This window comes from Diceros bicornis, chromosome 26 (genome assembly GCF_020826845.1).
Source record: "Diceros bicornis minor isolate mBicDic1 chromosome 26, mDicBic1.mat.cur, whole genome shotgun sequence".
NCBI lineage: Eukaryota > Metazoa > Chordata > Mammalia > Perissodactyla > Rhinocerotidae > Diceros > Diceros bicornis.
This window is the reverse complement of record NC_080765.1, coordinates 1,224,487-1,296,575: the sequence shown is the minus strand read 5'-3', so window position 1 is coordinate 1,296,575 and position 72,089 is coordinate 1,224,487. Positions and strand designations below refer to the sequence as shown.

General features: G+C 42.7%; 1 long non-coding RNA gene across 2 annotated transcripts; it reads left to right on the top strand.

The window, feature by feature from the left end:
- The first annotated feature begins 31,003 nt into the window (after positions 1 to 31,003).
- Positions 31,004 to 44,121, top strand: LOC131422060 (uncharacterized). 2 transcript variants are annotated; one of them, XR_009224016.1, is made up of 4 exons: positions 31,004 to 31,413; positions 31,623 to 31,713; positions 39,378 to 39,499; positions 43,995 to 44,121. It is a non-coding gene; the product is annotated as an uncharacterized LOC131422060 (long non-coding RNA). The 2 variants fall into 2 exon arrangements; XR_009224015.1 differs by lacking the exon at positions 43,995 to 44,121 and having other exon boundaries at positions 31,006 to 31,413; positions 39,378 to 40,037.
- Positions 44,122 to 72,089: the final 27,968 nt, after the last annotated feature.

Below are 72,089 nucleotides of genomic sequence, written 5' to 3'. Positions count from 1 at the left end.
AGAAAGGTCCTGGCAGTGCAGGGAAAGGTGGCTCTGCATTGGAGGTGAGTCCTGGAGAGGCGTCTGACTCTGCATGTGACAGCATCCTGGGTGGAGGAGGTTGCGGCCCACTCCTCACTGGGAGGATTACACTGGGGACTCAGGGAAGGGGCTCCTCTCTTCACTTCTTCCTTGGGCTCCCACAGCGGGATGAGGGGTTTGCCTTCCCCTTGGCCTGGCTCCCTTCATGACAGCTTCTGGAATTCAGCCAGTGGAGTGAGTCCTTTCCTGCGGACTCTGCAACGGAGGTCTCAGAACAGTGCACTGAAGATATTCTACTTTGAAAACCTCCTGGCAGATCCTTTTATTTCATGTTGCAGGTTGTTATTGAATTTTTAAAGACCTGAATGCGACTTATTGTCTTTAGTCTTATTCAAAATTAACAGTGGTTTTTTTAAGACGGAAGTTGTTACAATCTATCCAAAGAAGTAGTAATGTGAGCTTGTTTCAGAGGTCAGACAACATGCTTTCTTGACAGTTTCCTTCAGAGTCTGTGTCCCAAAAGATTTGTTATTGTTTTTGAGAATGAGGCAAAGCACTGCAGAGAAGGTTGCTCTTGGCATGTGTCATTGTTTAACGTGGTCTGGGGGCAAAAGAGGTGGGGGTCCTTTGGTAACTTGTCACAAAGCATTGAGAAATGTTAGAAGGTCAGGTTGCTTGGAACTCCCTGAGGACCTAGTATCCACCTGGTCTGGACCACAGCGGCCTCATGGGGGTTAGATGAACTCAGGAGGAGAAGAAAGCGTCAAGAGAGACCCCCTACGTCCCCATGTGCATAGTTTTCTCTAAATAGAGATTTTACCTTAATGAGGAGAAAAGATTATGAAGTGTCTTGGTCAGTACATTTCAGGGGCTGGTTGCTTGGTACAGGGAGCAGCTTTCCTCCTGGTAGTGGAAGGACAAGAGAAACAACGAACCACAGCTCTTGGGGCTGACCTCCTCTTGGCGGCAGTCCCACATCCTCAGCTGCTTGAGTAGAGCTGGGGCCAGGCGCCCTGCTGAGTGCCCGGGAGGCTCTGCTGGCCGACACCTGGCCTGGCTTTGAAATAGGGGGACAAACCCTCCCCGTTTTAGTACCCAAAGTCCTGCATCCCAGGGACAGCAGGAGGGTTGGACAACCATGAGCTTCTAGGAACTATTTCTGAGGCTTCCTGAAGCCTTTCCTGTTGTCTTGGTGTCATCTTGTGCTCTCTGCACGAGCATCTGTGGCCCTACAGGGCACTTACCACAGCCTGGGAGGAGGTCTTCACCTTCCTTCCTTCTCTGCCCTACAGATGGTCAGCTCCTTAAGGTAGACAGTGGGTCTTTTATCTTTCTATTCCAGTAATAACTTGCAAGCAGAGGTGTTCCTTACATCTTTCCTAAAGGTTTAAATGGGCAAAGTTCCTAAGTGTGGGTGTTCCCAAAAACACTTGTTTTGCTTTTATAGTTGATTATTTTAGGGGGAGACATTTAATTCTTTCTTTTTAATTACTTTTTCATGTATCCTTGCAGGCTACACATAAAGGGCTCAAAACTTCTGGTCCAGTGGCTAAAAGCTGTTCACAGGGATGACCGGACCCTACTAAGCATTCTTTCATCTGTAGTGAACATTTCACCAAAAAAAACTCTTGGACAGGCTGGAGGATCAGTACTACATGCTCAAGCCCACGGCCTTGCCCTCCAACTTCCACCTGACTGAGAAGGAGGAGCTGAAGGCCGCGGCCACCCAGGAGAAATGACACCAAGATAGCCGCCGGGGGCCTGAGGAACATGCGAGTGAAGCAGAGGGGAAAGGAGCTTCAGGTTCATCCTCATCCTCGAGGGAAAACCTGAGGGCCCAGCCAGGGTCCCGCAAGTTGAAGCGAGCCTCTCTGCAGGGCGAACCCGCACCCAGTGCCACCCAGGAAGCCACCAGTCAGGCGCGGGCACAGAGTCTCTGGAAGGAACTCCAGGAGACAATGTGGCCTCCACAGTGTGTGGCAGCCTGGGAGATGCAAACACATCTGCTGTAGATGCTGGCGATGGGACCCCCTCTGCTCAGCCAGGGCCGGCTGGGTAAGAGTGGCATTTCCGTGGGTGACTTTATCCCTCAGGATCTGAGGTGTGCAGATTTATTGGCTGGCTTCCTTCTTACAGTTTCTCCTCAACACACACTCAAGAGAGGCCATCTGTCCCTTGAGAGGCTGTTGACTGAAAGAGGCTGAAGAGAGATGTGGAGCCCAGCTACAGCGGGACCAGCCCTGGGCCTGATGAGAGCTTGGCCCAGAGCCCCCACATTCATCATTCACAATGATGCCTCAGAAACCCTCCCAGAGCCCCTTCACCCTCCAACAGATGTCACCCCCGAGCCAGCCGCAGAAGATGTGCAGGGTGAACACAGCGACACGGGCCCCACGTCCCTCAGCGGGGTCATCCTGTCAGCACTGGGGGCCCAAGAACTCCTCGACTCGCTGTCTCCTACTACTTCTGCTCCCGGGGGAACCGGAGCACGGGTGCCGCCTGCGGGAGCAGGTGGAGAAGGACAGCGAGCTGAAGAGGGGCAGCTGCCGACAGCCAGGTGCACACGCTGCAGGAGGAGATGGACGAGCTGAATGAAGGGGGATCCCTAACTGAGGAGCATGCTGCCCCACCCTGAGGTCAGTCCCGGTGCTCGGGGGTCCCCCACTGCCTGCTCCTCATGAGGAGTTTCCTGCTCCGCAGCAGACGGCCCCTGAGCACTTCTGTGTGCAGCATGCCTCCTGCTATCTTGGGAGAAGGCTCTGCTGGTAGCCGCCCCTTGCAGACAGGGAGCCCAGGCTGCAGAGCTCACCCTGCTCGCTCTAGGGCGCTGGAGAGGCAGCATTAGTTGTCAGGGTTTAGCAGGTGGGAAAGGAGGCATTGCAGGTCAGCTGAGAAAGCCACGCCTACCCAATGAATTGTACCTGGATAGTTGGTTTACCACTTGAACAGGAGAAAATCAGCTTCTATTGCATCCTTCACACAAATGTAAATTCCAATGAGTTAGGATCTAAATGTGAAATAAAATCGACATAGTAAACTATTAGAAAAGTTATAGGAGACTCTTAAAGTGATGGGGAGGTTCTTTCCATTTGTGTTTTAATGAATATCCTTGAACTGAAGTCATTTTGAACATTTTAATAATTTCTTTAAAATTTGAAACATCTTTTTGAGTAGAATACATTCTCTTTTGTAAAATTTAAAACACCAGAGAAATATATAAGCTAAGAAGTGGTAAAAACTCCTATTTCTCACCTACCTCCCAACTTTTATTCCTTGTTGGTAGTAAAATTTGGTGTGTAATCTCCTCGACTGTTCCCTGTGCTTTACATGCACATTTCTCCACCTGTACAAATTGGTTGGATATATTTTTGGTGTGTTTCTTGGCTATGTTTCTGATTTTCCTGCTCTCTTACAGTTTAGTAGTTGTAAACATTGGTTTCTCGATATTCCTTACATATTGAGGGTACCACCTTTTGCCTGTTATACATCCATGGAAAACATTTTCCTACCACATTGTTCATTTAATGTGGATCAGTGCTTGTCTTCCAAGATGCCAGTAACACTTCAGGAGGGAAACGGGTCTATGTGACAGGCTATTCAGGATCTCCGGGACCCCCAGGGCAACAACCAGTAGGACAACCCAAAACAAGAAACAAAACCCATCCCTCGTGTTTCCAGATGCATCCTAGGGGAAGGACAGCTCCAGTTGAGGACCACTGATGTCCTGGTCAGAGTTATCCACTATGTTGTCCTATCACGTTAAAGCTGTTTCTGTAGTTTCTCGTACCTGATGGTACAATTTGGTGCCTTTGTCTTTTCCACTTGGTGCCTTTGTCTGTTCTTCTTGGTCAGACTGCCCAAGGTTTCTCACTGTTACAGGTCTTTCCAGACAGCCAGCCCTTGATTCCATTGCTCAGGTCTATGTTTTTGTTCCTGCCTGGTGAATTCTCACTTCATTTTGCTGTCATTGTTTTTTTTTTTGTGGTGTTGTTCTTGCTCTTGGAGGGAAGGGCTCAGCTTCTTCGTGTACAGGTGATATTCCCTGATACCTGCAGTGGAGGCTGCGTCCCTTCCTCTGTCCCCTTGTCCCCACGCCATGGATTTGTCTCATGCTGCTCTCATTGCTGTTCATTTCTAAAGAGTTTCTCCTGTCTGTCTGGATTCCCTCTTTAACCTGAGAGATTTAGAAGGGTGTGGACAGATTTTCAAGTGGATAGGTTGGGGGAGGGGAGCCAATATTTTGTGATTACTTTTTACTTTTATTGCTTTAAGTTCCAGTAATATGGTCACTTATAGATTTCTGCTTTTTGGACTCTTTAGATATTTCATTGTGGCTTAGCACACAGTCCATTGTGGTGACTGTTTCATTGTGGTTTGAGGAGAATGTTCGCTCTCCACTAGATGCTTACGTTGTTGTCCCTGGGGCTGAGGCTAGATCTAGCTTTTTTGTGTTCGTCAGCAGATCTGCTTCCTAACTTACTGTATCACTTGACCTGTGGCTTTTTAAGAGAGGTAAGGTAGGTTTCCCTGTGGAAAGGGAAGGCACCTCCCTTGGGGTGCCTGTGTCTTCTTGTTTGTCCAGTTTTGCTTTATGCTTCAAGACCATATTGTTAGGTGCATAAGTGTTCCTGACAGTTATCAACACAGAGAACCCCTTTTTGTCCCATTTAAAGTCTTATTTCTTTATCTCCTTATTTTCAACCATATTATATCCCTTTATTTTATAACAATATTTTAACTCAACTCGAGAGCCTTCATGTTTTTCTAGAGCAATTTGATCCATTTACAATTGTGATTATTGATAAATTGGAATGTGAGTCTACCATTTAATTTAATTTTTAATTTGTTAGGTTTTCTCATGATTTTTCTCTTCTTTTAGTGGGTGTCTTTCAGTTTTTAGGAACAACCATTTCTGCATCTCTTTCTGTAAATGTTTAGAGTTGATCAGTTCCTGTGTTCTACACTCCCAACTCATCACCTTCCGGTCCCCAGCTTGAGAATATCTGATCTTAGTTCTGTGTTCTTATTTTCCCCATCAAGCAACCATGATTGGATGTAAGTATAAGTTTTATTGGTTACTTTGTACACAACAGTTTATTGTATCCAAATTTTTCCTCCTTTTGGAAAGATTTGATGTTATTTTGGAACTCATATGACAGTGAAATTTTGAGATGAATCGAGTCTGAGATACTCCTTAGGTGCTGATGCTGGGGACCTAGCACCTAAACTCTTAAAGTTGCATCAGTGTGTCAGCAGAGTCGGGATGAGGTCAGAGATGTTTAAAACCGTGGAATTGAATGAGGTTTCCTGGAGACACTGTAGCTGTAGAAGGGACCAGGGCCCAGCCTAGGAGCAGGCAGTGTTTGCAGAGGTGCAGCTGAAGAGGGTCCAGGAAAGGGGACTGAAATGGTGGAGCATGAAGTTGCAGGAATCATGAGGGGAAAGGGTATTGCAGAAAGGAAGGGTGCTCAGCTGGATGGGATACAGCCCTGATCAGAATGGAGAAAAGATGGCTGGACTCAGCCATGTGGCATCACTGGTGACCTCAGTCTCCTTGAGAGGGTGGGAATGAAGCTGGGTCTAGAGTGAGTGAAGGGGGTCCATGGGAGGGCAGTATGTATAAGGCACTTTATTTAAGAGGTTTAGCCATGAAGGGGAGTCGGGAAAGTGGACAGTAGCCAAAAGGGAGCCTGGGTCCAAGGGAGAGATTTGTTTGTAAGGTGGAGATGAGCAAGCAGGTGTCTGTGCTGCAGGTAGGACCAGATGGAGAGGAAGAGTGTGCTGGGCCCTGAGGAGGTGCCGGGCTGGGCTCCTGTTATGAGCGGTTTGGGGATTCAATTGGAGATGTGAAAGAAACTTTCCACTCCAAACAAATGGGTTGAAGGTATATTGTATTATAGAGAGGATGGTAAAGGTGATAGTCCACAAACAGATCTGAATAGGTCAAATAATAAGAGGGAAAAAACACCAGCTCGACTGGAAAGGGAAAACATCCACATCAGCTGAGATAGCGGCACATTTGAATAGGTCATATAATAAGAGGGAAAAACATCAGTTCTATCGGATAGGGAAACACCAGATCGACTGAAAGGAAATGACACAAATCAACCAGAAAGAGAAACGCCAGGTTAACTGAAAAGAGAGCACATCAGATCAATTACTTCACAATAAATCAATTACTCACAACATCCACGCCCCACTGCTGGGAGAGTCCTGTCAATTGACATGGCTGGGCGGGAATCACACGTCCTGGGCAAGGCGTCCCTTCCACAGGTGGAACTCTCACCGGGTCTCAGTCTCCAGCAATTTATATAAGCAGTTACAGAGTTTACAGAGAAAGCATTCAGTGTCCCATGCACAAATGGTTATCAGTGGCGTACATGCACTGAGCCCCACACTCTGGCTATCGTCCCAGCCCAGTAGTTGTGTACGTGCATTGTTTACCCTGCTTATCCTCCCAGCCCAGCTCAGATGGCCAGTCTGCGCCAGGCTGCAGTGCCCGAAGGGCCTTGAATTTTTTACACATTGCAACTATCTCCATGGGAGAAGGGCCAGTTCCCACCATGCAGAAAGCAGCTTTTATATTTCTTTTTGTGCTGGTGGCTGTAGGTCAATGGAGCGGCGAAACATGGCTGTACTCATGTCAAGACAGCTCCGCTGCCTGGCGCCGTGCAGAGAGCAAGAGGACAGATGTGCTTGTGGAAAGGGCGCCCTGTGCCTCTGCTCCTGTATTCCTGGAGCGTGAGGTGGGCAGTGGTTGGGAGTGGAGGGACGATGCAGATGGTGTTAGGTGAACGGCAGGGGGAGGAGGGAGAGGGAGAGAGGACACCCTGGCTTGGTCTTCATGGCTCACACGGAGCTCCCCACTGGGATCTCCGATCACCAGCTCTTGACTCTCTTTGATGTTTTCATCAAAATGTCGGCTCTCTTGATGGTTCCCAAGGCTATTATGAATTTGTTCATCAATGAAGGAAACTTTGGGTCATGTTTAAGGGATTCTATGTCAAAGGGGCTCTACATGTGTTTATTCAGTCCATCATCTTTACCCAAGCTCTTTGTTTTTGGACAGATTCCATACAACAGAGCAGCCGGGCCAGTGGCCTGCAGGTTCCAGGGTTTGGGAGATTTGCCCTCCAGAAAGCCAGTGCTGATTGGCATTCTCACAGGACTTGGTGCTCTGTCCTAGATCCCGCTCTAATTCTGGGTGTCATGACATTGTAAATCCTGGGGCAGTTCTGTCAGGGCCCATCATTGGCATTTCTGTGATAAGTGAGGGCAAACATTTTTCTGTGATCATTATCTGTCACTTCCCTGACTGTGTTGTTGCCTGCCTTGCTCACTGAGTTCTGAACCTTCCTGGTGGAACCAGGACGTTCACTCTTTATCCAGTGTGATTGCACGTTCCCTCAGTGTGCCCCTTGAGTACTTGCTTCAAAAATATCTGTTTTCTTCACATTCTTTGATTCCGTCTACATATAATCTAGATTTAATCTGGAGCTTTAAAAATGTTTTATTGTGGAAAACCTTGAACATACACAAATTAAACAGAGAAGTGCGATAGCCCTCCATGTCTCTATTACCCAGCTTCAACATTTATTAATATTCTGATATTCCTGTTTCGTCCATATTTCTACCCACTCCCTACCTTCCATTGATTATTTTTTAATTAATAGATTTTTTTTAGGAAAGTTTTAGATGAACAGAAAAATTCAGCAGAGAGAGCAGAGCATTTCTCCCTCTTCCCCCACAGTTTCCCCTACGGTTAACATCTTGCGTGACCACCTGTGTTAGTGCGGTTCATTCCTTATAAGTGAGGAGCTGATGCTGCTACAGCGTTCGTAAGCAAGTCCGTAGTTTACATTAAGGTTCATTGTCTTGCTGTCATGTACTTGGATTTTGACAAATGCATAATCTCATGTATCCACCACAACAGTATCCTACGGAAGAGTTGGGTTGCCCTAAAATCCCTGTGCGTTACCTCTTCGTCCCTTGCCCCCCAACTCCTGGCAACACTGATCTTTATATTTAAGTCCAGTATGTCTTTTTGTGACTTGATAGCTCATTTCTTTTTTTTTTCTTTTTGTATATTGAGTCAAAATATACATAACAAAAAATGTTTCATCTTAACCATTTTTAAGTGTACACTTCAATGGCGTTAAATACATTTCCACAGTTGTACAGTCATCACCACCATTCATCCCCATAACTCTTATAAATCTGAAACTCTATACCTATTAAACAATAACCCTCCCTTCTCCCCTCCCCCCAGCCCTTGGCAGCCACCATTCTACTTACTGTCTCTATGATTTGACTACTCTCAGTTCATACAGTATTCGTCTTTTTGTGACTGGCTTATTTCAGTTAGCATAATGTCTCCAAGGTTAATCCATGTATAGCGTATTGGAGAATTTGCTTCATTTTTAAGGCTGAATAATATTCCATTGTATGGATATACTACATTTTGTGTATCCACTCATGTGTCAATGGACACTTGGGTTGCTTCCACGTTTTAGCTGTTGTAAATAATACCGCCATGAACATGGATGTACAAATATCTCTTCAAGGCTCTGTTTTCAGATCTTTTGGGTGTATATGCAGAAGAGGAATTGCTGGATCACATGATAATTCTATGTTCAATTTTTTGGAGGAACATCAATACTGTTTTCCATAGTAGCTGCACCATTTTACATTCCTATCAACAGTGTATAAGTGTTCCCATTTCGCTGCATCTTGGCCAACACTTGCTGTTTTCTGTCTTTTCGATAGCACTCAACTTAGTGGGTGTGAGGTGGTGTCTCATTGTGGTTTTGATGTGCATTTCCCTAATGATTAGTGGTGTTGAGCATCTTTTCATGTGCTTATATGCCATTTCTAAGTCCTCTTTCGCAAAGGAGTCTTCAAGTCCATGCCCATTTTTGAATTGGCTTGTTTTTAGTTGTTTAATTTAGGACTTCTCTGTATATTCTGGATACCAGTCTCTTGTCAGAAATATGATTTGCGAATATTTTGTCCCATTCTGTGAGTGTCTCTTGATGTACCAACTTATAAAATTTTCATGGAGTCCAATTTTTCCATTGTTTTTCTTTTGTTACCTGTGCCTTTGGTGTCATATCCAAGAAATCATTGCCAAGTCTGGTGTCATGAAGATTTAATTTTATGTTTTCTTCTAAGAGTTTTCTTGTTTGAGGTCTTACATTTATGTCCTTGATCCATTTTGAGTTAATTTTTGTATATAGTGTTGGATGGGGTCCAGCTTCAAGCTTTTGCATAGGGATATCCAGTTTTCCCAGCACCATTTGTTGAAAAGAAACCTTTCTCCATTCCATGGTCTTGGCACCCTTGTCAAAAATCACTTGACCATATATGTGAGGGTTTGTTTCTGGGCTCGCTATTCTATGCCATTGGTCTCTATGTCTATCTTTATGACAATACCATACTATTGATTACTGTAGCTTTGTAGTAAGTTTTGAAATCAGGAAGTGTGAGTCCTCCAGTTTTGTTCTTCTTTTGCAAGATTGTTTTGGCTATTCTGAGTCCCTTGAGATTCCATGTGAATTTTAGGACGGGTTTTTCTATTTCTGCAAAAAACATCATTAAGATTTGGCTAGGGAATACATTGAATCTGTAGATTGCTTAGGGTAATACTGACACTTTAACAATGGTAAGCCTTCCAATCCATGAACATGGGATGTGTGTCCATTTATGAATGTCTTCTTTAGTTTCTTTCTGAAATGTTTTGTTGTTTTTATGGTGTAAGCCTTTCACCTCCTTGGTTAAGTTAATTCCTAAGCATGTTATTCTTTCTGATACTATTATAAATGAATTGTTTTTGTAATTTCCTTTCCAGAGAGCTCATGGTTCGTGTCTAGAAATGCTGCCGATTTTTGTGTGTTGACTTTGTATCCTGCTACTTTTCTGAATTCATTTGTTAGATCAAACGGCTTTTTTGTGGAGTCTTTTGGATTTTCTACATACGAGATGATATCATCTTCAAACAGAGACCATTTTACTTATTTCTTTCCAATTTATATGCCTTTTATTTATTTATTTTTATTGCCTCATGGGTCTGGCTTGAACTTTCAATACTGTGTTGAATAGAAGTGGTGAAAGTGAGCATCCTTGCCTTGTTCCTGGTCTTAGAGGAAAAACTTTCAGTCTTCCATCATTGAGTATTATGTTTGCTGTGTGTTTTTCATATATGGCTTTTGTTATGTTGAGGCACTCTCCTTCTATTCCTAGTTTGTTGAGTGTTTTATCATGAAAGGGCGTTGAATTTTGTCAAATGGTTTTCTACATCAATTGAGTTGGTCATTTTTTCCCCTTCATTTTCTTGATGTGGCTTATTACATTGATCAATTTTTGTATATTGAACTCCCCTTGTATACCAGGAATAAATTTCTCTTGGTGGTAGTGTATAATTCTTTTAATATGCTGTTGAATTCAGTTTGCTAGTATTTTGTTGAGGATTTTTGCATCTATGTTCATCAGGGATAATGGTCTGTAATTTTATTTTCTTTTAGTGTCCTTGTCTAGTGTTGGTATCAGGGTAATGCTGGCCTCGTAAAGTGAGCTTGGAAGTGTTCCCTCTTTTTCAATATTTGACAGAGTGTAAGAAGTCTTGTTTTTAATACTTCTTTATATGTTTGGTAGAATTCACCAGTGCAGTCATCTGGTCCTGGGTTTTACTTTGTTGAGAGATTTTTTTTTTAGATTTCTTTAAATATTGGTGACATATAACATAGGTAAGTTTTAGGTGTTCAAGATGATGATTTGTGAAAGGATTACCACAATACAGTGAGTTAACACCTCCATTCCCTCACATAATTAACTTGGTTTTTCTAGTGATCACTTTCAAGATCTACTCTCTTAACAACTTTCAAGTCTATAAGAATATAGTATTGTTAATTATGGTCACCATGCTGTACATTAGATCCCCAAAACTTGTTCATTTTACAGCTAGAAATTTGTGCACTTTGACTCACATCTCCCCATTTCCCCCAACCCCGCGACCCTGGGAAACCCATTTTTGTCTCTATTCCTTTGAGTTGGGCTTTTTTAGATTTCACATATGAGTGAGAATATATAGTATTTGTCTTTCTCCGTCTGACTTATATCACTTAGCGCAATGCCTCAAGGTCCATCCATGTTGTCGCAAAATGCAGGATTTCATTCTCCTGCATGGCTGAATAATATTCCATTATATATTACATGTATACATATTTCTCACATTTTCTTTATCTATTTATCCATTGATGGACACCTGGATTGTGTCCATGTTCTCTGTGAATAATGTTGAAATGAACATGGGGGTGCAGATATCTCTTCAGAATAGTGATTTCAATTCCTTTGGGCATACAGCCAGAAGTGGAATTGCTCATTTATATATATTTCTATTTTTATTTTTTTGAGAAAATTCCATATTTTTTCCATAGTGACTGTAGCAATTTACATTCATACCATCGGTGCACAGGGTTCTCTTTTCTACACAGCCTCGCCAACACTTGTTGTCTGTTGTCTCTTTGAGAATAACCATTCTAGCAGGTGTGAGGTGATATCTCATTGTAGTTTTGATTTCATTTCCCTGATGATGAGTGATTACGAGCATCTTCTCATGTACCTGTTGACCATTTTTATGTCTTCTTTGGAAAAGTACTACTCAGGTCCTTTGACCATTTTCATATTGTTTTGTTGGTTTCTTTGCTGTTGAGTTGTAACAGTTTCTTATATACTGTGGATATTAGCCCCTTTAGTTTGCCAATTGTTTCACTTGCTATGCAGAAGCTTTTTAGATTGAAGTCATCCCACTTCTTAAGTTTTGCATTTGTTGCTTGTACTTTTGATATTATATCCAAAAAAATCGTTGTCAAAACCAGTTTCATGGGGTTTTTTCTCTATATTTTCTTCTAGTTGTTTTATATTTGGTGTCTTACATTTAAGTCTTTAATTCGATGTGGGATCATTTATAGAGTGGTGTAAAATAGGAGTCCAATTTCAGTTTTCTGCATGTGGTTATCCAGTTTTCCCAGCACCATTTGTTGTAGAAACTATCCATTCCCCATGGAGTCTTCTTAGCTGACTTGTCAACTGTTAGCAAACTGTATGTGTGTGGTTTTATTTCTGGATCCTTGATTCTGTTCCATTGGTCTAGGTGTCTCATTTTATACCTGTATCATACTGTTTTTATTACTATAGATTTGTAATAAAGTTTGAAATCAGAAATTGTGATGCCTTCAGCTTTTTCTTTCTCGGGGTTCCTTTAGTTATTGGAGGTCTTTTGTGGATCCACATGAATATTAGGATTATTTGTCCTATTTCTCTGAAAAATGCCATGGGAATTTTAATAGGAATTGCATTGAATCTTGAGATGGCATTGAGTAGCATGAACATTTTCAAAATATTAATTCTTCTGATCCATGATCATAAGATATCTTTTCATTTCTTTGTGTCTTTGAGTTCTTTCATCTGTGTCTTATAGTTGTCAGTTTCTAGATCTTTCACCTTCTTGGTTAAATTTATTCATGAGTATTTTACTGTTTTTGATGGTATTGTAACTAGGATTTTTTTCTTTATATCATTTTTAGATAGTTCATTGTTAGTGTAGAGAAAGGCAACCGATGTCTATATGTTGATTTTGTCTCCTGCAGCTTGAGTGAATTTGTTTATTAGTCCTAACAGTTTGGGGAGGAGTCTTTAAGTATTTCTCTACATAAAATCATATCTGCAAACAGAGACCACTTTGTTCCTTCATTTCCAATTTAGATGTTTTATATTTCTTTCTCTGGCCAAATGTCTCTGGGTGAGACTTACAGCAGTGTGTTAAGAGTGGTGTTGAGACTGGGCACCCTTGTCTTGTTCTTTGTCTTAGCAAGAAAGCTTTCAACCTTTCACTGTTCAATATGATGTTAGCTGTGGGTTTGTCATGTAAACCTTTTATTATGTTCAGGTATGTTCCTTCTGTAACCCTTTCTTGAGAGTTTTTATCATGAGGTGGCGTTGAATTTTGTCAAACTGCTTTTTCTGCATTGAAAGATTATTTTAGGATTTTTATCTTTCATTCTATCAATGCGGTGTATCACATTCATTGATTTGCATCATGTTGAACTTGATCATGTTGTTTGATCCTTTTTTTGAGTTTAGATAGTTTTGTTACAATGTGTCTTGGAGAAGAAAGTTTTAGTTTGAAATTTTAGGGTGACCAATCGGCATCAGGACCTTCGATGTCTACATCTCTCCCCAGATTTGGGAAGGTGTCAGCTGCTACTTTTTTAAGTCAACTTTCTTTTCCTTTCTCCCTGTCTTCTCCTCTGGTACTTTAATAATGCTTATCTATTTCTTTTCAAGGTATCCCATAATTCACACTACCTTTCCCCAATCCTATCCGTTCCTTTTTTTCTTTTTGCTCCTTTGACTGGATGATTTCAAATGACACATCTTCTAGTGCACTAATTATTTCTTGTACATGGTTGAATCTGATTTAGAAGGTCTCTACTGAATTCTTCAGTTCAGTCATTGTGTTCTTCAACTCTAGGATTTCTGTTTGTTTTTCCTTAATGCTTTCTGTTTCTATGTTGAACTTCTCACTTGTTCATGCACTATTTCCTTATTTCATTTAGTAGTCTATCTGTGTTTCCTTAGAGTTTTATGAATTTCTCAAAGAGCATTGTTCTGAAGTCTTTGTCACATAGTTCCTATATCTCCATTTCTTGGTCAGTCATTGGAGTTTTATTCTTTTTCTTTGGTGGTGTCATGGATCTTTGATTATTCATGATCCTTGTGGCCTTCCGTTGGTGTCTGCAAATTTGAGGAAGTAGACACTTCTTCCACTCGTTACAGACTGGCTTTAGTAAACCAAAGCCTTCACATTCAGCCCATCTAGGGGTCCTGGGTGGGCCATCTGGTGGTGTCCAGGGGCAGGCTTGCTGCTGGAGCCCTTGAGCAACCTGGTACTGGGGTGAGTGGAAAGCTTGCGTCCACAGTATTGTGTCTGGCCCTGGGCAAAACTGGGACCCTGAGATCATGAGTAGCCCCACTGGAGCCTGTTTTGGCAGGTCCTCATTGAGATCCTGTGACCACAGTAGTCATCCAGGGCCATGAGAGTTGGCCAGTGCTGGGATGATCTGAGAGTCTCAGCTCACGGGAGCCTGCCAGGAGCCTGTGCCATGAGAGACAGTTTGTGCTGTGGTAGGCCAGAAGTCTGGATTCCTGGGAACCTGGGGCCACAGGAGCTGCCTGAGATTGCAGGAGCCAGCAGGCGCTGGGTCAAGATGGAAGCCTGGGTTCATGGGAGCCTGCCGGTGCCTGGTGCCATGGGAGCTGCCTGGGGCCGCCTGAGTCAGCAAGCACCTGGGTGGGCTGGGGGCTTGGTTCTGCAGAAGCCTGTCGGAAGCCTGGTTCCGTGAGAGCTGTCTACGGCTGCTGGAACTGGCAGGTGGTGTGGTGAGCCATGGGCCTGTGTTCCTAGTAGCCCCCGGGGAGCCTGGAGCCATGGAATCTACCTGGGGTTGTTGGAGCCAGTAAATGCTAGAGTGACCTGGGGTCCTGGGTTTGTGAGAGCCCAATGGGTGCCCTGTTATGGAAGCAGCCTGTGGCTGTGGGTGCTGCCTGTGGCTGCCTGGAGTAGGCAGAAACTTGGGGGAGCCAGGGTCTGGATTCACCAGAGCCCACCAGGAGCCTGGTGTCAATGACACCACTTGTGGTCACAGGAGCTGCCTTGGGCTGCTGAAGATCGCAGCCCCTAGGCTGATATGGGGCCCTGGGTTTCCAGGAGCCTGGTGGGAACCTGGCGTCAAGGATGCTGCTTGGGGCCGCCAGAGCTGGCATGCTCCAGGGTGAGCCAGGGGCCTGGATTTGCAGAAGCCTGCAGGGAGCCAGCTAGTTCTACAAGAGTCAGCCTGGGGCTGGGGCAGGCTGGCTCAGGGATCTGTGGTAAATTCGAGCATTCACTTTACTCTCCTTTCGTTGGGAGGTGTTTGATTACTGATTCAGTCTGCTTGCTTGTTACTGGTCTGTTCAAGGTTTCTGTTTCTTCATGATTCAGCCTTCATAGGTTGTTTCTAGGAATTTATCTATTTTGTCTAGGTTACCCAATTTGTGAGTGTACAGTAGTTCAGAATAGTCTCTTTTGGTCTTTTTCTTTCTGAAGCATCAGTTGTAATGCCTCCTCTTTCATTTCTGATTTACTTTATTTGAGTCATCTCTCTTTTTTTCCCTAGATATTGTATCTAAGGGTTTGTCAATTTTATTTTTTCAAAAAATCAACTCTTACTTTTATTGATATTTCATACTGTCTTTCATTTTTTCCCACTCTCCTCTTGGTGACTTCCATCCTTCTGCTAACTTTGGGTTTCATTTTTTCTTTTTCTGATGCTGTGTGTTGTAAGTCAGGTTGTTTCTTTGACATCCTTCTTCTCTTATAATGTACAAGTTTGTCACTACAAACTTTCTTCTTAGTACTACTTTTGCTGCATCCTATAAGATTTGGTGTTTTTATTTTTTCTTTTTGTATGTCTTGAGCTATTTTCTAATTTCCCTTTTGATTTCTTCTTTGATCTAATGGCTGTTTAAGAGTTTGTTGTTGAACTTCCATGTATTATGAATATCCCAGTTTTCCACCTGTTGTTGACTTTTGGTTTCATGCCATTGTCTTTGGAAAAGATACTTGGTATGATTTCAGTCTTCTTAATTTAGTTAAGACTTGTTTTGTGACCTAACACGTGATCTGTTCTGGAAAATAATGTGTGCCCTTGAGAAAAGACTGCATTTTGTTGCTGTTCAGTAAAATGTTCTGTGTATGTCTGATAAGTCCATTAATGTTTTCATGTCTGCTGTTTCCTAATTTTCTATCTGGATATTCTATCCATTGTTAAAAGTGAGGTACAGAAGACCCCTACTATTTGCAAGTTATATAACTGAGAATGCTTTAATATTGAGACTATATAAAGATCTCTTAGAACTCAATTATAAAAAACAAAGAAGTTTGAAATGAAACCATTTTCATTGGGTAACCAATGAAAATGTGTAACTAGCTGCAATGGACATGTCTCCAGGAGAAACATAGATGGCCAATAAGCACTAGATAGATGTTCAGTATCATAAATTATTAGGAAAATGCAAATTCAAAGCATAGTGTGATACTATTTCACACTCAAAATGAAGGCTATACTCAACATAATGGAAAGTAACAAGTGTTAGTAAAGATATGGAGAATGGGAAACCCACATACATTACTGGTGGGAAAGTAAAATGATGTTTTCCATGGATATTCAAAGCAACATTATTCACAATGGTCCAAAAGTGGAACAAACCCAAATTTCTATCCAGTTATGACTGCATAAACCAAATGTGCCCTATTCATAATATAGGACATTATGGAGCGATAAAAAGGAATAAGCTACTGCTATATGCTCGGCCATGGATGAACCTTGAAACATGTGTGCTCACTGAAGTCATCCACAAAGGCCACAAATAGCATGATGCCATTTGAATGAACTGTCCAGAATAGGCAAACCAATAGGGAGAGAAAACAGATGAGTTGTTTTCATGGGCTTGGGTTAGGAGAAAATAGTGTGAATGAGTATGGGTTTGTTTGGGGGTGTTGAAAATGTTCTGGAATTAGATAGTGGTGATAACCACACGACATAATCATTGTACTAAATGGCACTGAACTGTATACTTTAAATGCTTACAACAGTGTATTCTGTGTTAAGCAGATTCTCCATAAAATTTTTGAATTTTTTAAATTAATCAGGGTGTTGATTAATTTTAATTTAGTTAATTTAAAGTTGGTTGGGATAGTTAATAAGGGTAATTAATAGAGTTATTAGGGGTAGGGTACATTGTAGCCAAGACAGTAAATATCCGATGATGGCTATAGTAACAGATCCTATAATTGTACAAGCAACAGTCTAAAATCCAGTCTGTTTCCACTGTCCCCAACTTGGAGAGACCAGCCATGAAAATATGTCAGTGATCTCGGGGGCCTTGGGTATCTTTTAAAAGATTTAGGTAACATTACGCAATATTTTAACCTCTCGGGCCATCTGGTGGAGGTAGGTTTGAACTTGTGAGTTGATGTACATTCAGCAAGTGGTTCTAAGAAAGGCAAAAACCCCTCCTTCCTTGGTTGGTATAGACAGTCTAGGGCCAGGCCATTCTCTAAAACCATTTAGGCAAGAGACTCATGAGACTGTTGCACAAGGGCTAGGATAGGGTCTTATGGAGTTGTTGTCGATGTTGGGTTAAGGTTTTCGATACTTCTTGGTTGCCTCAGTTACCTGATTTTGTGTGGGTAGGGCCATCGCACCTGTGCCCAGTCCAGTCAGTCAGTCCTAGTAGAAATCAACACCCAGTCCTACAGGACTGACAGTGTCTCCATGGCTACCACAGCCAGTCAGGACAGGAACCTCGGGGGACCTGCAACCTGAGGGAAGCAGGCTGAAATAGACACAATGATGCATTGCAGAATATAACCTGGAGAAATCTGCTCAGAGGGCTGGGGAAGAGAGAACCTCACTGGGTGAGAGCCTTGTGATATCAGCCTACAGTAAAACCCAAAACTGGATGCTCCTGGTGTGAAATATTCATTACGGCCCTTGGAAGTAAAACCAGTAATTTGCACCCATTAACTAGTTACCTATGCTATGATTTCAGGGGGTATGTTTAAAGTGTTTCTTGGCCAAGAGCTGTTTGGGCCTGAGCACAAAATCACCAAGGTGGCCTCGAAGGCTACCCCAAAATGACCCCTCAAGGAGCAGTTGGGGCAGAAAGTGGGTGGAGCATTTTGAAGGAAGCCTGGGGCAAAGATGTTGTTGTGCGATTGAGTTGGGTATAACTGAGTGTCTCCGCAGGGTAAGCCCTTCAGCTGGGGTACAATAGGTGATTGGAGGCCAAGTGACAGACCCTGTGACTCCTGATTCCCAGTGCACGGACAGGCCTCTCAGCCCATTGGACATAAATGGTGGTGGTGTTTGTGAAGCATCTTGATGGCAGTGTGGATAGTATAGGGGACGTGTGGTGGGAGACGTCATGATAGTGTCGGGAGGAGCTGTGTGTGAGATTACGGTGTTGAAGGGAAAGGACTGGAAGCAGGTGCAGTGGGTGTGTAACCAACAATGGTCAGTGAAGGGACAGCTGGGGTGTAACTGGGGAAAGCAGGGACCAGCAGAAGTCATGTGTTTAAAACAAGACACCAGGCCCAAATGGAGCCGCTTAGGCTATGCCTCACATAAACAAGTCGAGACTTAATTAGACTTTTGGCCCTCCTAGGAATAGAATCTTAAACCAGTCAATCACCTGATGCCCAGCAGGTAGCTCATCTTCCTGATAGAGCCCTGCCATCCTCTAAAGGAAGGTAACCTTGCAGTAACCAACCCGCTTTTTTATCTAGTGTAACTTCCTTGTTCTTGCTCCCTTCTGCCTATAAAATCCTTCATTTTGTAGAACTCCTTGAGCTCCTTTCTCTCTGTTAGACTGGATGCTGCCTGATTCATGAACTGTTGAATAAAGCCAATTAGATGTTTAAAATTTACTCAATTTTATTTTGTTTTGTACCAGTTTGGTGGCAGCAGTGGGATCCAAAGGAGACGCCTGATGGCTTCGAGGATGAGAAACACAGTCATTGGTACCCTCAAAACCTTTGAGTTCTCCATCTTTTTCGCTGTTTCTGAGAGCTGTGGGTAAGTTCCTCTTGGATATGAGATCCACTCTGTTTGCTTTGAGCTCCTGATCTAACTGGCTTTCCAGTTCAGGGTCAGTGGGTCAGTCTAGACTGACAGGATGCTCTAAGAGAGCATCAGTCTTAGCACTTGGTTAGTCAGCAGTGCCAGGCAAAGGCTTAGCGGTTCAGCTTGAGCTGCCAGATGGTTCTGCCAGGAACCCGAGTCCCTGGCCCTTAGTTAGTCCACAGTCCCCGTTTGTTGAGGTCTGCTGGTTGAATCTGCAGTCTCCATGTGTTAGGGTCTATTGCTTCAGTCCGTGGTTCTTGCTAATGGAGAGGAGTGGAAGAAATGTGTGCTCCATGCACATCCAGTCTTTGAAAACTTCCCATGTGCATTTTACATGCGTTTTGCCCTCTGTTGACTGTAGATGGGTTCTAAGGAAATGGTGAAGGCACAGTGAGGAGGAACTGTGTGTTTCTGCACCACTACCTCGAGGAGTGCCACCCCCTCAACCTGAACAGACACCTGGCACTAGTAGAAATGAAAGACATCCCATCACCGTGGATAGGAAGACTCCTTATTGTGCCGGTGTCAACATTATCCAAAGAGATCAACAAATGCAGTGCAGTCCTTATCAAAATCCCAAGGGCGTTTTGTGCTGAAATAGAAAAAAACCCATCCTAATATTCTTATGGAGTCTCTAATAAGCCCAGATACCAAAAATAATCTTGAAAGGAGATACTAAGTTGGAGGACTGATTCTTCCTGATTGAAAACTTACTATAAACCTACAGTATCAAAACAGCATTGTCATGGCATAAAGACAGACATATTGACCATTGGAAACAGAATTGAGAGCCCAGAAATTAACCCTCACCCATGTGATCAAATGATGTTTGACAAGGGTGCCAAGATTATTCAATTAGGAAAAGTCTTTTCAACAAGTTGTGCCGGAAAAGTGGATATCTACATGCAAAAGAATCAACTTGGACATTTACCTAACACTGTATACAAAACTTGATTCCCAGTGAATCAAATACCTAAGTGTAAGAGCTAATGCTATAATACCCTTAGAAGAAAACATAAGGCAAAACTTGACAAGATAGGATTTGGTAATGATTTCATGGTTCTGACACCCAAGGAGCAGCCAATAAAATAGGAAAATACATATGCTGGACTTCATGGATATTAAAAAGTTTTGTGACGCAAAAGTCATTATCAACAGGGTAAAAGCACAGCCCACAGGATGGGCGACCATATTTGCAAACCATGTATCTGACAAAGGCTTAATATCCAGAATAGACAGAGAACTCCTAAATTCAACAACAAAAAACAAACAAATCAAAATTGAACAAAGTATATGAGTAGACATTTGCTCAAAGAAGATCTGCAAATAACCAATAAGCATATGAAAAGATGCTCATCATCAGTAATCATTAGGGAAATGCAAATCAGAAACACAGTGAAAGACCACCTCACATTCATTAGGATGGCATCTATCAAAAAAAAAAAAACAAAAAGAAGAAGAAAAAGAATAGAACAACTGTTGGCCAAGATGTGGAAAAGTTGGAACCCTTGTGTACTGTGGTGGGAATATATAGTTGCTGTAGAAATCAGTATAACAATTCCTAAAAAAATTTAAAAATATAATTATATAGGACCCAGCAATTCCTCTTCTGGGTGTATACCCCACCAAGGAGTTGAAAGCATGTTCTCAAAGACATATTTCAACACCCATGTTCATGGCATCATTATTCATAATAGCTAAAACATGGAAGCCACCCAAGTATTGTAATCAAGGAAGGGCTCACAGCCCAATGCACCCCTTAGCCAAAAGGTATACGCGCTCTTGTAGAAGGGAAAAAAGCTTTATTATGAGTTTGGCCAGCAAGGAGACATAGGTTAATTCTTTCTCCCCAATGGGTTGTAGAAAGGGGCTTTTCAAGGGCAAAGGAGCGGGTGCAGTAAGTTTGGGAACAGTCCTAGGCATTTTGTGCAAGCACAGATTTTCATGTTCGGTCACACATCCCACGTTCAAAAGGCGGTGTCCTTAACATGATTGGCAGGGGAGTTCTTGGTCTCCCAGGTCATCCTCCAGTCACTTATGCAGTTGCAGTTTGAGTTTTGCAAGCCGTCTTGTTGTCTCATTGGCTCAAAGTAGTTGAAACTTGCTTAAGGAAGAGAAATGGAGTTTCTGAAAAGCAACTCTCGGCCCAAGATTAGATCCTTAGTAAATATCATATGTGATATGGCTTAAGAAAGTAGTCTCCAGGGTACTGTTGAGAAAAATCTGGCTGGGGCCCCATTTTATTTTGGGCTTGGTTGTGGGCCTTGCTATGGTATCTGTCCAGGGATGTATGGATGAGCAAAATGTGCTATATACATACAATGGCATATTATTCATCCTTGAAAAATGAAGGAAAGTCTAAGATATGGCACACCATGGATGAACCTTCAAGATATTACTCTAAATGAAATAAGCTAGTCACAAAAATACAACCTTGTGTGATTTCCCTCCTATGAGGTTCCTGAAATCACCAGATTCAGAGACAGAAAGTAGAATGGTTTTTGCCAGTGGCTGGGAGGAGTGGGAATGGGGAGTAATTCATGAATGGGTATAGAGTTTCAGTTTTGCAAGATGAGAAGTGTTCTGAAGATGGATCGTGGTGATGATTGCCAGCAATATTAATGTCTTCAATACCCTTAAAGCATACTTAATGTATCTATGGGGCCTGATGACTTGTCCTGGACGAGCACATGCTTGTGTTGTTGCACATCTTACCCCTCACTGTACAGTTGGGAAACTGGCCTAGAAAGAAGCAGATACTGTCCCAGACCACAGGAGGTGGTCAGAGTCCTGAAGACTAGAGAGAGCTCCAGCTTACTTGGCCAAGGCTCCACCCCTTCCCTCAGGTTTCCTTTGGCAATGAGAGGCATTAAGATCCTAGAAGATTGCTGCCCACCCCTTTCCATATGGGGTCATTTTCCTCTCCTCATCATCACATGTGCACAGGCACACTCACTCACACTTGAATTCTCATATGGAGAACTCGGAGGTGCAGTCAAGAAAGAGCCGACACCGGGGAAGTGACAAGAGGCATGAGGGAGAGAGGTTGGAGGCAGCTCTCCCACGGGGCAGTAGCATCCATTCTCCTAGATTCGTGTGCAGGGGCCCAGAGATGGGAAGAGGAATCCCTAAGGTTCCTAGGTGTCTACCTGTTCCAGATCCATCCCTGGCCCAGCCTGGGGAGCACAGGACTGGGGTCCTGCAGTCCACCTCTGTGGGCACCCAGAACTGTGATGAGCCCATCCTCCCCTTGTGTAGGCATTGGGAACAGGAGAGAATACCTCAGTGAGGGTCCTCCTGTATAAAATGGAGTGCATCCAGCAGGTGACTCCAAGTGTTCCATGCACTCACAACATGTCTGTTGGACTAGGTTCTCTGTTGATGACCTACTCTGCTCTGAAACCCTGAGAAAATGATTTCCAGCCCCTGGAGATCCTTTAGAACTGAGGAGGCTAGGGGGCTTGGGTGGATGAGAACTGAGGATAAGGAAGAAGATGCCAGAGCACTGGACACCAAGTCCAGAGTCCAGGGAGAAGACTAATCCTTGTTGGACCCTTGAGGTCCTCATCTGGAGGTAGGGGGAACCATTGTCATGGCAGCAGTTAGGATGCGTTAGGAGTGAAGAGGACACCTGGTGGGGAACAGCAAGAGGGGGGCACGGTAGGCTCCTGAGACACCTCCCACTCCCTCGAAGCTGACAGGTCCTGCTGCTTTACCCCTGGGACCCTGGAGAGCCTCTGCCTTGAGGACACCTGAAGAAAGGTTGCTTTCTGTTTGTAGTTCCTGCGTGGGCAGCAGTGCTAGTGCTGGCCACGAGGGGGCGGGCAGCCTCTTGTGTCAGTGGTGGCCAGTGAGGTTTTTTTTTTTTTTTTTCAGTTGTATTGAGATATACTTGATATACAACACTAAGTTAACATTGCTGTGTGGTATATTTGAAACTTGCTAAGAGAGTAGATCCTAAAACTTCTCATCATCAGGAAACAATCTTTTATTTCTGCTTGGTGATTGATGTTAATTAAAATTATTTTGGTAACCATTACATAATATATATATATCAAGTCATTCTGCTGTAAACCTGGAATTTACTCGATGTCCACTGAACTTTTCTTGAGCTCCTGGAGCAGCGAAGAGTCAACCAGAGGTCTTTCTGGCTGTCCCCCTGCCTCAGAAACAACTTGTACCTCCTATTACTAGTGTTCATCTCCAAAATGAAAGTTGGTCAAAAGTAGGGGGCGAGGTGCAAGATCTACTCATGTACTCATTCAGCAGCTGTGCCCTGAGCGCTCATCCTGTGCCAGGTGCCCTGGTGGGCTGAAGTGAAGGATGAAAATAACTAAGTGGTCCCTGCCTGCCAGGAGCTCACAGTCTAGAGGGGAAATGGACAAAAGCAAAGACATGAGAAAGAAAAGAGCAAGTGCTGTAGAGAAACACATCAGGGGGCTGTGAGGGAGGGCTGGGCATCACTGGGTAGGAGGGTCTGAAAGATCTCACTAGGGTGACAATTTCTGGGACCAGAATGACAAGAGGGAGCCTGCCCTGCACAAGTCTGGGAGCAGTGTGTCAGGGAAATGGCACCACTGGTCCTGAGCCTCACAGGCAGAAGTGAGTTTGGCCAGAGGAGGTTAGAAAGGTGGCCAGTGCAGCTGGAGGGAGGCTGGGAGGAGAGAACAGGAGCTGGGGTGGAAGGTAGGACCAGGGCCTGGTAGGCTGTGTTCGTTACTTTTCCCTCTCTGACTTCATTGCCCCTAACCTTGCATTTCAAAACATCAAATGTTGACAATATCACAATTTTTGTGTATCAGCAATCAGGCGTGTTTTAGCTGGGTGCCTCTGCCTCAGTGAGATTAATAGATTGGGGCTGTGGCCTCAACTGAGGCTCGACTAGGGGAGGACTGGCCCACAAGGTCACTCTCAGCCTTCAGGATTCATTTTGGATTGAGAGCCTGAGTTCCTTTCTGTCTGTTGGCCTAGGCACTCCCTTGCTTCTCTCCTCAATGTGCCTCCACATCGGGCAGCCCCAATACACCGATATTTGATTCCTCACTTCCAGGGATTTGACAGAGTTAGAGAGAGAGAGATGGCACATGAGAGAGGGAGCAAGAGGAGGTGAGAGACATTTTTAGTTAAAATTTAGACAAGACATCCCATCACTTTGGCTCTTATTATGTTCAGAAGCCAGTTACTAACCACTTTGTGGTTCCACGGGGATGTGTATAACATGGGTGGGGCTTACTGGGTACCACTGTGGAGGCTGCCCACCTCATAGGCCAAGATAAGACACTTGGGTCTCATTCTCCATAAAACAGGAAACAATTGAATGGTTTTATGCCACAGGATGGCAATATTTGAATTTCCATTAGTTGCAACCCCCTCATGGTGCTGACCTTAAAATGAGGCCAAGTTGGAAGTGACTGTCCAAATATCACATTCTTGGAGCCCAGGCCTGTTTTGAGTGGTGTTCTGTACTACATCCCACCCCTCCTTGTTATTCTTCCATCTCTAAGATTGTGCCTCAGGTACATGTGACACCAGCCCACAAGGGTAATAGATATTATCTCATATACACTGGGTGATGTCCCTAGGAAGTAGATTCTAGCCTGATCCCCATGGTGCCGGTTTAGAGACTGGGGAGGACCTGAGAGGCACAGGGACTATCCCAGGATGAAGAAATAGTAAGGAAAAGGAGGTCTGCATTCATCTCTGTCTCCTCAAAGCTAGGTCCCTAGTTAGGATTCCAGTGAGCTGTGGGTAGGGCTGTGTAGGCTCATTGTGTACAGTTCAGGAGATGACATGGGGTCATAGACCTCAACAGATCTTAGAACTCAGGTAACCAGGCACCCACAGCCCCCCATCCAGCTCACTTGATTGGAGACAGTCAACAGGCAAAGATGTTTTGTTGTTGTTTCCCAACTTTTGGAGGATCTGAGCTCAAAAAATCCCAGAAAGAGAATCTTTTTGGTAGTTGGCGATGTTGGCTCAGCCCTCATTCTTGACGCCTCTGGGCGTCTGGCAGGAGGCAGTGAAAGGTAACACGGGACAGCCCAGGAAATGCTAGTGCAGGCCAGGGCACAGCTGTGATCCCACCTGATCAGCCCCACACCCCTTGCCCCTCTTTGTGTGTGTGTGTGTGTGCATGTGTCTGTGAGGAGGGGAGAAGGCAGGACATAAGGGGCGGGTCATTCCTGAGCAGGAGCTGGTTGTTAGGTGTCGGAAACCTGGTGAGTCTGTCATGTTCATACCCCAGGCCATGCCTGGCAGCATGAGAAGGTGAGCTCCTCTAATCATATGTTACCAAGTACAAGAGGATTCATCTCCTTCCTTCCCTGACCACAGTTCTTTGCAGGGATGCCCCTCTGTGTGTGAACTGAGGAGCAGACTTTCTCTTGGGCATTGGCCCCAGTGGCAGTGTGCATGCAGTCCCTGATTCCTTCTGGCCCAGCTCCCAGGCAGTCTTTGCAGAACTCCACTCAGGAGGTTGTCGAGTAGCTGCCCAATGGTTTCAACTCCACCAACTCACTAGACAAGGGGCAGGTACATGAGGCCACCCACACTTTTCAGTACTGCTCTGAGATGAGAGCAGGAGCAGAGAGTCTCCACACTCAGAAGCTTGAGATGACGGGGTTGGACTAGAACTAGGGTGGAACCAGACTGGGGCTGTCCCTTTTGAAGCTAAAGGGGATGTACATGAATGTCACTTTGCCTGGTTAGGAGATGAGGTGCCGTGACCCTCTTACCCTTGTCCGGTGTGAGCTTCTGGAGGCCACTGTGGCAAAGCCAGAGGGTAAGGGGGACTGCAGGCTGGGTATTCCTGGAAGGGAGGGGGATCTTTCCTGTGTTTAGAAGGACACATGGAGAGTCAGCTATGTGGGTGAACCTTTCTCTTTATCCCGCTCCAGTGCCAGCTACGGAGCTCCAGCCAGCGGCAGAAGCAGAGCAGTGGGCAGTGGTGAAGGTAGAGCTGCCTCCAGCTCCGTTGACACCACCCCCTCTAGCACTGGAGCCAGTGTCCCCTCCACCAGCAGTGTTGGAGCTGAAGCAAGGGCCAACATGGGCTCCAGCAGGAGTGGGAGCTGCTGAGCTGGAGTCACCTGGACCATCATTTCTAGTGAGAAGTCCATCTCCACCTGTGGCTCTTAAGGAGCGTGAGAAGCTTAATCTCACGGCCTTCCCTCCTAAGCTGGTGGTGGAGCAGTTGACCGCGATGGATGCGGTGAGCAGCTGGGCTTTCAGGGAGGGGTGGGGCAGGCCTTCCCTCTGCCATCGTTGCCCCAGACCTGATCCAGGCTCCTATGATCTGGGCCCAAATCCAGGCTCCACCCTTTACCAACCATAAGACCTGGGCAACTTTCTGAACACCCAAGACTTTGCTGTCTACCTGCAGACCGTGGAGGTGGACATTAAGAGGACCTGCTGCACAGAGTGACTGTGCCAACTCCATGAGGTAGAAGAGACGGAAAGCTGGGTGGGCCCTGGCCCATCTGTGCAGGGAGGGGCTCACTGTGTACAGCCCGGTCCCTGGTGGCCCAACCGGCTGCTCAGGAGGCTCAACAGCCTCAGGACTTATTAGACATCTGATGTGTATTTCACTACAAGGGAGACAGACAAGGCCTGTGGGTGTAGCTGCCACGCGGGGATGTGCATCAGAATGTGGAGTGGGACCAGAGGGGGGATCAGGGTATTGGAAGATGCCCTCTTGGGATGAGACGAGTTGAGCCACCGTCTGGAGCTTGGAGTTAGCCAGTCCGGGCTGGGTCAAAAGCCCCTCTCCCTTCCCTGCCAGTATTGGGTCCTGGGTCATCCTGTGCTGGGTGTCCTCGAGGGACAGAGAAGAAAAGCCAGGGACTCTCACAAGGCTCAGGCCACATCCTGAGCTTTCTGAGCTCCAGCTCTAAACTGTGACTCCTGTGTGGGACTTTGGGGCTGTGGACACAGACCTGGGGTGTGGCAGGGCTGGGTGACACTCCCCCTGTTCTCCAGGACCTCTTCCGGAAGGTGATGCCCTCTCCGTGCCTGGGCTCCACCTGGGGCAAGAGGAGCAAGCCCGTCAATGAGCACCAGACACCCACCGTCCAGGCCACCATCAACCACATCAGAAGGGTGGCCAGCTTCGTCATCACCCCCTGCCTCGGGGACCCGAACATGACAGCCCAGGACAGGGTGAGGGTGGTGGAGCGCTGGATCCAGGTGGCCCAGGTGTGCTGCGGGAAGCCCAGTGGAGTCCCTCTCTGAAGCCTTGGGAACTGCCTCTCCACCTTTATCAGCTCCCAGGATTGCAGTGTGTGGTCTAAGCCCCTGCACAGTCCCTAGGCCCTTCCTGCCAGGGGCCCGCTGACTTTGACTCCAGGTCCCAGTGAGAGGATGCTCACTTCCTACCTGGCTCCTTCCCTGGGTTGAGCTAAAATCCTGCTCCTTGTGAGTGTTACTCTTTGGGTCCTAAATGTGCCCTTCTGGGGTTCCCTGAGCATCTGTCTCATCCAGGAGGGGAGATTTAAATAGAAGGGGACTGAAGCTAGAGCAAGCAGGGCTCCAGCGCCCCACCTCACAGCTCATTCTCTTCCCTTCCCCAGGAGTTCGAGATCCTGAAGAACTTCTCCTCGTCCTGCACTGTCATCTCTGCTCTGCAGGAAACCTCCACAAGCCACCTGAAGAAAACACGGGGGAAGTTTCCCGGTGGGTAGGCCTCTCTCCATAGGAGGGCCAGGGTGGATGGGGGATCTCCCGTATGTCTGCCATTGGCCCCTCAGTCAGCTGGGAACTCCTGGGAGGCAGCAAATGCTGGGGACCGGGCCTGGGCCTCGGCAGGGGGTCTCTAAGCCTCCCGGGTCCTTAGTCACCAGCTCTGCTTCAGAACTTGGCTTCCCTGAGTGTCCGGTACTCAGTTGAGCCACATTGGAGATTTTCAAGTGTTTATGGCAACAGAACTCTATGCCCAGTTGAAACTCAAAGCAGTCAAAACAGAGCTGCTCTGTAGAGCTGGGGAGTGGAGACCCCAGTGACCAACAGGAGAGCCCCCTCCCAGTACCATGAGACCTTAGCGCTCAGAGGAGCCCGGTGAGAACACTTCTCCAAGCCGTTTGAATCTCTCGGGTTTGCAAAGAAAAGGGATTTGCATTCAGACCCCTCACATTATTCCTAAATTTATCCCTCGTTCTTTCCCCTCCCCTGAGAGAGAACCCTGAAAATCTTAAGGAACTCAATAGTCAAGACAAGTCCTTGAACAGAGAACTGATGATCAAGGTAGAGTGGAGGCTGGGGGTCTGGAAAGAGAGGAGGGGTGCGGAGGAGGGGCACTGGGCAGGCTGTGGTTTTGATAGTTTCTCCCTTGAACTTTCTCTGAAACATTCCCGTCTATCTCATCCAGATTAATAAGCAGAGAGATCTGTTCTGCCCATGGGAAGGTGGGGTGCCGTTTGTGGGCAGGAGGCCCTGGTCATGGGACACAATGGTGTTGGCTGGGCTGTTCCAGGAGGAGTTGCCGAGCTGGCGCCATCAACAGGTCTCTGGCTTCCATGTATGTTCATCCTGCAAAATGTAGCTTCTTCCATGCTGTTGGGTGGTTGGTGTGGGTTTAGCTCTCAGCCTAAAACTATCCTCAGGAAGCCAGGACCCCTCTGCTCCTTCTATCTTCACCACATCTCCAAGGGGCTGCAGCCTGCCTGCCCCAGGGATGTGCATGGTAGAGGATTCCCATGGCCCAGGTGGACAAACAGGCTGCTCATCCTTAGGTGGCAGATGTGTGTGCATTCTGGGACTCCCCACTGGACCCCTAGTGCAGTCACTTGAGTGAACCACAGGAGTCTAACCTGAGTGCCTGGTTGGCAATGACATAGGCCCCCGGTGGCTTATGAGAAGTGTCTAGGCAACTGATGGATTCTTAGTGGACCCTGCTGAAAGGAAGTTAGGAGCCTCATGTAAACAGGGAATCAAAATGTCCTGTCACCCCCTTCCCTCTTGATCAGAGGTGGCACCTTGGGGGTCCAGTTCCTGAGTGGATAAAGAAAGAGGTCAGGGGCCTGCCCGGTGACGCAAGCGGTTAAGTGCGCGCACTCCGCTGCAGCGGCTGAGGGTTCACCGGTTCGGGTCTCAGGCGCGCACCGACGCACCGCTTGTCGACCTATGATGTGGCAGCGTCCCATATAAAGTGGAGGAAGATGGGCATGGATGTTAGCCCAGGGCCAGTCTTCCTCAGCAAAAAAAGAGGAGGATTGGCAGATGTTAGCACAAGGCTGATCTCCTCACAAAAAAAAAAAAAAAAAAGGATTCAGTGCAGGGGAATGTCCTGAGGCGTTCCTTAGGGAGCAGAAGGCTTTGGCTTGGCCTCTGGCCCAGCCTGGGGGCCAGACACTCCACATGACTGGGGCAGGCAGGAGCCACTCAACCAGACTCCCAAGACACCCCATCCTCTCCATCCATGACTCGGCCCAGGACCAAGCTTTGAGAGCTCAGGGGACAGGACTGTTTTCAGTGGTGGGGCTGGGGGTTAGGCGAGGATGTTGGAACAGGGCTTCTGGCTGAGAGGGGCAAGCGGCCTCTCCTCTGTGGGCCCCTGAGAACCTCTCTGCCCATGTTTGGGCCTCTGTCTCCTCATCAGGGAAATGGAGGGATGGTGATTGTGTGGTGCAGGCCTCACAGGGTGGTGTTGAGGTAAGAGGGAGGAAAGGAATGTGGGAGATTTCTGCCTGCTCCACCTGGAGGGGTGAGGGCCAGAACAAGGATGACAGTCTTGTGACACTGAGTCCTCATGAGAACCTGTGTGGTAGCTGGAGTTCTCACACTTTCCAGATGAGGAAACAGGCTCAAGGAGGCCAGGCCACGAGCCCAAGCTCACACCCAGAGTGAGAGTTGGAGCTGGGCTTGTTCTGGAATCACAAGACCTTGGAGGATGGAATGACATTGGTACCAGTTGACTCAAGTCAGATGTCCAGTGTCGGAGGCCAGTGGTGCTGGAGAGAAATGGGGTGAGGGGAGTATCGCCTCGCTGACACTGTCCTCGACCCTGACAGGAGGGGCCCTTCACGTTTGCCCCCCCAGAGTGCAACCCCCAGAGAGTGCAGGAGAAGCAGCAGCAGCAGTAGGTGAGTGTGCCTGTGGGCCAGGGGCTCTGCGCTCCCAGCTGTAGGCCTCAGATCAAGAGAGGAGGGCCCTTTCTCTTGGTGCCACAGTGCCCAAATCCCCCAGTAGAAGTGACCAAGAGGAGGGCCTGGAAGAGATGGTGCAGGATGGGTTGTTTTGGGGAGGTCCAGGGAAGGCACACAATGTGATTTGCCAGAAGCCGGCCCTGGGAGGTGAGGAGGAGGAGTGTGGTGTTCTTGGGGTGTGAAGGGAGGAAGAATTGAGGGGAGGCTGCTGAGGATCCTAGGCTGCTCCTCGTGGGAAACCTGTGGTGTGCCAGGAGGCTGAGGGTGGGGACTTTTCAGGAGAGGGTCTACATGGGGTCTACTTGAGAGCAAGGGCTCATCCCACCCCACCCCGATGTCACAGGGTGTCTTCCCCTATCTTGGCAATCTGCTCAGTGACCTGCTGATGCTGCACCTGGCGATGGGTGACTATCTCGAGGTGGGTGAACCTGAGGACTAGGCAGGAAGGACTAGGATTCTGAGCCTTGGGATGCGGGAGCCCCCAAACTGAGCTCTGAGTTCTCAGCACTTGGCACATCTCCTCTCATGAGAGCCTCGCAGCTGCCCCAGGAGCTGCGGCATCAGGCCCATCTTAGGGATGAGTGAAAAGAGGCTCTGCCAGAGACACCCATTCCAGTTCCCCAGGCTGGGGAAGCTCAGAGCTGCCTGATGGCACAGCTGCGTGAGGTTTTATCTGAGCTGGACTCAGCCTCTAACTCCTATGCTGCCCATGAAGGGAGAGAGAAGTCGGGCCCCCCCAAGTCAGGCAGCACATAAGTTGCTGAGCAGTCCCCTCTGCCTAAGGCCTCAGCCTCCAAGTCTGTCATCAGAGAGAGTTGTGCTGCCAGGTCCCTCAGTCTCACCCCCATGTCCTCCTACTCTGGAGCCCAGAGCCCAGCCTAGGTGCAAGTCCTCTTTTCTCTGCATGCCCGGCCCCCTCTGGGGACCTGGCAGTAGTGCAACATGAGAAGGGGTGGGCATAGGGAGCTAGTCAGGCTAGGGGGCTTTGTCTGATGGACTCTGGCTGTCTACCTTTCAGGGGAATGAGATCAACCTTGAGAAGAGGACTGAGGAGCAGCTGTGGCACTCCCTGCAGGGGAGGGGAAAGAGGTGGAAATCAGAGACCTTCTGGGCAGAATAGTCCCTGGCTTCACCTCCTGTATCTTACATTGAGTGGAAGAGTTTGATAACAGAGGAGTGGGAGACCCATCCAATTGGCGGGTGGGTTGAGGGGAGGATGGCATCAAGGATATCTTCCTGGAGGAGGAGCTGATTATTCCCATTCTGAGAACTGGTAGAGCCTGGATGGAACTGGAGGGAAGGATGGTTTCCAGGACTGGTCCCCTGCCCCACTCCTCACCTCCAACAAGGCCCCTGCAGCATCCTCCACCCAGGCCCTGTCTGCCTCCTCTCCTTCCCTCTGGTCCCAGGAATACCGAGTCATGAGGAAGATCCTGCTGCTCCAGGAGGCTGCCAAGAATTACAACCTAGAACACGAGAGAGCGATTTGTGGCCTGGTTCCAAGACATGGAGTTGCTCAACGAGAATGAGAGGTGATGCCGGGAAGGAGTTGGGTGAGGGCAGGGTTGGACCCTCCCTGTTGGCCAGTCCAGAGAGCCTGTCTCCATGATCCCCCACTCATCCCCCCACTTTATTACATGGCGACCTCTGGGACACCCAGACTCCAGCTGCTGGGCAGGCAGTAGGGGGACACCTGAGGTGTGGTTCCTGGTAGGCTCACAGGTGCCTCTCTGTCCTGTAGCTACAACCTGTCCTGCCAGCCAGAGCCCTAGACCTAGTTGGCCTGCAAAATACGCAAGGCCAAGAAGAACCGGCCATCATCAAGGTCTGGAGTGAGTGAGTGTCTGGGCCGGGGTGACTGACTCCTGGGGGTTCAGTAAGGCTTCGGGCTAAGCGTGGCCTTTGGGAGTCGGATAGCTGGCACTGGGATCCCAGCTCCACTATTGACCAGTCCTGTGACTGGGGTGACTCTCTTCAGCTTCCTGAGACTCCGTTTCCCTCTCTGTGAAATAGGTGATACTAAATGATCGCTCACGTGGCAGGGACGAATGGGGTACTGGTGGTTGACAGCACTGAGCACAGGGTCTGAAGCACCCAGTGCAGTGGGGACAGGGTGGGGGGCCATGATTCAGAGGGAGGCTGCAGAAGATAACCCGACTCTTCTACTCAGCCCCCAGGCCCCAACGCCGAACCCCGTACCAGTGGCCGATCACAGCCCCATCCTCAGCTGCGGGGACACAGTTGGGATGCTTGCGATGCACCGGGCCAGCTCCTCCCACTTGATGGGAAGGGGAGCATTTTAAGCTGATTCCTGGGGTCCCCTGAAGCCCAAGAGAGAAGGGACGACCCCATCCCAGCTCCCTGACATCTCTACCTCAGCACCTACTCACCCATTGGGGAGGGTCAGTGGTTATTTGTTGTAAATAATAAATGACATATTTGAATATTATATTAAAGTCCTGTTCCCTTTACAGCTTGGGAGTTGTGGTGTGGTTCTGTTGCTTTCTGTAGGCATGTGAGTGAGACACAGAATCTCACATTTCTCCTTGAATCAAGAACTCTTCTGAGTCATCAACTTATTGTATGTTGGAGAAGGGAGAAAGGCCAGCCACTTTTTTGGCTAGTGACGTCACTCCCAATTCCCCCTAACTCCGAGGACAAGTTCATTTCTGTATCATTCAGCTGCTCCAGGGGCGGACACTGCCCCCCGCCCGTTCTCTTGGGATTTAAAGGTTGATGGTACTTTCCCAGGCAAAGCAACAACCACTGAAATGTGGGTGTCTTTAAAACAGCACTACCCAGGACCAGGTCGTGCCATAGGCAGGGGGTGCCTTTCTACATTCTGGAGGAAGAGGGAATGTTTTCTGCTTCTCTTGTTGAGGTTTCTTTTGACCAAATTTTAGGAACTTGTAGTTTTCTAGTTCAATCTCTGGAATTGCATCAGCTCTAAGTGGGAAAAACAATGTAAAAAGATCAAAACATGCACATGGAGAGGACAAGGCCCGAAAAGGTGATTTGCAAATGGACTAAAGGCAGACAGGACTTTCCCTCCTGAGACCCCTCTAGTGCCTCCATGTTCACTACTGACCTAGAATTGAATCTTGCTGTGATCCTTGTCCAGGACTCTGAATTCTGTTTCCTGCTTGTTTTGTATCCAATGGGAAAGATTTGTGATGCAGCTTTAAGGCTACCACTGGACCTCATTCCATAAATATGACCACTCTCTGTGAACCAGGATTTCCAGCACACCTGCCTTCCTTATGCCATTCACTTTAGGGCAGAAATTCCCTAGAAGGCTCCTCCCTGGCTTGGCCTGATGGATCCCGGGTGAGCTCTACTTTCCCAGGAAAAGGGACCATAATCCTGACCAGTGAGTGACCCCACACTGTCCCTTGCTGTCCAAGGTGACTTCTGAGGCCGTGTCCTTCTGAGGTCCACGGTCTTGGACAGTTCTCCAGTTTACACATTCAGTGTTGATGTTGCCAACTTGTCCAAATGGGGCAATGGGGCCCGAGCCATTAAAGTGTGTCACCCCCGGGTGGTTGTGTTTTTTTCCCCAGTCTTGTGCTGTGGTTACATTACAACCACCTGATGGGGTGTGAACCCTGTTTGGAGCTTTGAAAGATGAGGCATGACAGGGGTGTGGGGTGGTCCAGCAGGAAAAGCCACGGAACTGATGATCCATGGTCGTGTATGAACACAACATTACCAATTAAAATACTGAAATTCTTCCCATCTAGTGGTGAATAGACACTGCTCTGAGCTCACACCGAGAACCCACCCCACGACAAGGGCTTTCAAAGGGTTACCAAGTGGCATTTTGAACCTCATCCCTTGGAAACACCCTGTAAGACAAGGGCCAGATGAATCACTTGGCACTTGTGAGTTATCGCCTCCTGACTGATGGCTGCAAGTGTCACCCAGACACACAGGCTGGACTCTGCCAGGGAAGCCTTCTTAGGACAGCTAGAAGCTGAGGATGACTCCTGGTTCCCGGCATCCCAGGCCCTTCCTGACATGGCACAGCCACCCAGGAAAGTGGTTTGGTAATGAAAAGACTGGGAAGGCAATACTTCGCCTCTAAAGAGAAAGAGAAGTACCAATAGCAAAAGCTTGATCCCTCAAATAGTCAATTAAATCTCAACAAGCAGTGAGTTCTTGTCAGATTACTGATGCCGAAATGGTCTCTTTTGATAAGAACATGATCCCCCAGCTGCCATGTCCATCTAAATGAATCAAATTTCCAACACATATGGATCTAAAAAACTGAGGGAAATCTGGCATTTCCTTAGATGCAACTCTGAAGTAGCATGCAAGAAGGAACACAAAAATGGAGACCAAAAGTAAATATCTAATTTGAGAACATAGACATCGAAGTGCTTTTGAAATAATATTTTGGAATCTATTGGAATATTACACAAAAAGAATAATCCACTTTAAGTAGGTTTTACTGTGACTGTATGGGGCAAAACTGAATCATCCCGTGACGTTGATAACTCGCTGATGACTTGAAAGTACAAATCAATAACATACATAGTAAAGGAAAATGAAAGAACAGCATGAAAAAGGAAGATCTTTCTCTCCTCACTTGAAACTCAACCTCTCACCTCAGAAAGAAACCACTGTCTATATTTTCTGTCACGCAGCAGAGTTTAATAAAAGAAACATATTGGTATATTTCAAAGTTTCAAGAGCTCAAAGCAAGGAAACATTAGGGACGCTGCCAAAAGACCTCACTGAGGTGCCTGCTCCATTTCGTCTGCTGTCAAGACGGCCTTCCTGGCCCCTCACTTTCTCTGCCTCGCTAGCAAGTCTGTTCGCCATCAGTGCTATCACCAGTCTCTCTCCTGTGCTCTTCATTGCCCTTTCCTCCTTCCTGATACCTTCCTCAGTCGCCAGAAATTGTTGGCAGTGGAACTGTGGAATGCCCAGATCAGCTCTTGGAATCATCTCTGCCAAATCTGAAGACCGGCAGGAGTGGGCATGGGACCTGGAGTGCAGACCACCTGCGAGCACACCTGGAAGGGATTCACCTGTGTGACTAAGTGCAAGTTTTTCCAACGCTTTGGCAAGATTGAAAGGACTTACTAGTTGTCCTGCACTTCTGCAGGCCTTGAGTCCTTGTGGTCTCTCGGGCCAGCAGACCTGGTGGGGCTCGTCCAAGGTGTCCTCCCAGAGACCCTTCATTGCCAGGATGGGATGGAATTCTAGTAACCGGCCTCTTGAATATGTCACTAGACATCCTCAAAGGGATGGAGATGTTTAAACCAGTCTTTGGTTTGGACTGGTTCCCACAGTTACGCTGCTTCCTCTCTGAAGACTTGGCTATCATCCTTCTTTTCCTCTTACCCTACAAAAATAAATCATGAAATTGGGCCAAATGATAAAGGAAGCCTGCCTTTTTACAATTATCCTGGCTGTTTTGTACTTCCACCCTCCCTCTATCCTCTGGGGCTAGATCTGACCTGTGTCCTGGGATGTCATCAGGCAGATTTGCATCAAGAACAGAAAGCTCAAGGTCAAAACTCAAGGCTACTCCAGATCATTTCTCCCACTCCATCCTGTTAACACCCCCTCCTTGTTTGAGTGTGTTTCTATTCTCTTCTTGTCCTTGTCACTCTCAAACTCATAAGTCCTGGCACTCCCTCTCAGGACAGTCGGTCCCCAGTCCTTTACTAGTTCCCAAATCCTACCATTTCTGTGTTTTCTGACTACTCATTTGCTTAATCCATTGACCACTTGGTGTTCATAGCTCCTTTAGAAGTTAAATCAATAGTGACATTATCAACCACCCCCTGTTAACGACTTACTCCCATATCCCAGATGTTCACATAATCCAAATGGTTATGTTCAAAAGTAAATAATTCAGAAAACATATTCACCCACCACAAATTCCTGATCTCTAATATTTTTATTCAAACACTCATACAGTAGATACCTGTGCCTCATGATCAGAAGTAATGCTAGATCACCGATCCTCACCTTAATTTCCTCCTACACCTATCAATCTTGGATTCCATGGACTATGATCTCAATAATTTCCTTGGAATAATAAAAAATTCATTACCACTCATTTATGTTGTAAACCTCCAAACCCAGAAGATCCCGATTATCTGCCATGCCACAGCTACTGCTGGTCTTATAACAAGCTGAATAAAAAGCATGAAACATGATCTTTTGGTACCACTGTAAATGCAAAACCATCTGCATCAACTGGGAAACATCCATAATGCCTGGAAATTTTGTTCTCTTTTTTTGTGTTGGCTCAATAAGAGAAAGACAAATCAATTTAAAAAATGAGCAAGGGACCAGAGTAGACTTTTTCTAATGAAGACATACAAGTGGCCAACAGGTGTATGAAAGGTGTTCAGCATCACTAATCATCAGTGAATGCAAATCAAAACCACAATGAGCTATCACTTCACACCTGTTAAGATGGCCATTATCAAAAAAACTAAAGATGGCAAATGTTGGTGAGGATGTGGAGAAAAGGAACCCTTGTGGGAATGTAAACTAGTACAACCATTATGGAAAACAGTATGGAGCTTACTCCAAAAATGAAAACTAGCATATGATCCAGCAATCCCACTTCTGGTATATGCCCACAGGATTGAACTCAGGGTCTCAAAGAAATACCTGCACTCTAATGTTCATTGTAGCTAATTCACGATAGCCAAGATATGGAAGTAACCTAAATGTCACTGATGGATGAATGGATAAAGAAATGGAATATTAGTCAACCTTGAAAAAAGAAGGAGATCCTGCCTTTTTTGACAACATGGATGGACCTAGAAGACATTATGCTAAGCGAAATAAGGCAGACAGAGAAAGGCAAATACTCACTTATATGTGGAATCTTAAATAGTCAAACTCATACAAGCAGAAGTTAGAATGGTGGTTGCCAGGGCTTGACGGGATGGAGAAACGGGGAGCTGATGGTCAAAGGATACAGAGTTTCAGTAATCAAGATAAATAAGTTCTGGAGATCTAGGATATGGCATAGTGCTTACAGCTAACAAGACTGTATTGCACACATCACATTTGCTAATAGTGTAGATATTAAGAGTTCTTACCACACAATAATAGTAATAAAGGAGGTGAGAGAAAACTTTGGGAGGTGATGGATATGTTTGTGGCCTTGATGGTGGTGACAGTCTCAAGGGTGTATACTTATGTCCAAATTCATCAAGCTGTATATGGAAAAGTATGACACCATCGTTGATTCTTCTGCACCTTGAAATATGCCGTGTCCTCATCACAAGAGAAAAAAATTTGTAACTATGTATGGGGACGGATGTTAACGGGACTTATTGTGGTGATCATTTCAACATTTATACAAACATTGAATCATTATGTTGTACCGCTGAAACTAATTTAATGTTGTATGTTAACTTTACCTCAATAAAAAAAATACACACAACAGAAAAAACCATTTTAATATTGTAAATGAGTTCAGTGAATCCCTGAAACTGCCCCATTCCCATATGAGAGTTACAGGAAGCAGAGAGGATGAGGTAAGATGGAAGAAAGTTGTACAAAACAGTACTCAAATTAAAATCATTTAAGTTGATATCAACTCCTTGTGGCAAAGTTCTGTGAGCACCGATCTTCTTTCACATTTTTCCTGGAAAAGCATACCTTCAGATCCAACCCATAATAGTTTCCTCATTTGCTCTAATAAGAAAATTTTAACTTAATAAATAAAACCAAAAGCATCCCTTATGTATGAATAAAGTTAGTGAACTTTACAGAGAAAAGAGCATATTTGCACAGTCTCAATAAAGGTAACAGAAGAACGGAATGATGATGAAGTCTCATTCAAGCTTATCTTTGAAAGCCAGTAAAACCAGGTTATCTTTTCAAGAACGTGTGTAGAGCTGTCAACCTTGGAAGATAGAAATAGTGGCCTCCTCTGCAGCAAAGGTCATGCTTGCTTACTGCCCAGTATAATAAAAATAACACCCCTCCCCAGGCCAAAGGTCAGCAGACTTCCTGCCTGTTATCAAAGATATGAGTTCCTTAAGCTCTGAGATTTTGCAACCCTCTGCATGTCTCCTGGCCCACTGTGTATCACCCTTTGGGAAGTGGGATTTAGTGAACCAGTGCAAATGTTGATACTCTGGCCACTGTCATTGCTGTGTCATTAAGTCCTGTGTCTCTGACCCATGGGTCTCGTGTCTTTTGCCAGCATCTGTAAGACCATGGTAGGCTAACTTATTGGTTTGCAGGTAAGGTAAAATATCAGACCATTGACAGTTCCTGACAAGCCGTTAAAGTAACTAGTAGTCTTAGGAACAGAGAGCTATCCAGAACAATATGCATGGATGGTCTTCATAGAAGACTTCATGCAACCAAAACTTTAATAAGTCTCTCTGACCTCTTTTATTTCTACCTCAATTAGAAGGAGAGGCACCAAGCTTTATAGACCTAGGGTTTATGCAAGCCACGTGGAGACCCAGTGACCAGAAACTTCCCATGGGAGCAAAGACAGATGGGCATATTTCCAAAATGGACCCATATGCCTCCCGATCATCCAAAAGACAATACCTTATCTTAATTTATGATGATTTGATTCATTAAAATCTTGTGATGGGCCAAAGATACACTTCTAAGAGGAATGAGGCACATGGCAGTTGTAAGCAGATTAACACATTTGGTGAATATCAAACTCTGAACTAACTTTAGTGTTCTAATCAATCAAAAGGTACAACAAATTTAATTAGGTAGATTAAATGATATTTAATGGTATGCCTGATTATTACTCTGCAATAATGAACAAGCAGCTCATGTAAATAACTATAATTGGTCTTTAAATTATGATAGTCAGGACTGTTTGAGATAAGCTGGAGAGAAGGAAGGGGAGAAATAGATAAAAGTTATCTGCTCTGACGCCACTCTCAAGGCCCCCGGATCTACATGTAACCCAGGAGATTGAGGCAGATGGCTGTGTGCCTAGATTCTCCTGCACTGTGGTTCTCAGGGATGTCACAGGGCTGAAGCAGCTTCCTGAATCGTGTTTACACGTCCATGTGTACAATACCCTTGACCAAGGGGATGAACCACCATTCAATCATCCCTTACACCCCTCTAATTAACAATTAGATTTCAGAATCATTGTACCATTACATGATAATTTATTCCTCAAACCTGTAGGATGGCGAGCTAAAAGAAAATCAAATTTCAATGGCTTCTTTTCTTTGAAGGACCAAGATGTTCTTTCACACTTAGAATCCGGATTAGAGGATAAATCCCTCAAGTCAATGGAAACAACTTAAGAAATGGACAGAGGGATATTTCATTCATATATACACAGTTTGCACTGTGGCAAAAATAAAGTTATATTTTAAAAAATTAGAATTTTTTGAAATTTTATACATATTACTGACTTTGTTCTGCTTATAATCCCTTTGGTTTACCAAATGAAACTCACTCTTTAATGGGCATCTAGCATTGAGTGCTAATAACAGCAGCTTTTTTAAATTCTTATTTTTCCCAGGTCAAAGGCCAAGGGAAGAGGTCGTCAAGAGGTCAAGTGTAATCTACCTATGGGTGTGGCAGCCTTAACTATGGATGTTCAAACCAGACATTGCCAGCAGAACCACATCTCTTCACCCATAGGTGAGTTTTTACTAGTAATCACAGAGACTTGAGGATATCAAAGGAAATTCTTTATTAAGAACCAAAGTTATAGATCCCTATCTTGGGTTCATTACTTTGAATTTTTGACCCAAATCATATGCATCTATTGGACCATGTTCAATTCTATGATCTTTAGAAGATGCAGCCTACAGCTGAAGAGAAACAGATACAACACCAATATCTTACCCTCTCTGAAGCACAACTGAGAGCCCCTGGAGTGAGAAGTTTTCAAGACAAGAAAAAGTCATTCTTCTTCTGAACAGAGAGAGTAGAGGCTATTCAAACATTCAACTTTAAATTGTTAACATGACTTGTTAGAATGTGATGGAGCAAGCCTCATACCTTCTAAGTTTCATGATTTTTCTCCAGAATACTGAGAGGGATGACCTTAAAGTCCAGTTTCCCCATAAATGTCTTTATTCAGTGATAAAATTAAATTCCCTATAAAATAATTCCCATAGGGCTGGCCCCGTCGCTTAGTGGTTAAGTGCTCTGCTACTGGTGGCTCGGGTTCAGATCCGGCATGTACTAACACGCCGCTTCTCCGGCCATACTGAGGCCACATCCCACATACAGCAACTAGAAGGATGTGCAACTATGACGTACAACTATTTACTGGGGCTTTGGGGGAAAAAAAGGAGAAGGATTGGCAACAGATGTTAACTCAGAGCCGGTCTGCCTAGGCAAAAAGAGGAGGATTGGCATGGATGTTACCTCAGGGCTGATCTTCCTCACACACACACAAAAATAATAATAATAACAATAATAATAATAATACCCATAAAATTGTTAAAAATATATCATAGTCTCTGACCAAGAGGAAACAAGGAAAATTGAGCAGTTGAATAGCAGTGTAATAAACTCCATACAAGGATCTTACTGCAGCATTATGTATAATAGTGAAACTGGACATAATCTTATCTCTATCAAAGAAGAAATAAACAGATCATGGTATTCCTGTTCTTTGGAGTACCTCTAAAACTTCTAAAAAGCTAAGTTAGGGTGGCGAGCACTGATAAGGAAAGACATCTATGATATATGGTTTGGGAAACAGCAAATTGCAAAATGATGTAGTTATGTCATTTATGTTAAAAAAAACTTTATGTGTATTTATATGTTCATAGGAAATGTCCAGAACAATAAGCTGCAACCTCTTAACTATAGTTCCTTCTGAGTAGGGGAGTGAGTTTGCAGGGAAAGGGATGGATGGGGGAGGTTTCACTTTGCTCTAAATAGATCTGGGTAACTTGGCTTTTTTTATAGTATGTAATTCTTTCATAATTAGAAAAATGAGTGATGTGACCTTTTGGTGCAGGGCAATACTATTATGTTCTCCAGTGTCTGTACTGTATGTTATTGCACAGCACGGACTGTAAGAGAAAGCCCAGAGGAGTAATGAAGACAAAGAAGACATAACACCTGCAAAAAGTCAGTGGAGTATTTCTCCATAACAAACCTTCCAGGTGAGTGACGGTCAGTATCTTCCACTGCTCCAGCTCTCACAATAAACCTAGAACCTGCCCTGGGTAAGCTGGAGGACCATGCCTGACTAGTCCACTCCCTGCATGGGGCCGGTTTGTGCAGGGTGACTGTCATCAAGCAGACAATGGACTCAGGATGGGGCGTGTGCCTTTGGAGAGGATGGCAGAGAGGCACAAATTGGAACGCCAGCTAAGTGCACACACCTGAGAGGCGGAGTTCCAAGTGGAGACTCAAAATGTACCAAGAAACTGTGTGAAGTGAATGAAGCACTCGACCACTCTGAGCCTCAGTGTTCCTCCCTGTAAAATGGGGATCACAGGCCTACTTCACAGAGCTGTTGGGGAAGATACATAAAAGTGCCTGTGACAGTCAGTGTCACATTATTAACAAAGTCGTCTCCGACTTCAGAAAATCAATGAAAAGAATAATGTGAGGAGACCAAAGATGCCCAGCTTTGTAAGCAGCCCCAGCAGCATGAGAATGAGAGGAGCTCCGAGTAAGCAGGGTTCTTCACAGCTCCACTGGAGAGGATGAACATGGGCTACACCAGGATAAGGGGCTGTTGTACAGTGACACGTGTAGTAAGGGTGGGTCCCTAAAGACACTGTGAAATAGTGTTACACACAGTGGCTCCTAGGAAACAACTACAAAGCAATGAATGCAGCAGATAGGAGTGGGAATGGGGCAAGCAGAGGAGGGTCAGAGCTACAAAATCTGACGGAAGACACTGAACCACGACGAGTGCCCAGCTCTGTCAACAGCTGCTGTGGTTGCGCCAGGAGAGCAAACGTTTGAGACAGCCATTGTGGGGACTGCTGGGAGCACAGTTGTCACTGCGGCCACACCTCAACAGCAGTGCATCGGAGCACACACACCCCGAGACTTTCCTCTCCATTAATCCTTGTTTTAAGATGACGAATATCCTCATGTTACATTGTTTCCTTCCAACACTTGTGGACGAGTGTCATCAGAACCCCCGAAGAGGGCACAGGCCAGAGTAGGATGGAACACTGGGGGCTGGGGGAGGGGCGCTGCACCTGACTACACGGATTATCACCTGGGCCTATTGAACACGAGAGAAGCACCCAAGGATGTGGTCTAATGAGACTTCCCTGTCTTGCCACATTCAGAGACACTACACACTTTCTCATCCTTTCTTTACAAAAATGTTAAAGAATTCATGTGTCATTAATTCATACAGAGGCAAATTCTTGACAAAGTGACAGGGTCCAGTTTCCATGACCAGGTTTTTCAGTTGCTTTGATAATATCCCACATTCAGAAATCGGAAATGTAACCTATTGGGATGTGTAATATAAACAGGGACTTTTTTTCCTGTAGATCAACGCCCAGATTTTTAGGGACGACATAAATCATGAAAGCTGCTAACCATTCCTCCACAGGTTTCAATAAGACTTTTAAGTTAATTTATCAATCTCAGGAAAAGACAATTTGGCAATTCAAATTTTTTGTTTCTGCATTCAAATGTACAGTACAGCCAAGAGAATGAGCAGAAAAAAATTAACAGGAAGGTCTTGCTTGTATTTTATCTTTTGCAAATAAGCAGGATATTTTATGCTCTATTCCTTTCACCACTCTAATCAATTTTTAAAGAATATGGTACCTCTGACTATCCCTAGGCATGTTTATCTGGAAACCTTGTCAGAATTCAAAGCAGAGATGTTAAAGCTGACGGGTTTCAAATGCTGCCCAAGTGCTGTCTACCTTGAACGTCCCTCTCCCAAAGCTGGACGACTGGTCACTTCCTGAGTGATCAGAGTCGCCATCCGTGTCCCTGAGAGACTGGCCACTCAGGCCTGAGCTGAGATTAGGTGATCAATCTAAAGGGCAAAATGCTTAAGCTATTCTCATCTTAAGGTTGCTGTTTTGGAGGCCACTGCACTGGAATGCGTTGGTGAAAACGGCCTACTAGATACTTGCCTGGGAATTGGGTTGTTCTCCTCTGCTCTTAGTGGATCCTGGGGAAACCAATGATTAAGCTCACAGATGCCTCAACTTCGATATCTGCAAAAAAGGCAAGCAACAGCCAATGTTAACACCCAGCAAAGCTCTTAAGTTGTACTTGCAAGAGCGGCCACAAGAGCGAATGTCTCTCAAAAGCTGATGAAAGGATGGCACTTTGGCTGGAGAAGGCAGAGGGCAGCAGGCAAAGTGGAAAGTTTCTGGGATGTCAAACCAGTTCCCATAGGCAGTTTAGAGAAGCACCTGGCCCTGGACTAGGTAGGAGGCTGTGGAAAGACCCACAGGCACGCAGGTGGGAGGAGGAATCAAGCAATGGAGGGAGGCGGTGTGGAAGAGGCAAGAGTCCGACTTCAATTTTGGCCAAAACCAGTTGCACGCTGCAGGCCCTCGGCTGCCCATGCAGCCGCCACATCCTCCTAACTCCCTGGTCCCGCTCATCCCGTGGCATCCATCCGGGACTCAGCCCACGTGCAGCGGGTGCAGGACCAGAGTCCTGAGTCAAGGGCGGTTTGGCCCTCGGCCAAGCGCACACCGCCCTGCTCCTCCCCCCAGGGTTAGGCACCGCCCCATGCTCACAGTCTCCTGGGATTTGTAGTCCTGCAGTCCTGCAAGCTCCCAGCTGGGAGCGGTTAAGTGACAAAAGCTCCCCGCATACACAGCTAGGGGCCCCAACTCCCACCTTGTGCCCCCGCCCCTGGTCCCCATCCCTCTGCTTCTCCACCCCACCCTCTACCCCACCTCTTCTCTATACCTTGCCCACTCTCTATGCCCTGCCCACCCCCCAGAGTATGCGCAGTGTGGTTGGACTGTATCCCTTGAGGCTGGTACTCAGGTAGGGGTGGGGCTCAGCAGCCTGGCTGTTGCTGAGGATGCTTGCAGCCCTCGTGGAAACTTCCTGGCCAGTATTTGAAGGGTAAATTCAATATCTAAAATGGAAATACTGGGTGCCTGGGATTCTGGAATTTGCCTTTTCAAGGCCACCTGTCCTACCATCCCCTCCATCCCTCCAGGTTGCCATGATCCTCCCTCTGGCTCCCGTGGTCAAGGTCGCTGCAGAGATCCTTCCCTTGGACCTCGCCCACCTGAAGGGCCCATACCCATCATAAAAACTCAAAGCCATGACACTTGCCAAATTGAGCCAAAAACGGAAAGACCCAGAGGGCCATGCAAGGGTGAGGGCATTAATAGATACTTGAGAGTATTAAAATCCATCTGATGATGCCATGAGTGAACATGTTCCACTTTAAAACAAAACACTCCTGTTATTCTGAGATATTGAGTTAGGATCTTTGTGCAAATATGAAGGATTTAAAATGTTTATTGATGTATAACATGAGTACAGAAATATATGCAGAAGTCATCCATGTAAACCTCAAAGAATTATTACAAAGTGAACACACTTGTGTGACCAAGAACTAGCACCAGCTTCACTCAGGCTCTGACAATCCCTTTCTCCCTTCTTCCTCCCAAAGGTAACCGATATCTTACCAGCAAACACTGTATATCGAGTTTGTCTTCTTATACGAGTGTTTTATTACAGAACAATTTAAACAATATACAAAATAAACAAAATAGCATAGTAGGCCCGTCACGCAGCTTCAACAACTACTAATTGTCTGCCAATTTTGTTTCATCCACATTCCATCCCATTCCTACCTCACTTTATTAATCTTTTAGTCCTTTGTGTGTGTGGGGGGGGTAAGATGTACACACACTGAAAGGCAAAACTCTCAACTGTACAGTTTTGGCAAATAAACATGCCCATATAACCTTCACCCCTTTAAGAATAGAATAGTTCCATCACCCCCAGAAAACTCTTTCCTGTTCCTTCCCAGGCAATTTTTTCTTTCCCTCGAGGCAACCACTGTTCTGGTTTATTCATCATAGGTTCATCTTGGCTGAAATCATCCCACGTGTTTTGTTTTCTGTCCAGCTTGCCTCCCTCGGCATGAGGTTGATGAGACTCACCCAGCATGTGTGTGTCAGCGTTTGCTCCTCGGCACGGCTGAGGGTGTTCTGTTCTGTGGTTGCCCTACAGTGCGCTCGTCTTTCTCCTGGGGACGTGCAGGTCATCTCCTGTGAACATTCTTGTACAAATCCTTTATTTTGCTGCTTAATTCCTTTATTAGCGTTTAAGTGACACACCTTTGCATTTTATAATGGTTGGTCCAGATTACAATATGCATCTTTAACATATCACAGCCTACCTAGACTTAATAGTGCACCAGTTTAATCAATGTAAAATATGGAAGACTTGCTACAGAACAGTTCCATTTACCTATGTCTGTCCCTTATGCTATTGTTGTCATAAGTTTTACATCTACCCATGTTATAAATCCGACAATACAGTGTTATAATTTTTGCTTTAAATAGTCATAGGTCTTTTAAAGAAATTAAGAGAAAAAAGTTAAGTATTTGGAGGGAGATGCTTTGAGGCTCTGCAAACGTACTGTTTCTTCTTTAAGTTTCACCCACAGTTTTTGCATTCATCAATCAGTCTTGCTCACAGTAATTTTTGTGTGTGTGTATGAGGGAGATCAGCCCTGAGCTGACATCCATGCTAATCCTCCTCTTTCTGCTGAGGAAGACCGGCTCTGAGCTAACATCTATTGCCAATCCTCCTCCTTTATTTTTTGCCCCAAAGCCCCAGTAGATAGTTGTATGTCATAGTTGCACATCCTTCTAGTTGCTGTGTGTGGGACAAGGCTTCAGCATGGCAAGAGAAGCGGTGCGTCGGTGGGTGCCCGGGATCCAAACCCGGGCCACCAGTAGCGGAGCGCGCGCACTTAACCGCTAAGCCACCAGGCCGGCCCTTGCTCACAGTAATTATTACTGTCGTGTTTTAGTGGCGATTTTCTATTTCATGCTATCCAGCCACGTTTATTATTTGGAATTCTGTGAGGAAGATTCCGCCCCTACTTCTCCCTTCCTTCTTCCTCTCTTTTTCTCTTTCCCTCATTCTTTTTTTTTTTCTCTTTCTTTCTTCCTTTCTTATTTAATCTATTTTATATCTGTATAGACTCATGGATATTTATTTTGTTCTCTGGGTAATAATCCAATGCCACCATTATTTATTTTGTTGCTCACAATTTTCCAGCTTGAGCCATGATTCCTTTTGACACATCTCATCATTTTCTGTGTTTTGTTAAAACACTTTCCGACTTTCTGGCACTACAGGATGTTCCAGGTTCATCTTGTATTTTCCATCTCCAGTCCTAGAATTAGCCACTTCTCCAAGAAAACCTGCTTCTTTTAATTGGAGAATGATATAAACCCAGATCTGGGAACTAGGTGTGCTCATTGATACTAGAGTGTCACTGCTTCTAGACCCACTCAGCAGAGCTTCGAAATGTATGTATGAATAGAAACTCAGGTATACACATCTATCTATTGATCTATCACTCTATCTATCAATCTAACTATCTATCTGGATAGATATATTAAAAGAGACATGGATTCATACTGATACTTCCAACTCCAATCCAGCACCACAGAGTTTATTCTAGCATTCTCCTTTTGTTTATACGTAACTTCTCTTACCAACAGTGAGAAACTTAACTCCAGTTATCTACAATATATTTACTAATGTGTCAACTAGTTTCAGAATTGCTAATCCATACCCTTATGAAAAACACATTTATCACCTAGTATACAGTGTTTGTGTACAGTACTTTAGTTTTACAGTATCTCATCAAACCACTATCTTCCAAAGTTACTTAGGTCAGGACCTTTCATCCCCACCCCTTCTGTGTGGTTATGTCACATGCTTGTAATACAGTGAGATTCATTTGTCACTGCACTCCATCTGAGTTCCCCAGCATCCTGATTGATTTTTAAAATTTGCAGAGTAAAATTCACTCTTTGCAGTGTACAGTTCTATGGGTTTTGACAACTTTATGGTCATGTATCCACCTCCACAGTACCATACAGAGCTGTTTTTTCACCCCTAAAATTCTCTCATACTGTCTCTTTGTAGTCAACCGCTTCCCCCACTCCATCCCTTGGCAACCACTGATCACTTTGCATCCTTGTAATTCTGCCTTTTCTAGAAAGTCATATAAATGGAATTATATACCATATAGCCTTTTGAATCTGGCTTCCTTCACTTAGAGAAATGCATCCAAGATTCATCCATCTTGTTGTGTGAATCAAGAGTTTATCCTTTTTATTGCCAAGTACTATTCTAATGTCCCGATGCACCACAGTTTCTTTCTCCATTCACCTGATGAAGGACATTTAGTTTATTTCCAGCTTTTGGCAATTATGAATAAAATGGCTATAAAGATTCACACAAAGGTTTTTGTTTAAACATGAGTTTTCAGTTTGCGTCAGTAAATCTCTAGGAGTGGGATATCTGAGTCATATAATAAGTGTATGTTTAACTTTATAAGAACCTGCTCAACTGTTTTCCGAATGCAACTATCATGCTGCATTCCCAGTTCTAGTTGCTCCTAGTCCTCACCAGCACTTGGTATTTACAATTTAATTTTTTATTTTAGCCACTAATAGGTGTGTGGTATATTATTGTGGCTTCTGCTTCCTTTATGAAAGTGAGTTCTGCTAAATATAGAATCCTGTGTTGACTTTTGAGTTTTCTTTCTGCACTTGAAAGATGTCATTTTGTTATTGATTTGTTTCTTTTGTTTTTGATAATGTATCATCCATCATTCACATTATTTCTCCCTGTATGTAATGTCTTCCCCTGTATATATCTATTTCCTTGACTGCTCTCAAGATTTCCCTTTTATCTTTGGATATTAGCAGCTTGACTATCACGTGCCTAGGTATGGTTTTAATTTGTATTTTATTTTGTGTGTTTCCTGACTTTCTTGGATCTAAAATTTAAGACTTTCCACCAAGTTTTGGAAATTATGCTATTACTTATTGATTTGCCTTTCTGCCTCATTTAATTTTTCTGTCTCTCCCCTCTCTGCTGGGGACTCAATCATCTCACAGGTTGTAAGGCTCTCTTCCTTTTTCTTCAAAATTTTTACATTCTTTTCTTCAGACTGGATAATTTCTATTGCCCTATCTTCATGTTTCTTCTACTGTTTCTAATCTAATGGTAAACTCAAAGGTATTTTTTTATTTCATCTTCCTATTTGGTTCTCTTTTGTAATTTCCATTTCTCTGCTGAGTTTCCACATCTGTTCATTCATTATGAGAATATTTTTGTTTACCACCATGATCATCTTTATAATAGCTACTTTCTTATGCTTGTTTGCTAATTGCAACACCTTGTGGATAACTTCTACTGCCTGCTTTTGCTCATATATGGATCACACTTTGCTATTTCTTCAAATCTCATGATTTTTTAAATTTTTTCCTGGAAACCATGAATGATAGTTAAAGAGCCTCTGGATTCTATTGTATCCCTTTGAAGAGTGTTGTTGTTTTTCTAGCAGGGAGTTAACTTGGCTGGACTGAAACTCCAATCCTATCTCTTTTACAGTGAGCATAGCTGAAATCCTCATTCAGTTCTTTCATCTTCCAACTGTTTTTACACTAGGCCCTCTGGGGCCTACCCTGCATGTGTGTTGTACAAAGGTCTGCCAATTTGGTGTGTGTAGGGGGGAGACATTCATACTTATTTTGAGATTTTCCTCTTTGTGGGTCCCTCTCTTCCTGAATTACTCCCCTAACTTTCCAGCTACTCTGCCAGCCCCAAAATACATCCTCTAACATTACAAGTAAGACTGTAGTTTCTCCCCTCTCTGGGCCGTGTAGAGATTTTGGAATGCTTTGAGGTAAAAGACTCAAGCTTGCAAATATCTCCTGGTGCAATTCCCATCATTTAAGGGAAGACTCCCTCTCAGTTCTGCTTGCTTTGGAAGAGATTTATACATACACACATATACACATTTATTATATGTGTATTACATATAGATACATGATTCTCTATAAATATATAAAATATTTTATGCAGATTTTATCATTGTTATCTGTGAGAGTGTTAGTTCAACATGCTACTCCACCGTTACTGGAAGCCAGACCTCGGTTTTGTTTCTTTTTTGGATTTTATATAAATGGAATTATAAAATATATAGCCTTTTGAATATAATTTCTTTTATGCCACATTATGGTTTTGATATTTATCCATGCTATTGCATGTAGCTAGTGTTTGTTTATTTGTTGAAAATAATTAATTTTTTTAAATGGTCATAAAATATGCATAATGCTAAGGAGTTCTGTGCCAGGAACTGGAGGAAGAGACCAATAAATATATTTTCTGTTATTTAGAACCCATAAGTGGAATTGCTAGATGATATGGTAATTCTATTTTTAATTTTTGAAGGAACTGCCATACTGTTTTCCACAGTTTTATATTCTCACCATCAGAGTACAAGGGTTCCAATTTCTCAACATTCTTGCCAACATGTTATTTTCTGATTTTGTGATAGTAACTATCCTAATGAGTGTGAAGATGTATCTCATTGTGGTTTTATTTTGCATTTTCCTGATACTTAGTGACGTTGAGCATCTTTTCATGTGTGTACTGGCCATTTTTTATCTTCTTTGGAGAAATATCTATTCAAGTCCTTTGTGCATTTTTAAATTGGGTTTTTTTTTATTGTTGAGTTGTGGGAGTTCTTTATATATTCTAGATATTAATCCCTTATCAGATATGTGATTTGCAAATATTCTCAACCATTCTGTGGGTGGCCTTTTTACTCTGTTGATAGTATCTTGTGATACAGAAAACTTTTGCATTTTGATGAAGTCCAATTTGTTATTTTTTTTGTTGCTTATGTCTTTGGTGTCATATTAAAGAAATCACTGTTGGCAATGGCATTTGGACACAATGACACACAGATTTTACCCTGTGTTTTCTTCTAAGGATTTTATAGCTTCAACTCTAACATTCAAATCTTTGATCTATTTTGACTTAATTTTTGTATATGGTGTAAGGTAAGCACCCAACCTCATTCTTTTCCATGTGGGTATCCAGTTTTCCCAGCACCATTTGTTGAAAAACTTATCCTTTCTCCAATGAATGGTCTTTGCACCCTTTTCAAAAATCATTTGACCATATACGCAAAGGTTTATTTCTGGGCTCTCTATACTATTTCATTAGTATATTGTGTGTATTTATGCCAGTACCACACTGTTTTGATTACTTTGTAGTAAGTTTTGAAATCAGGAAGTATGAGTTCTCTAACTTTCTTCTTCTTTTTCTGGATTGTTTTGACTATTCAGAGTGCCTTGAGAGTCCATAAGCATCTTAGGACAGATTTTTCTATTTTTGCAAAATCATCATTGAAACTTTTATCTTTTTGAATAAGTTGATTCTTAAGTATTTTACTCTTTTTGATGATATTGTAAATAAAAATGTAAAGTTTGTAGATTTCTTTTTCAGATTACTTATTATTAATGTATAGAAGAACAACCAATTTTTTTTTTTTTTTTTGTGAGGAGATCAGCCCTGAGCCAACATCCGCCAATCCTCCTCTTTTTTTTTTTTGCTGAGGAAGACGGCCCTGGGCCAACATCGGTGCCCATCTTCCTCCACCCCACATGGGACGCCGCCACAGCATGGCTCACCAAGCAGTGCGTCGGCGCGCGCCCGGGATCCGAACCAGCGAACCCCGGGCCGCCGCAGCGGAGCGCGCGCACCTAACCGCTTGAGCCACCGGGCCGGCCCCAAGAACAACCAATTTTTGCATGTTGATTTTGTATCCCACTACTCTGCAGAATTTATTAGTTCTAACAATTTTTTTGTGGAATTTTTAGGGGTTTCAACATATAGGATAATATTTGTAAACAAATATAATATTACTTCTTCCTTTCCAATTTGGATGCTATTTCTTTCTTTTTCTTGCCTAATTGCTTTGTCTGGAACTTCTAATACCATGTTGAATAGAAGTGGTGAATGTGGACCTTCTTGCCATGTTCCTGATCTTAGAGGAAAAGCTTTCAGTCTTTCACCCTGGAATGTGATGTTCTGTGTGAATTTCTATATATGGCTTTTATTATGTTGAAGTAGCTTCCTTTAACCCTGAAGGATTTTTAGTGTCTTAACATGAAAGCATGTTTAGTTTTGTCAAACGCTTTTTCTGCATCCATCGAGATGATCTTTTTATTTTTTCATTCATTTTGTTAATGTGGTTTATTACATTGATTCATTTTCAAATATTGAAACATCCTTGCATTCCAGGAATAAATCTCACCTAAAAATGATGTATAATCTTTTTAATATGCTCCTGAATTTGGTTTGTTACTATTTTATTGAGGATTTTTGTATCAATATTCATCAAAGATATTGTAGTTTTCTACAATAGAAATTGTACTTTTCTCTTCTATTGTATTCTATTGTAGTTTTCCATTTCTGTAGTTTCAAAGACCTGTCATTTTATTTTCTCTTAGTGTCTTTGGCTCTGATATCAGGATAGTGCTAACCCCACAGGATGAATTTAGAAGTAGTTTTTCCTCTTCAACTTTTTGAAAGAGTTTTAAAAGATTTGGTGTTATTTAATTTAAAAAAATGGTTTGTGCCCAGGAATAAATTCAGCATAAAATAAATACAAATAAATATTTTTTAAAAATGTGAAAAAGTTGTTTTCCTAAAATAAGTTAAAAATTAAGCAAGTACATCACTTACCACTTTATTTCTTAAAATTTTTAACCTAATAATAGGCAGGAACAAATTGTTAGAATTAAAATGACTCAAGTGTTAATTTTCTTCATTGCAAATTTTTTGAGAGAAGTATATGATGCCATCATGTATGACATCTTTTATGAAAAAAATGGTCATTTTTTGTAGTATTTGAGAACATTATGAATTTTCCCAGTGGACTCTGATATGCAAAGTTATCTTTTCAACATATATGTCTTATCATCATCCTTACCAAATTAACAAACTCTGTCAGGTGCTAATTAATCAACTACTTTTCATATGATTCAGGTTCTCCACCATTAATTTCCCTAACCATCAGGAAATTCTACAACTTCTCAAGATTAAGAATTTTACCTTATACTCTATTTGTCTCATATAGTTTAAAACATCCAAAAATCATTGATAAACTGACCCTGCCCAAACTAAAGCATGGTGAATTATAAAAGATCATCTCCGTTAAGTGGGGAGGGATTTCAGGTTGAACTTAATTTTATAAGTGGTCAATTTATTACAGTGTATTGTTCTCTTATGTATTTCAATTCTTTTTTTAAAAAAGTGATAGTTGAGGGCACTTAGATAATAAAATGTTGAGAAAATAAGGAACTGATATACTTTGTAAGCTTCAAATGTTTTCAAGCATAAGATACAATAAGAACTAAAACTAAGAAATGGCAGAGGAAATAGAGATAAGAGGATGAAATTGCAAAACTGAATCTATAATAATATCTCAATGGATAGCATTGTGGTGCCAAGAAGGTGGTGAAGTCAAAGAATTCGTAAAGATGATAATAAACAGACTGCAAAGAAAAAAGATCGAAATTTTTATAGAGAGAATTTTTACAGCGATATTACAAATAGAGAACAGGGAAGAGGAGTTGGAGTGAGAGACTATCTGCTTGTTAAATTACTCCCACTGTAGAGAACAAAAAACCAATTTGCTGAAATCTTTGTTTCCCTCTATGACCCTATCTTTATCTGTAAAATCTCAGCTCTGAATCAAAGTCACAATCCAGCTTTTCCATCACTGGGGAACAGAGCATTTACGCTCATCTGAAACCTCATCTGCCCAGCCTGTGAAATAAGGCTGGCCATCCATTCTCACAGAGGAGCCAACTGGAGGTAAGATTTTTGGTTCTGAATTCAGCTAAACATCTTCTAAGAATTGTATCTGGCCTTCCTCATCCAAGGCTATCAGTGAAGGGTTGGCTGGCTTTCAGAGAAAACCAATTCACAGTCAGCTGAGACATTTTCTGTTGAGCTTTCTAGAGAAGGCTGTGGGGCTTGTCAGTAAGAGTTGAATCTGTACGGGTTATATTTTTAAAATTTTATTCAGAGATTCATAAAGAAATTTATATGGTATTACTTATTATCAAGAAAAAATGTTGTCTATTCTCTGGTCATTTAAGCAAAATCCTCCTCTCAGGGCCCACCCATGGACAAAGCCCAGATTTAATCTCCAAGCGTCTGCCAGGCACACTGTGGTCAGAGGGAAGGCCTCAAGTTGGCAGCCTGTTCTCTTGTGTCCTGTGCTGGTACTTAATCTTCCATCTCTTCAGTGTACAACTAGACAGAGGCTCAAAGGACTTGACATTGGAGAAATGTACTTTTCATTGTCTTTAGACTTCCACACTTTTCAAAAAGACTCTCAGCATTTCCAGTAATTGTGCAGCAGTGTACCCAACACTAAGGTTCTCACTTTAAAAATTAAAATAAATAAACTTTGAAAAGGAAAAAAGTGATCTCTGCAATTTTGTACAGAATCTATATAATGGGTGTATTTTTATAAATGGAGGAAAGATAACAAATTTAACTGTTTTGGTTAGTTAACACAGTATTATATTTTATATATTACCAATTTTGAGATTATTTGTATTTAAAAATACTGTTTCAAACCTCTAAATCATTGTAAGTGGTACAGTCTGCCATCTGCTTTGGCTGAACAATTATATACAATAAGTCAGACAAAACTCTTCCATTCCTGTATAATCTTATATGTGGGTGGTAATGGTTGGTTCTTATAGATTGTTTGAACACGTGCATATCACAAAATACAAGTGGCCATTAAAAATTAAAATGTTCACCAAATACAAGATTATCTGATTCCTAGAAAAAGAAAACAATACTGTAACATTAAGGCTAAAACTGTCAAAAAGGAAGCCAAGATACACTCAAGTCAAGCTTTTGCTAAAAAGTTAATTGGCTCATCTTTGAAACTTTGTCATGTTTATTGTGTAAGCAAGATACTTTCAGAGCCGAGAATATAGAAAGTGCTTATTGGTAAGTTAACATTGTGATCGTTTATTTTGTAAATGTTAATATGAGAGATGTAATTCATTTTCTACTATATTCAGATTTTCAAGTTCTGCTAAATCTAAGGCCACATTACTGGCAAGTTGGGATACCTCTAGACATCTGAAAAATATGAGTCCTACACAGAAGCTTATACATTCTCTATTCATCAGGTTCTAAATTCTAAAGCATTCTAAGGTTTTGGAACAAACCAATGGCATTCCACATTTACAGTAAGGCTGCATGTGCAATACATGATCTTATAGGAAGAGAAATCCAGATTTTAAATGAAAGAGATTGTGAACAAAAAATGAAGTATATTTTCACGTCTGAAAGGGGATTTCAAGAAAGAAGGGACTCTCAGAACATGTGGTAAGTGGTAAATAAGTTACCAAAGGGTCTCTAAAAGAGAACATATTGTGGAAAAAAGAGCCTAAAGACAGAGAGCTAAAATGGCATCTCTGGAATCCTTATGATGAAACAGACGCTGAACTACTTTTTCCTAAAATTTAAAATGCATCTTATCCTCTAAACAAATACCACCACGCTGCCAGGGAGCTTACCTGGGCATGGTGAAGTGTTGGAATCATTTTTCTAATTCATTGGTTCTTAAACTTGATGGACACCAGAAGCACCTGGAGACCTTGTTGAAACCCAGATTGTCGGGTCCCACCGCAGAGTTTCCAGTTCAGCAGGTCTGTGGCGGCACCTGAGAATTTGCATTTCTACCCAGTTCCCAGGTGATGCTGATGTTGCAGGTCCAGGGACCCCACTTTGAGAACCACAGCCTAACTTACACCCTATATATGGTTACCAAATCCATTATTTCATCCTTTGGCTGCTACTTTTCCTTTATCACATCAGCACTTTAGATCCGAATCTCCTCACCTAACAATGGGAATACTTGGAGAATTTAACAGCTGGTCCTCCTTTCCAGCTCAGTTCTCCCTCTTCCTCTCAATACTACATTCTCTTGCCAGGTAATTGTTCCTTAAACATCAGTTCATCATAGATCTTCCTTGCTCAAAATCTCATGGCTCTTATGCTGAGCACAAGACATTTTAAGTTCTCTACTTGGCTCATAAGGTTTGTAATAGCCTGTAGAATGTGGACACCCTGTTCCCTACCCTGCCTACTATAAAGAAGTACGTGAGGATTACATAAGATACAGTCAGTTCTCGTTATGCACAGTGTGACATTCTATAAAGTCGCTGTGAACACTGAATTGGTGAATATGACCCACTGCTCCTATGGGAAATGCAGGGTTAGGTTGCTGCAAGCCTTAGTCACAATTTCTTCAACTGATCAATACATAACCTTGTTCTCTGTGTGTTTCTCTTTAAAGTCACCTTATTTAATATATATTGTTGATATATTAACATTGAACTCACACCAACAGCACTGTACCTCGTCTGAAAGAAGCTTGTTGAACACACATACTTTCTCTGTAAAGGTACGTCACAGCCTCCTGCCCTGAGGAACACCAGGCAGCATTGCAGCACTACACATGGGGGACATATTAAACAGCAAAATCATCAACACAAGGCACAAAAAGATAAGAAATGAGGCACTAAATAGACTGCAAGAAGGATACTTGTTTACAGTGTGGGCTGAAACGAGGGCAGAGCGTCAGCTGGTTCCCCCTCAGCTGGGAACGTGCACGTCCAGTGAATCAAATTTTTCACCACTTTGTGTATATCTGCAAATGGACATGAAAGCCCTGTGGGTGTTTATTCGGAGGCTGCCAGTACATTTTAGCTAGTGGGCAAGTGTGCAAACACGGAATCCACAAGTAATGAGGATCAACTATATTATGAAAACATCTTTTCAAAACCAGAGTATTGCTCAGATATAAGAGCAATAATGATAACTTAAGGTAGCTAACATTTTAGTGCCTACTATGTCCCAGGAGCTCTTCTAAGTACTTTACATAAGTTAATGCATTTAAATCTCACTAAAACCCTATGAGACAAGAGTTATCAGTAGCCGCATTTTATAGATGAGAAAACTAAGGCTCAGAGAGTAAATACTTTGCACCTGTTCCCCAGTTAAAAGTGGAATAACTGGGATTTGTGCCCAGACAAACTGGTGCAAAGCCCACAGACTCAACCACTATGGTAGGAATGTGAGCGGATTTTCTACCACTCCCTGAAAAGCCCCTCCTGCTCCAGTCAGTGTGGTCTCCCACATACTTATTCACTCATAAAACATTTTCTGAGTGCCCCAAAGGTGTCAGGTACTGTGTTTAGATACTGGAAGGACTAATAGAATGTCGACGCAAATAATCCAACCAATATATAAATCAAAATTGGGTTGAGTTTATGATGAGCCAACCTTTGAGGGCCATAAAGCCCAGAAGAGTCCTTTCACAAAGAAATGGAGGCCCAAAGAAGTGAGGTGTACAGAGTGGTTATAGACCATCAAAGACCATGTATCACATGTGATTGCAATGTCCCTTTTACAGTAGTCATAATGTTGACCTGTCAGCACGTCGATTGATGGACACAGTGGGTATCAGGTCTGCTGTCTCCATGTGCGTAGCTGTTGTCTCGAGTTGGGTGGTCACAGGATGAGCACAGCAATCAAATCCTAGCCTAGGGAGAAATGCTTATCCTTAAGGAAATGCCAATGTGGGGGAAGTTGCATTTACAAATTAAGGACATTGCTTTTGTCTTTGAGACATGTTAATTGCTTAAAGCAGATATACAATGGATGAACAGAGGCTACAGGCCCCTTTTGGGGAAAAAAAAAAAAAAACAAGTTCAGGCCCAATTAGTTTTACACCAAATGGCTTCCTCATGTGCTCCAATATATCCTATTGCTTGCCATTTATTCATCAAGAAGAAGGATAGTCTCAGCTTTAAGGGGATCACTGTCTATGAGACATGAATAAAACTACAGTTATGGAAAAGTAGATAAGTACAGGGTCCCAGAGTGGGGACATCCAAAGGGGTCTCTAGATGGATACCTCTCAGGAAAAGTGTCCAAGAGGAAGGAACATTTGACACGAGTTTAGATTAAGAAATAGGAATTAATAGATCAAAAAAGGGAGTAGGAGGACAGAAGAAACACATATAAAAAGACAGATATAAAGGATGCTAAAGCTTTCAGAAAATGGGGGTATTTTTAAGGCTGGAACAAAGCGAACATGTAAGACACAGTGGGTGATGAGGCTAAAGATGAGGACGGCAAGGCAAAGCCTGCGTGTCCAGCTCAGGAGTCTGAATGATCTCACGGATGCTCTGAGCAGTCATTGAAAGAGTCTAAGCAGATGTCAGATTTAAGCAAATTTGGATTCTAGAAGGTAAATTTGGAGGCATTGTGGAGGAAAGATTAGAAAAAATTAAGACTGGAAGTGAAGGGACCTGTTGGGAGACTAGGCAGCGATCCAGATAAGATAGGCCTTGGCTTAGGCGGGGGGTCTGCAGGTGGAGGAGGCCAGGAGGTGGGAAGCAGTGCTGGGCACCTGGAAGAGGAAACTGAGCTGCCTCTCAGTCACGGGAAGACTGCCTGTCGTGGCCTCCACACCCCCATGCCCAAATGCCATGTTCCTTTCTACGTCTGTACCTTTCCCCTCTTCCCCCATCTGAAATCCTCACTCTTTCTTCCCTCCACCTGCCCAAAAGTGGTCCCTTTGAGGACTTGATCTAGTCCACCTCTCCTAAGAGGCTGTCCTTAATTACAATTTCTCAATAACATTCTCATTTTTTTAAGTTCTGTAATACAACATACACTAAATACCTTGGCAGAATCTAAATACATCTTGCAAACCATTTCATGTATGTGGACGAGCTTGGAACCTTATAATTCTTTGTATTTCCTTCAATACCTACCACAAATACCTTGCACATATAGGTCAATGGATGTCCAGTAAAGTTCAATAAAGAAGAATCACCTTTTATTAGCTAAGAACTTTTATGAGTTCAGTTATTCCTTTAGATCAGCTGCTTGAACCGTTTGTATTTCTCCACAGGTCAACAGTGTTGCCCAGCACAAATGAATTTTACATCTTCTCAAACTCAATAGAGCAAAGATGGAACATCATTCCCCCTGCAAGCCTTGCTGCCCTACAGAAAAGCAAAAACAATGTGTGACATCTAATTCTTTCTCCACATTCTCATCCTAAATTGCATCTGTTTTCCAGATGCTAACTGGTTTTCATTCTTAAAACTGACAGAAAAGTTTCTCATTATTTCCTTTTCTTTCTTTTTTTGTGAGGAAGATCAGCCCTGAGCTAACTTCCGATGTCAATCTTCCTCTTTTTGCTGAGGAAGATTGGCCCTGGATTAACATCTGTGCCTATCTTCCCCTACTTTATATGGGATGCTACCACAGCATGGTTTGACAAGCGGTGCATCGGTGCGCGCCAGGATCCGAACCTGTGAACCCGGGACCGCCGCAGCGGAGCATGTGTATTTAACCGCTGTGCCACAGGGCTGGCCCCTCTCTTTATTTCTAAAGCTGAAATGTCTAAATTGTTCTCTGGGCTAGTTGGAGTTTCCACAAAGTGAAAACGCACGTTCCAGAAAAATCCTTATCTTTCCAGGATAATCTTTAATATATTATGGTAAACACCTTGGCAAAATGTCACTGATTTTCAATGTCAGTGCCTCCACAAGGGTATCCTCGCATTGTCTCCTCTCCCAACCACCTCTCACTTTGCCCCTCCCCAGGCTCATGGGCTCAAAGTGTTTACTGAGCACTAAGAATGATCAGAGTCTGAGGGAGACTTCAAGGATGACTAAGCCATGTTTTCTGACCCCAACCATCTCTCTCCATCTCTCCTTTAACCTCTATTTTTTTTTTACTCTGGTTTCTACTTTAGTTGTTTACTTGTCTTGTGAATTGTTGTTTTGTGGTTTATAATTACCATGTAAATCCATATTACTTTTTGCCTTCGAGTTTTGAAAGAGCTCACATTAAACGAGGTTTTTTTCCCAGCCCTTTGATGGGTCTAATATCTTCCAATGTAATTCAAGTGGCTTCTTGCTTTTACGTCTCCATCATTATTCCTTCAGAATTATGTTCACCCCACACTTGTGATCTGACCAATGCTGCTTCACTCTTTAAACTTTTCTATGCCAAGATTCACGTGAGGAATCCCTCAAGCACCATCAGCTAGGCGACCCCACATTCCTGACATCTGTTTCCTTGATTTGTTCCTAAATAAAGATGTTACTTTTTTTGTTTTGTTTTGTGAGGAAGATCGGCCCTGAGCTAACATCTGTGCTAATCCTCCTCTTTTTGCTGAGGAAGACTGGCTCTGAGCTAACATCTATTGCCAATCCTCCTCCATTTTTTTTCCCCAAAGCACCATTAGATAGTTGTGTCACAGTTGTACATCCTTCTAGTTGCTGTATGTGGGACACGGCCACAGAATGGCCAGAGAAGCGGTGCATCAGTGCGCACCCGGGATCCAAACCTAGGCTGCCAGTAGCGGAGTGCGCGCACTTAACCGCTAAGCCACGAGGCCGGCCCAAGGTGTTTCTGAAACTAATAATAAATTGTACCAAGTGGTCATTGTATAAAAAGCACTATCACAGATACCTTCAAGGGAACAATTGGAAAAGAATATTCAATTCCTCAGATAGGTTTGCAACCAAATGAGGCATTGAGGGGACCAGGGGGCACTGATCAGAGCAGGATCCTAAGAGAAGAGTTTTAAGTCAATTTCAAATGAGGTTAATACTGGAATGAGATAGTATTTTACCAGTTAGCTGAAATCATAAGCATTTTTCTGACCTTTGAGAGTTTATTTGCATATAAACTCTACATGTGGGGTAAGAGAAAGCTGATATTGTTTAATTTCTTGTTATTATTCAGCACTTTGTAACAGATGTGGCTATTCACAATTAATAAATATCATAATGTGGAGAGACCCAACTTTCAACTGCTTGATATTATCAATTCTTACACAAAGCTAGAGTTTTAAAGATCAAATTTCACTCTAGTTACCTTTCAACTAGTCCATTTATCAGAAAGATGCTGAGTTTTAGGAAAATACTTCAAAACACAAATTTTATATGTAATTTCAAAAGCAAAAAATGAGTTAAAAACTGGGGGGTAACCAGTTTTCCTACAATATATTAATCTTTAACATGGGAGCAAACATTTTTAGAGAATATAATTGAAATTTGCCTATTTGTATATTGTAGAATGTTAAAGGATTTACAGTTCTAATAGTATTTCAAATACCAGAGAATAAAAAACAGAATTGTTTCAGTTTTGTGAAATAGTTTTTTAGACATAGCAGATTTTCACAGCATATTACTTGAAAATAAAATAATCAGTTAGTGATGTTTAATCAATGTGGTTTTATTTTAAACTTGCTCATTCCATAGGAGCATCAATAAAAGCCCTCCAGGAGTGGCTGACGCTCTTTCCCTCCACATGAGCACCAGCTGTGTTTGCTTTAAGCATCAGACTCTCGGGCAGCACCATAGCCCTCAACTCCGTTTAGTTGAGAAAAGGCTTTATGAGTCGTGTGTTTTTTCTAGGGGTATGGAGCTCCCAGACTTATTAACTACAGGGAGAGAGTAAGAGTCAGAACACATTCAATAAACTCCAGTGTGCTCAGGTGAGAGGATAGGTGCCTGAACTCACATCTAAAGAAGAACTTAGAGGATGCTTTCTGACTCTGCTTCGTGCCTTTGACTAAGTAATCCTGGACATCGCCGTTACGGCCACAGAATAACACAAGCAGCCTTGATGGACCAGAAATCCTCCTTTGTCCATCATTTGTACAGAGCAAACTGGCTTAAGACCTCTCGTTTCCTGCTGCAGTGGTAATTTACAGAGATACAGAACTGCCATCTAGTGACTAAGAAGAAAACAGCAAGGTGCTTTACATGGAAAATGAAATTTTAAGTTTTTTAAAAAAGAACAGTGCAACACTAAAGTTGGTAAAGTTGACACAATGTGACACATGAAAGTTATAGTAAAACTGGAAAATGTGTAGGTGAAATAATCAGTTGTTCTCTCTGCCTCTAAAACATGTCTTGACATCTGACTCATAAATAGTTAGTTTAAATATAATAGAATAACTTTGGAAATAAACTTCTCATCTCATCTCATCCAATGATGCTGGCAGGAACTGGTATTAAACAGCCAGATGGGGAGTACCCATGTTGAAGCACCATTTTTATCACAGTAGAGAGAATAGAGGCATAAACCCAACAGACTGATGTTCAGATCTTCCCTCTTACCCTTGATCAATTTTGTAAACATGGTCTTATTTTGTTTGTGAGGAAGATCAGCCCTGTGCTAACATCTGCCAATTCTCATCTTTTTTTGCTGAGGAAGACTGGCCCTGGGCTAACATCCATGCCCATCTTCCTCCACTTTATACAGGACGCCACCACAGCATGCCTTGCCAAGCAGTGCATCGGCATGCGCCCAGGATCCGAACCAGTGAACCCCGGGCCGGCGCAGCGGACCGCGCACACTTAACCGCTTGCACCACCGAGCAGGCCCCTAAACATGGTTTTCTTTATCAATTAAATATGAATTATAATAGTTACTTTAAAGGATTACTGTAAGAATTGCATGAGGTAATACAGTAAAGGAACCGGTGTAGAGTGATAGTTAATTCTCCTGCCCTGTCTCTCTTCTATGAAACATACACAAATCATCTAAGAAGAGAACTCGTCTATACAATAAACATATGACAAAGAGTCAATGGCTCCAGAAGTAAGGGCCATCATTGATGAGGGCTTAACCTCAACTGTTTCCAAATACTGTTAACTCTTAATTAATTTTATGTCTTCCAGACACTTCACTGGCTAGAAGGAAAGAAGGTGTGAAATTTAAATTGATGTATTTCACCCTTGAATGGCCAAGCTGTAACATCAGGTGTTTTAAATCACCTAATTCATCAGGTTTTCTGCTTATTATTATATATTTTACCATGGTTCACAGCCAGAGAAAAATAGAAAATCATTATAATTTTGCACACATGAATATATATCTTGACTATTACAGCTGGAATCTTAATGTATAGAGCAATGTTGTACATGTTTTGTCCTTGTTGATAGTACAGAATACTTTTGTCCAGGTTTTCTTTGGCATTATCATATATACTGAAGAACTCAGCAACATATGCCCTGGAGATAAGGATTTAGAAAAATCTAACATACTATCCTAGTCATGGCTCAAAAAAAAAAAAAAAAAAAAGCTATAAAAATAATGAGAGAATATTTTGAAGGCGTTATTTTTCTTAATTATTTCCAACTTTATGTCCATTTACCTGTTTTTAATCATTCTGCATCCTATTCGTTATTGGCTAATCATCTCAAGGTAATTAAATAACCCTCAGCTTAGTCCACCATGCCTCTTCAAGTGCCCCAGCCTGATGTTGGTTTCAGCTCTGACAAAAAGTAGCTGGGAAAACCTGTTTTGTGGCACTATTCTTAAGGATATCTTTACTCTCACAATAATAGCTATATTTTTGAAAGGCACCAGTGGATTATAAAATCAAGTACTCTACCAATGTCGTATCCTCATTTTCCCTCCAGGAGGAGCACAACTTTCATGTGTAATGCAGGGCTGCGGCTTTATTTTTTCCTTTCGAGATATTTTATTACTTGTAAAACATGTCGATGTAAATAATCCATAATCAATCTATAAATCAAAATTGGGGCGAGTTTATTATGAACTAACTTTTGAGGACCATGGCCCTGGGCCTTCCTTCCCTAAGGAAGGAATGGTACCGAAGAAGTGGAGTGTACAGAGTGGTTATATACTGTGAAAGAGCATGTATCACATGAGATTGCAATGTCCTTTTTACAATAACCACAAGATCGCCCTGCCAGGTTGCCCTGCCAGAATAGCTATTGATGGACACAGTGAGGAGCAGGTCCACTGTCTCGATGGGCATGGCTGGTGTCAAGTCTGTTGTCTAGAGCTGGGCTGTCACAGGATGACTGCAGCAGTCAAATCCCAGCCTAGGGAGAAATGCTTATTCTTAAGGAAATGCCAAGGAGGGGGAAATTGCATCCTCATCTTAAGGCCATTTACTCTTCTCTTTGGGACATGGCAAAGCATATACACAATGCAGGCGACAGGCCCTTCTGGAAAAACAAACCCAGGCCGAATTAGTTTTACCCCAAACGGCTTCCTCATATGCTCCAATATATCCTATTGCTTGCCATTTATTTATCATTTTCCCCTTTTTGATCTATAATATTTTGATAGAAAGCATTGATGATCAAAATATTGTCCGTCAGCCCCAGGGTGGTTGCTGCCTGTCCTGGGTCCCTCATGTCCCTCGGTGCCAGGCTTTTATCTCATTTATTTGCCCACTTGTCCCCGTTGGGGGGATTTAATTGAATATAGTGGACAAGCAAAGAGGTATACATATATTAATAGAGGAAGCATTTCATGGGTTTTGGATTTATTTTAAGTTGTTGCACAAACATTGTGTATGTGCTTTTTATCACTACTTGTATTTACGCTACGCACAATTATAGAACAAGTACAGTAACAATGATAATAATTTAACATCTTTGAAAAGATTATTTTAAAATGAGTTCTTAGGCATAGTCCTTATCAAAAAGGGAAGTTTGTCCAAGGTTATAGGATCAATCGACCACCTCAGCTTTCATTACTCCAGCTTACATGACAGTCTCACAGCACTGAGTAAAGAAAACAGCAATTAGTTTAAGTATTATGGCCAGTACAAGAATTCCAGGAAGTAATAGAAATAGGAATTGCAGTCCAGATGGAAAAAGGGAACCAATACCAGAAGGGAGACAACCAAACAATTCAAGACTGAACGCAGGATCGCTTAAGGCATTCACCTGTTTTTTCATGGGCTTTAGCAGAGATGACACATTGGAAGACTCGTCAGGTATGAAAACACAGCATTCAGTTTGAATGATTGTACATGTACCACCTTGGGATGTAGTTAAAATATCTAAGGCCATTCTATTTTGAAGGACAGTGTTTTTATTAAAGACATTTTAGTATTTAATAAGGCAATTCCTGCTTGACTGTCACTAAGGGCTTCTGTATGTGATGTGACATCCTTTAGTCCTAAAAAAGGAACAAATATAGCTAGCTGCTCGGTGGTCATACCAGGGGAACACTGAATGAGTCCGTCTGGCCTTAAGCAGAGGAAGGTTGGCAGCATTTGTCACTGTGAATCCTTCCCTGCATTTAAGGGAAGATCGGGTGTAGTGTTTTAGCCATCAGGCCAGTAGTCAAGGCCTGAGATTTGTTCTATACAACCATTAAGTTATATTAGGAGCCACCCAATAAATGCCTGGACATTAAGACCAGTCTGTTCCAAATCAAGCACCTTCCTTAAGTATGATAGTATTCTGAAAATCTTAACTGTAACAATTATAAAATAAGTATACAGTTTAAGCATAACAAAGGTTTAAATGAGTGGATTTAAGGTTGGGAATACAGTCCTGGTCTGGAGTCTTGGGACAGCTGTCTACAAGTGATGTTGTCTTCTTCTCATCCTGGTTTGGAGATATTCGTATTGGCCAGTTGAAGTCAGGTTTCACAAATAGGAACTGTAACGCGCTCAGATGCAAAAGCCTCTTTTTAAAACAAGAAATGTGACTCCATGAGTCTATGTCTTTTGATTCTGCAGCACACTGTGGGATATCAAGATTTGGCCACCCTGAAATCTATCTCTTTACCTTGGTTGTTTTCTCTAGGGACATTTGACCTCCCCCACTAACTGCCTAAAGAATCTGACATGGTGGCTTCTTCCTGGAACAGATCTATCATGATGGCTGTAAAGATAACGTAGGGTAAATGTTACAATAGGAAAGGCACCAACAAACCCCTCTTATCAGAAGTTCTGTCTCTCTGGCCACATTCTCTGGATGACCCTGTGAAGAGTTGCCAGACAATCATTTACATTTATAAGGGGAATCTCCATTTGTTAAGGTATCTCCCTCTCTGTTTGGAGAAGAGAGGGGGATGAGCTCATTTCTAGTGACTTATCAATGTGGAAGGTGAGGCCTTGAGCTACATAATAAACCTTACTCTTGTTTACTGTGCTTTAGTGATAATCTCCTGTAACTGACTCCCCCCACCCCCAAAATCCTCCTTTGTCATTGGCTGAAAATGATATTTAAGACGAGAATTTCTGCTATTGTGTTGAGAAACGCAGTGTCCCTGCTTTCTCCCATGTATACATGTTATTAAACTTGGTATTATTTTCTCCTGCTAACCTGTCTTGTTGATTATTTGGCCAGCCAGAAGAACCTTAAGGGAAAGGGCAGAGGGAGATTCACTCTCTTTCCCCTACAGTTTTGGCGTAGTCAGCAGGATCCACACTGGCTGGCAAGTTGCCTTCTCTGGCTGGAAGACCTGCCTTCTCCCTGGACTACTGCAGATGGTGAGATACGGGAACGCCTGAAGAAAGCCGGCAAAAGGTAAGGCTTCTTACCATGTCAGCCTCCCGGAATCTCTATCTGCAGAGTCCGGCGGAAGGAAATGGTGAGAATTTTTTCTCTTTCTAAATTTAGATTGGCAAGAGAAAATATTTGGGAAACTAGTTTCTTGGGCTTTTAGTGACTCTTGGTTTAAACTTGGTAGAGTACTCTTGGTTTTGATCTTGATCCCTTTTCCTCCCAGAGGTAGTCTCTGTTTTTCTCTTTTGTCTGTGTCTTTTGTCATAAGAAGGAAATACCATAGGGTAGGACGCAGGCATAGGCCCTATAAGCCTGCTGTCCGGGCCGGCCCCACAGACTGGTGAGTTTGCGGGTCTCACCAGACTGGCCTCTACAAACTTTGCTGTGGGTTATTATGCACGTGAAGTGAAGGTCATTGCCAAGGGCATCTTGGAAGACAAAAAGGCCGCAAATTTGGTGGGCGTGGGTTGAGCATTTAAGAGCCATTAGGGCGCTCGCCACTTTCAGAAGACTCCCGTGTCAGGATATGTTGGGTCACGGAATGGGGTAGATGACACAGGTCCCCCGCCAACTGCAAGAAAATATCCGTGCAACGACCAGGTACTCTGTAAAGCACACAGTCCCCAACCCCGTGGCACCTCCCCCGCCTAGGTATTATTCTGGCTCCAAGAGACCTAAGGCGTGGCTAAAGCTGTCATTGTGCACATAAGAAAAAAAAAAAAACGGATGAGGTTTTTCCTTCTGTCTTGTTCTGTGTCCTGAGAATTTGGCTTTGTGACCAGTGAGAATATTCTCCTTGGTCTCCACCATACGGAAGGTGTATTTACCGGAGTGCACCTTGGTGGCCAGTCGAGTAGACTGGGGTTCCGAACTGTCTCTTTGTCTGGCTGTGCCAAGCTCTCAGGGGAGTTTGTCATAAAAGGCCCAGTCCATAAGGGCTTTTGTCGTCTTTACCTTCGTTGCTTGTTAGTGCTGGAAAAATCCCATTCCAGTATCGCCTGCCCGGTGTCACAGATTAGCGGGTCTGTGACTGGAGGCGTCCCACACTATTGTGGGAGACCGGAGACACCGTTTTCACTACACCATCCTTACCGCCTGTGCAACGAAGGTCTTTACTTTCTCTGAATATCTTTGGGAGTGAATTCTGTGGATCATGGGGGCTACATCATTTGCGCCCTCACCAGGGACGCCTCTTGTGTCCATGGTAGATTTATTCTAAGTGTGGAAAGTTACCTCCAGGTCTTTCTTTAAAAAGGCTTATTGGTTCGAGTCACTATTGGAATAAATATACAAATGAAGATCCTACTCGTCAATGGCCAGACGACGGATCCTTTAAATTGGGAAAACTTCTAAATTGGGGGAAAAAAAATTTTTTGAGCGCTCTCACATAATTGTTTAATTGGTACCTAAGAAAAAAGGCCAAAAAAAAAGAACGGAAAAATTTGACTAGACTTAAGACCTTGACTCAGGTTACAATTAAATTGAGAACATGTAAAAGTGTAAGTGTTGATAAAATTATAAAGGTTGAAATGTTTGAGCTAATTTTATATTAAGAGGTTACATCAACTTTGCCTGAGTATGTTTTAAAATGTCTGACTGAGAATGCTTCCCTTGTCCAAAATTAAAAGACCAAGACCTATTGATAAAAGTCTTAATAATAACTATGTTTAAAGGTATAAGAGGTGATGAAATTGACATAAAATTTTGTAAAAAAAAAACTGATGTTATTTCTATTACAGTACTGGTTAACAAAAATAGTAATTTAAATGATGGCTAATTTTATCTGAAGTCTTATAAAGTGTTGTAGCCAATCTAAATAATTATTGAGAATAAGTAACTAAATAGTTGTGAAAAAGATAAATGTTAGATAAACTTTAAACAATAATTGTGTGTTATGGTGGTTACAGCTTCCAAACTCTTTTTGGTGACTTAAAACTTTAGAGTTTTGCTAAATTTTATAATAAAAATTCAGTTGAGTATCTAGATTGTTTCCAAATAAGATAACATATTAGACATTGATTGCTAAATGTACATTTGTCTACTTTTGACTTTTCGTGAAAGGAAAACTAAAAGGTGTTTTGGGTCCATTGGTAAACATGTGTTTTATTAAAAGATTGTACTATAAAGTAACATATTTCTAAAAGTTATAAATTGTTTATAAATTTTCCAAGCCACAAGATACTAATGTAAAAAAAAGTTTATAATTGTTTACTTAGTATTTACTTAGAAATTAAGGTTTCTAAAGGTTAAAATTTCTAATTAATATATGTGATTAAAGCTACTAAATATTAAAAAAAATATGTCTGTGTACAAGAAAAATAAGATGTATAAAGAAAGAACAAAGAATAAAAATATTTTGTTTAAGAAAAATAAATTTGTCCTCAAGTACTAGAAAGAAAAAAAAAGACATGGGACAAATTCTGAATGTAAAAAAAAAGTTATAAAAGGTTTGTAGAAGAGGAATTCTGGAAAAAGAGTTTTTGTATGGTCAAGTTGGCTAAGATTGAAATGAATTTAATTAAGTAAATGAGTTTTAATAGCAGAAGTAAGCTGGTGCAAAATTGAAATTTCTCGTAAAAAGATAATTTGCTTAAACTTGATAAAGAGGTTATACAAAATTTTTCTTTCCCTTTGAGTAAGTCTACCTAAAAGACAAAAAAAAAACAACAACTGTTAAAATAATTTCTTACGTTCAAAAGACTGAGGTCTCTCTATTAAGGCTTTTTAGACAGTTAATGCTCTGTTTCCTTTATTGTTTATATTTTTGACAAGCTCCCCAAAATTCATATCTTAAATAAAGTCTTTATTTTTACTTTTTTTCTTTGAGAATTTTCAAAGGGCCCTGAAAGTTCTCAAAGAAATTTGCTCTCTTCCTATAAGGAGAAAGATACTAAACTTATTAGGCTTATTCAGTATGTTAAATGACATAGAAAACATTGTCAGACAAGTGATGATAAGTCTGCTTAGGTGCTATTATGTGGGCAAATGTTATTGATATAGGCATTTTAAAATTGTATAACATTACTAAAATTCTTATCTGTCTTGGTTATCAGTCATAATTCTGGTTATTATTATTTTAAAGTGCTGTATGTCACAAAATTAACCAAATGTCTTTGTCAATTGCCATTTTGAGGTCTTGTTTACAGACTTATTTCTTTGCTCTAATGCTTTTACAAAATGTTTCAACTTCAGAAAAATTCATAAAAAAGACTCTGACATTTACACTAGAACACAGTGACAAACTTTCTGACAAACTTTCTGATCATAAAACTGAACTTGGTAAAAAAAAACTACAAAAATCTGATAGAGAGACTGATAACTTCATGAAGCTGCTAACAAAAAGATTGGGATCAAGAATAGATTACACAGGACTGAATGAACTGATCAGGATGATTATAATTTTTATGATTGTTCATTTAAAGTATTGCTAAATTTTTAATGTTTTGTTTTTTCAGATTTAAGAAAAACTTTTTCTCTTTTCTCCTGAGCTAGCTATGACATAACAATTTGGTAAATGATACTTTTGTAAACAAAATTAAAATATTTACCTTTTTCTCTCTTCCTGATCAATCCAAGATTTAAAAACTCTTAATAAGTAAATATTGTTTTCATGGCAATATAGTTATTTACGTAAGTTCAATAAGAATCTGTTCTCCTTATAACAAGACACAATTAAAAACACTGGTTATATTTCCAAGGCTGTGACTAGAACATCATATTTGCGATATAACCATACAGCTTTTGAGAAATAAAGATTGGACTTTATAGAATAAAGCCACGTAGAACTATTGGCCTGGTACCTTATGTACCAAACAACACTTACCAAGATAAATAAAAAATGTCACTTATCTGACAGGTACAAGGAACCTCGAAATATTTTGAGAGAACCTCAGAAGAGAGAAATTCACCTAAATCTATAGATATTACAGGCGAAGTCTGATGACAAAATCCTTGGCCTTGTTTTCCTGGCCTCGAGAGGCCTTTAAAGTTCAATCTAAGATTCCTTATAAAAAGTTCCAACAAAGCATATTTAAAAGAGCCTATGTGATCAATTGCTATTCTTGCTGTACTTATATAAATAATTGTGCCAACTCTATTGGAACTAGACTTATTTTACAAACTAGTTAGTTTTAATTTGGCTATCTTTGATAAAAATGAAGGTAATTTTAGAAAAAAAATTATGTTTCAGTAAAAACTATAATATACATTTGCGGATATTAGATCCTAGTTTTGTTAATTGTCTTTTGAGGTTTTTGTTTTATATCTGTTGACGAGACTAGATCCTGATTTCTTCTAGTCTCCTAAAATATCTGGCTACAGACGTCCAAACTAACGTTTTTGATTTTTTCCATCATTTTCATTTAAAATCACTAAAAACTGAACCTGCCCTTTTTCCTGAAGCCTTACAAACTGAAGCTGATGGACTTGATACAAACTTAAGAGATTACTTGATAACATCATCAGAGACATTTTAAACTGCAAAAGATGCTTTGACGCTGACATCTAAAATTCTTCTTCACTGGCTGTCCTCTAAACTCAAAAACTACTTTACAACTTGCTCTAACCATTAACCTTGTCTTTCTTTCGTTTACACAGAAATGCTTCTTATTAAATACTTGATTGCTTGCTTCCACAATATAGGTTTAACCTTGAGAGCCCACCTACATCACCACCTTCTAAAATGAACTTAATTGAACTGATCTATTATCAAGACTAAAAAATGTGTTCAGTGAGATAAAACAATCTACCAACTCAGCTTCTGGACTATAAAACTTCTTTAAGTTTCAAAAAGATTGTGAAACTTATAGTTTCAAAGGCGGGACTGTGGGAGATCAAGATTTGGCCACCCTGAAATCTCTTTACCTTGGTTGTTTTCTCTAGAGACATTTGACCTCCCCCACTAACTGCCTAAAAAATTTGACATGGTGGCTCCTTCCTGCAACAGATCTATCATGATGGCTGTAAAGATAACGTAGGGTAAATGTTACAATAGGAAAGGCACCAAAAAGCCCCTCTTGTCAGAAGTTCTGTCTCTCTGGCCACATTCTCTGGATGACCCTGCGAAGAGTTGCCAGACAATCATTTACATTTATAAGGGGAATCTCCATTTGTAAAGGTATCTCCCTCTCTGTTTGGAAAAGAGAGGGGGATGAGCTCATTTCTAGTGACTTATCAATGTGGAAGGTGAGGCCTTGAGCTACATAATAAACCTTACTCTTGTTTACTGTGCTTTAGTGATAATCTCCTGTAACTGACTCCCCCCACCCCCAAGATCCTCCTTTGTCATTGGCTAAAAATGATATTTAAGACGAGAATTTCTGCTATTGTGTTGAAAAACGCAGTGTCCCTGCTTTCTCCCACGTATACATGTTATTAAACTTGATATTATTTTCTCCTATTAACCTGTCTTGTTGATTATTTGGCCAGCCAGAAGAACCTTAAGGGAAAAGACAGAGGGAGATTCACTCTCTTCCCCCTACAGCACGAACTGATTAAAAGTACCTGGTATGTTCCTTTCCAATAGGGCTGTAGAGTCTTTTATTTGATGACTCTTCTGATAAATAAATTTTCTAGGTTATCATCCTTAAGGTCTGGGAGGGCTCTGTAAAAAGAATCAGCTACCAACTTCTCATATATATATTTTTTTAAGTGTCTCAATGAGAACTTGGCAGTAATTAAGATATTTTCTTTACGTGAAGTTGATTCATACATTTTTTTATCTAATTGCATAGGCTGTCCAGGTATTATCTCAAAAGGAGACAGGCGATGTTTAGCAAAGGGCGTAGATCTAAGATTGAGGAGCAGTAGTGGAAGAGCTTTCAGCCATGAGATGAAATGTTCCTGAAAGCTTTGCCAATTGAGTTTTGATTGTGCCGTTAGTTCTTTCCACCAATCGTGAGGATTGGGAATGTTAAGCGCAGTGGAGATGCTGTATCATTGGCCCAATATTAAAATAGACTAATTATTTGTCCAGTGAAATGAGTTCCCTGGTCACTATGTAACTCAGCAGGAATTCCCCAAACAGGAATTATTCTCTCTAATAGTAATTTACCTACTATTAGAGCCATTGCTCTTCTGCAAGGAAAGGCCTCAACCCAATGTGAGAACAGGCAGTCATTACAAGATATATTTATCCTTGAGATGGTGGCATTTGGACACAGTCCGATTGCTATACCACAAAGAGTCCCTTAGTAAAGGGAAAGTGGCCTTGTGATTCATGTAGTAGTGTCCCTAGATGATATTTTGGGCACATAACACAATCAGTATAGCTTTATGAGCCACTGTGGGAGAAGGTTTTTAAAAGCATTGCTCTTCCCACAAAATTATCTTTTCAGGTGCCCAATGGGGTCATTGGTGTATATGCTGGAGCAGTGGCAATTGTGCTCCAATAGGGACTATGGGTTTTTTTACTGGGTGCAAACCACATCTGTGAGGGGGTGTCAAAAACTCCCCCTTTTGACTGCTATATCTGTTTCTCTTCTTTGGTGGCGATTTCTTTCAAGCCTGTGGAAAGAAGTCTTTTATTGGGTTAGCAGAGTTAGTAGGTATTAGCAGGTGTGGGAGATCAAGATTTGGCCACCCTGAAATATATCTCTTTACCTCGATTGTTTTCTCTGACGGACATTTGACCTCCCCCACTAACTGCCTAAAGAATTTGACATAGTAACTCTTTCCCGTAACAGATCTTCTATCTGATGGCTGTAATATAATGTAAAATAGATGTTACAATAGGAAAGACACCAACAAGCCCATCTTATCAGAAGTTCTGTCTCTCTGGCCACATTGTCTGGATAGCCCTGTGAGGAGTTGCCAGACAAACATTTACATTT